At 38.0% G+C, this 71,754-nt stretch overlaps 5 protein-coding genes across 8 annotated transcripts; 2 read left to right on the forward strand and 3 right to left on the reverse strand.

Annotated features, from left to right (window-relative positions):
• Nucleotides 1-19,644: 19,644 nt before the first annotated feature.
• LOC113295982 (cytochrome P450 71B9-like) lies at nucleotides 19,645-21,649 on the reverse strand. The gene is made up of 2 exons (XM_026544306.1): nucleotides 20,688-21,649; nucleotides 19,645-20,329 (listed from the first exon to the last, which is right to left on the reverse strand). Exons 1-2 carry the CDS (start codon nucleotides 21,600-21,602, stop codon nucleotides 19,718-19,720), a joined length of 1,527 nt encoding a protein of 508 aa, XP_026400091.1. The 5' UTR covers nucleotides 21,603-21,649; the 3' UTR covers nucleotides 19,645-19,717.
• A 5,865-nt stretch (nucleotides 21,650-27,514) lies between these two features.
• Nucleotides 27,515-37,231, reverse strand: LOC113295984 (cytochrome P450 71B36-like). Of its 3 annotated transcripts, none has more exons than XM_026544308.1 (2): nucleotides 36,225-37,231; nucleotides 27,515-28,269 (listed from the first exon to the last, which is right to left on the reverse strand). In XM_026544308.1, exons 1-2 carry the CDS (start codon nucleotides 37,137-37,139, stop codon nucleotides 28,105-28,107), a joined length of 1,080 nt encoding a protein of 359 aa, XP_026400093.1. In that variant the 5' UTR covers nucleotides 37,140-37,231; the 3' UTR covers nucleotides 27,515-28,104. The 3 variants fall into 3 exon arrangements, with proteins under 3 accessions (XP_026400093.1, XP_026400094.1, XP_026400095.1); XM_026544309.1 differs by lacking the exon at nucleotides 27,515-28,269 and adding an exon at nucleotides 33,443-33,484 and having other exon boundaries at nucleotides 36,225-37,230; XM_026544310.1 differs by lacking the exon at nucleotides 27,515-28,269 and adding an exon at nucleotides 36,084-36,101 and having other exon boundaries at nucleotides 36,225-37,229.
• On the reverse strand, nucleotides 27,718-28,098 carry LOC113294177 (cytochrome P450 71B13-like). The gene has a single exon (XM_026542590.1). It carries the CDS (start codon nucleotides 28,096-28,098, stop codon nucleotides 27,718-27,720), a length of 381 nt encoding a protein of 126 aa, XP_026398375.1.
• Nucleotides 37,232-40,191: 2,960 nt separating the features above from the next.
• On the forward strand, nucleotides 40,192-40,682 carry LOC113300422 (protein MAIN-LIKE 1-like). Its single transcript, XM_026549655.1, has 2 exons — nucleotides 40,192-40,513; nucleotides 40,610-40,682. The coding sequence occupies exons 1-2, from the start codon at nucleotides 40,229-40,231 to the stop codon at nucleotides 40,661-40,663; spliced, it is 339 nt and encodes a 112-aa protein (XP_026405440.1). The 5' UTR covers nucleotides 40,192-40,228; the 3' UTR covers nucleotides 40,664-40,682.
• A 19,789-nt stretch (nucleotides 40,683-60,471) lies between these two features.
• On the forward strand, nucleotides 60,472-63,513 carry LOC113300531 (alcohol-forming fatty acyl-CoA reductase-like). 2 transcript variants are annotated; one of them, XM_026549739.1, is made up of 11 exons: nucleotides 60,472-60,600; nucleotides 60,797-60,922; nucleotides 61,008-61,111; nucleotides 61,203-61,402; nucleotides 61,492-61,592; nucleotides 61,673-61,853; nucleotides 61,959-62,123; nucleotides 62,238-62,319; nucleotides 62,435-62,734; nucleotides 62,828-62,955; nucleotides 63,208-63,513. In XM_026549739.1, exons 2-11 carry the CDS (start codon nucleotides 60,844-60,846, stop codon nucleotides 63,359-63,361), a joined length of 1,494 nt encoding a protein of 497 aa, XP_026405524.1. In that variant the 5' UTR covers nucleotides 60,472-60,600; nucleotides 60,797-60,843; the 3' UTR covers nucleotides 63,362-63,513. The 2 variants fall into 2 exon arrangements, with proteins under 2 accessions (XP_026405524.1, XP_026405522.1); XM_026549737.1 differs by lacking the exon at nucleotides 60,472-60,600 and having other exon boundaries at nucleotides 60,613-60,922.
• The last annotated feature ends 8,241 nt before the right edge of the window (nucleotides 63,514-71,754 follow it).

The following is a 71,754-nucleotide window of genomic DNA, read 5'->3' on the forward strand; positions in this document are numbered from 1 at the left end:
CAGTGGATTGCGATCGAAGACACAGGCTTGGGCCAGAGTGGAATTCCACCCAGGAAACCTCGTATCCATTCAGCTTCCTCTCCAGCTTTCTCCAAGGCTATAAACTCAGACTCCATGGTGGATCGGGCTATACATGTCTGTTTGGTAGACTTCCATGACACAGACGCACCACCAAGTGTGAAGATGTACCCACTAGTGGATTTGCACTCATCTGAGTCTGATATCCAGTTAGCATCACAATACCCTTCTAGCACAGCAGGATACTTCCCAAAACTTAAGCAATAGTTTGAAGTTCCTCTCAGGTACCGTAGAACTCTGTAGAGAGCATTCCAGTGATCCTGCCCAGGGTTGCAAGTGTACCTGCTTAATCTACTCACAGTAGGCAATATCAGGTCTTGTACAGTTCATTAAATACATAAGACTGCCAATAACACGAGAATACTCAAGTTGATAAATACCCTCACCCTTGTTCTTTTTCAATTTGCAATTGGGATCATAAGGAGTAGTTGCAGGTTTAGCATTTTCATGATTAAATCTCTTAAGCACAGTTTCAACATAATGAGATTGACTAAGACTATATCCATCAGACATCTTTCTGATTTTCATCCCTAAGATTACATCAGCAGGGCCTAAGTCTTTCATGTCAAAGTTTTCGTTAAGCATGCTTTTAGTGGTATTAATACTATCAAGGTTACTACCTAATATGAGCATATCATCAACATATAGGCACACAATAACATGAGAATCATCCACAGATTTAATGTAAACACATTTATCAGATTCATTAACCTTGAAGCCATTAGATATCATTACATGATTAAATTTTTCATGCCACTGTTTAGGTGCTTGTTTTAAACCATACAAAGATTTTTTCAGTTTGCATACTTTATCTTCAAAACCTTTCACAACAAAACCTTCAGGTTGGTCCATATAAATTTCTTCATTCAATTCACCATATAAAAAAGCAGTTTTAACATCCATCTGATGTATATGCAAATCATAAATAGAAGCAATAGCAATCAGCATCCGGATAGAAGTGATTCTAGTGACCGGTGAATAGGTATCAAAGAAATCTAATCCTTCCTGTTGTCTGTACCCCTTAGCTACCAACCTAGCTTTGTGTTTTTCTATAGTTCCATCTGTTCTAAGTTTCCTTTTGAAGACCCACTTGCAACCTATGGTTTTACTACCAGGAGGTAAGTCTACAAGCTCCCAAGTTTCATTTTGTTGAATGGAATCCCACTCATTATTTGAAGCTTCTTCCCAGAAGGGAGCTTCCGGAGAGTCATAGCTTCCTTATAGGTTTGGGGTTCAGACTCTACCGTAAGAGTCACAAAATCTGGACCAAACTTTCTCGGTTCTGACCCTCTTACTTCTTCTAGGTTCGGTTTCAGCATCTAGAGACGGGGGTTGACTAGTCGAAGGAACATCTGAGAGATCATCGCGGACCCTTTTATGAGGTCCAGACCCTAAAGGGAAAATGTGTTCGAAAAACACTGCATCTCTGGATTCCATTATGGTGTTCTCACCAATTACCATGAACCTATAAGCACTAGTGTGCTCAGGATATCCTAGGAAAACACAATCTACAGTTTTAGGTCCTATTTGGTTTTCTTGGAACGAGGAGTGGCCACCTTGGCCAAACACCCCCACACTTTAAAGTATGCATAGGACGGTTGTCTTCCTTTCCATAACTCATATGGAGTTTTGTCGGATTTCTTAAATGGAACTCGGTTCAAGATATAGCAAGCAGAGAGAATTGCTTCCCCCCACAGGTTCGAAGGTAGCCCTGAACTAGCTAACATAGCGTTCACCATATCTATGAGTGTTCGGTTTTTCCTTTCAGCTACTCCATTCGATTCAGGTAAAGAAGGTGCAGTAGTTTCATGAATGATGCCATTAAGTTTGCAGAATTCTCCTATAGGTATCACATACTCACCGCCTCGGTCTGACCTAAGAGTTTTAATAGTAACACCTCTTTGGTTTTCTACTTCAAGTTTATATAATTTGAAAGCGTCTAAGGATTCATCTTTACTTCTAAGAAGATAAACCTGACAGTATCTTGAGTGACCATATATAAAAGTGATGTACCATTTTTTACCTCCTCTAGTTGGTGTTGATTTCAAATCTCCCAAATCCGAGTGGATTAATTCTAGGGGAGTTGAACTACGTTCAACCCTTTTGTTGAAGGGTTTACTTGCATATTTAGATTCAACACAAATTTCACATTTATGACCTCTGTCAATGTTTATTTTAGGAATGCATCCTAATTTAGAAAGTCTTTCAATGGATTTGAAATTAACATGTCCTAGTCTATCATGCCAAACATGTGAGGAGTCACAAACATAAGCAGATGAAGATGCATTGTCATTCAAGTTCAAATAAAGTACACTAAGTTAATCATGTTTTCAGTGACATATCCTTTTCCTACAAAGTCACCACCCTTAGAGATTACAACTTTGTTAGACTCAGCTACAAATTTAAAACCTTTCCCAAGTAAGATGGTTTCTGAGATAAGATTCTTGCATTTGTCCGGGACGTGATACACGTCATTCAATGCGAGAGTTTTTCCTGAAGTGAGCTTCAATTCAACCTTGCCTTTTCCTACCACTTTAGAGGTAGAAGAGTTTCCCATAAACAATTTCTCATCGTCTCCTACTTTGTTATAGGAGTAGAAAGCATTTCTGAACTTACAGACATGCCTGGTGGCTCCAGAATCAAGCCACCAGTCTCTCATATTGGTCACATTAGAGACAAGGTTGACTTCAGACACCATGCCAGTAAAATATCCAGAATCATCTACTACGTTTGCCTTATTTTTCTGTTTAGAATCATTTTTGGTCTTTTTGGGTGCCCTACAGTCTTTGGCCATATGACCAGTTTTCCCACAGTTATAGTAGTCGCCTTTGATGGTGTTTTTGGAGACACCACCCTTTGGATTAAGATGGTTACCTTTGGAGTTACGTTGTTTGTTACGTTTACCATTTTTGCTGGATTCTCCGTGCCTTTTCTTTGACGCAGCATTATCGTCCAGGTCATGAGCTTTGTTGGACATGTCTTTGCTCAGCATCAGGCTTTTGTCCTTGCAGCACAGAAGTTCCTCCACCTGGATCTTTTTCCCCAGCTCCACCATGGTGATTTCGTGATTCTTGTGTCGCAGCCTCCTCTTGTACTCGTTCCATGAGGGTGGTAGCTTTTCAATTACTGCAGATACTTGTAGAGATTCATCAATATGCATTCCTTCAGCAAGAATTTCGTTGATGAGTAGCTGGAGTTCAACGAATTGTTCTACAACAGGCTTTTCATCAGTCATCTTATATTCCAGGAACCTAGCTACCAAGAACTTCTTGCTTCCAGCAGCCTCTGCAAGATATTTTTCTTCTATGGCTTCCCATAAATCAAAAGCAGTAAAATGCTCTTTTGCATTATAAAAGTCGTACAAGGAGTCATCCAGACAGTTAAGAATGTGGTTTTTGCACATGTAATTCTTCCTAGTCCACCTATCCAGTCTATCTTCATAGCCACGGTCATGAAGCCTTCTTGAGGGTCTTTCTAAGGCAACTTCATCTAGCCTTTGGTCTTTTAAGAAGAATAACATTTTGGGCTGCCATCATTTAAAGTCTTTGCCACTAAACTTTGGAGGTTTGTATACAGTATTCTTTCCCATGTTGTTACAAAAAATATAGTAAAGGCGATATTGCCTTTAGAACTAATAATGTAACTGAGAAGAAGATACTTAGCTCAAACCGATGTTGCTGGAGATGCACAGAAAATGTAGAGGCACGTATACGATACGCTGTCCTAAAGGCAATATCGCCTGCTACTCCGCTGAGATGCTATAGCAGTTGGCGAGTCACCTCCAGGATACAACTACTAATAGTACCCCTCAATGTAGTATACAAAGAGAGTACCCTTAGAACTTGGCAGTGTTAGCAAAAGCTCAAAACAGAGAAACTAGAAATAAAAACTTATTTTCTGAAAGCAGAGGGAGAGCAGAAGAAGAGATGTTTCTCTGTTGTGTCTCAAAAGAGCTCAAGACTCCTCCCTTATATGTAGTGTTTAAGACGTTACAAACGAGATGAAAAATGCATGCAACAAAACCATGCGTAAGACAGAAATACTGGTTATGTTTGGTTAAAAACAGTGTTGCTTTTGTCAGGCTTAGAGCAGTGTGTTGGTTAAAAACAGTGTTGCCAAAATAAATACGTACAGACAAGAAAGCCAGGACAAACACGTGCAGACAAAGAAGAAGATTCTTCTAATGAACCCACACCCGACCCGACCCGACCGGACGGCGGCGTGCTTCTATGCGAAGCACCGCGCGTACGGGAAAAGCAACCTTGCCCAAGTCTAGGCCTTCCTCCCTCACACAAAAGTCTAATGACCCAAGGGCCATGCCCTTTTAGCCAATTTTATGGTATTTAAGTCTAAAACTCTTTAGATTTTAGTCTATGTGGGACTATTGTTTTATCTATTCAAATGAAAAAACAAGTAGTGGGCAATAGGTCTAGAGATCAAAACATAGTCCATGCAAATTTGGTATAACAAAGCCGTTTTTTCTAACACTACATACGTACAAACTTTGAAGACTGCTGCATACAAACTCCGAAAAGTAAACAATGAGATTAGTCAAGACAAAAATCTGAAAATCCGTACCGGAAAAGAAAAGAAACTAAAAACAAGATCCTAATATTCGGTAACAAAGCAAAAGCTTTACGAGTTCATTATCTATGTAACTCAAGGTGGAGCGTAATTTGATTTTGATTAGATATATGCAACTCCATCCTTTTGATCATCTTCAGCGCTTAACCAACCAGCCTTTGTTTTGAGAGTTGACCTCAGAAAAAGCCTTGGTTAAGAGTAATAATCACCCTAAGATTTATATACCCCACCTAAGTGCACCCATAATATCTCAGATTAATACACCCTACTAACCTAGAATTTCACTACCAAAATCCATCAAACCCTAGAGCATTACTTCTCTCTCGAAATCCCTTTTCGTTAATGAGGAATTTCAATCATCTCCCAACAGATATTCTACTCGACATTATTACTCGCTTACCAACTGAATCTATTATAGACTGCAAATCAGTTTGCGAACCATGGAGAAATCTTATTTCTCAACATCCATCGTTATGTCAAATGCACTTAACCCGTCTTAATCACTCTGTTAATTCTGGTAAGTTGAGTTTTCTTGTTTTGGGTGAGAATGGACATCTTTACCATTTTGAATATACTGAGGGTCACGATGAAATGCCTATTCATAGTATTAGAAGGTTCAATTTAACCCCTCCATTTTAGAAGTATGATTATAGTGTTCTTGGTTCGGCTAATGCTTCAGTCGCATATGATTATAGGGTTATCGGTTCGGTCAATGGTTTAGTCTGTCTTTTTGGACGGCGAGATTATGCTGGTTTATTGTATTTGTAACCCCTTGACAAAAGAATATGTTATGCTTTCAAGTGCTGAGAGAGATTGTATTGGTAGGTCGAGTGGATTTGGTTACCTTCCTTCAACTAATGAATACAAAGTTGTTGATGTATTTAGGAAACAACTTGAATTTACAGAGGTTGCAGCATACACTCTTGGCATTGGCAACGGGTGGAGAAATGTTGGGAGGTTTGATGTTGAGTCTTGCCATGCTGATGGAAGAAATGGTGTATTTGTGAAGGGAGCGCTGCACTGGGCAGATATTATCAGTATTTGTGGAGGAAGAGTTTATGTTTTTGATTTGACTGAGGAAAAGTTCCATGAACATATTTCAACACCTCCTTTTCCATTTCCACTATGGAATGACTTGTATGGTTATTGTTTAGGGGAGTTGGGAGGGGTTTTATCTTCTTATGTCAGATATTATGATGACAACAACGAATGCAAATGTTGAAATCTATGGCTACTAAAAGGGAGAATGATATTAGTGACATGCAAAGAGCAGGTGGATCAAGAGGCGCCGTTGGGTTGGAGTAAATAGTTTTCTCCCACGAATGCCATTAGCCTTTACTAAGAGTGGTGGTGTTTTACATTACTATCATATGTGTTATCTTGGCATTTATGATGAAAAATATTCAACCTCCAAAGATGTTGCGGATTTTAGTGCAGTTAGTCAAATATTCTCTCACAAGAACACCTTAGCTTCGTTGAAAGAATTAGGAGAAGAAGATACAAAAATGATGGATTCAGCTGAGATTGAAGAGACCGAAAGCCGTTTTTTTTCCAGATGAAGCAGCTAACAAGGTAAGTGATGCAGGAGCATTTTATGTTTCTTTAGGGATGTTTTTAATCTAGGAATGTCCTACAAAATAGGGACGTTTTGATAGTTTTTTCCGTATTTACTTTATGGTTTCTTTGTTTAGATTTGTCTTTCTAGTATAAATAGGCTATTAGGTTTTCTTTAGGGGACAAACTTTATTATTGTTTTTAACAAAATAATCGTTAGATTATCAATGGGTCTAGCCCTAGACACAATTTATCAACGTGTTGTTGATTTTCTATTGTTTTATCCTTCAACTTTCTGTCCATTGTTAGTTTATGCCTATATGTTTCTAGACTAACTTCATCAATTCGCGCTAGAACGAAAAACCTACAAACCCTAGCTAGATATAATGGCAGGAAGAGTTAGAGGTGGTGGTGGAAGAGGTTTTCAAACTTATCAAGAAGAACTTAACGAGATTAGAGTTATAGCTGACAACATGTTTCCACGGTTGGAAAGGCTGGAGCGACAGAGACGTGCGAGAGCCCGAATGGAGATACCGGAAGGCCGACGCAACCCTTTAGATTCACTGGAAGGAGTTTCTAAAGTACATCCACATGAAGATGCAGTAGTCCATGAAAATATTTTTCATAAACCTGTTATTCATGAGGAAACACCATTCTCAGTGAGTGAGAGTGAAGACGAACTCTATGTTTATGAGGAAACACCATTCTCAGTAAGCGAGAGTGAAGAAGATAAATTTATTGTGGATTGGGACTTACCACCAGTCTACGATAGTTATCCAGAAGTTGAAGACAAAGTTTTGCTTACTTCTGATGGTATTGATCTGGAAGACAGTAACCTAGAAGTTGAAGAACAAGGTATACTTACATCTGCTGGCATCAATTCTTTTATCAAAGAAGGCACAAGCATCGTTGGTAATCCCATAACCCTATATCGTTATGTTTGTAAAAATCTAGCTCCGTATATGGAAGACAACCTTAATGCAAGGTCAGATTTTAATAAGTAGAAGGAAAAGTTCAAACGTAGAGAGAATTGTACCGGTAAAATTCGTTGGAGAATTTTCTCTAACAAAGGGAGGAGTGTTATGATGGAGGATTTATCAAAGTGTATGACAAAAACTACTACTTCAAGTTCATACTTGAATAGGACGAAGTTTTATCATAAGAAAACTTGTGCTTAAAATTACGCAAGTAGAATTCAGGGCGAATTCTCTTGAACTCCGGGAGGAATGCTATGGCATAAGACTTAGTAGAAAAATTCAGAAACAATGTCACAACCTATCATGATATTGGTGCTTACGTGAAGGACATTCTCTTGCAATTTCCCTCAACAACAGGTAGACGATGTACTACTGAACGTCTAACACCTGCCATTGTTTCATTGGTACTGCGTGTACTGAGTCAGGGAGATGGTTCATAGCACGGAGGTTCATGGCATGTAGATTTCTTAGCGCTAACAAATTCATCGTATACAAGTCTGCCAGTTTCTGTTAGTGTTCCTAGAATTGTTTGTGCTGCTGTTAAGGCATCATATTATGATGCTCAAAGAAGTATGCATGGCATTGGTCTTGTTATCTTAATGCTGCATGTATTTATTGTTTATTTGGTTGTGTCTTACCAAGAAACGATAATAATTGAATGTTATGTCTGTGAAGAAAATGATATACTTTTCGCACTTGTTTTACAAACTATGGAAAGCCAAGGAAGTTTTACTCACAGAATTGACGACATATAAATATTTAAGGATGTTCAGAAGCATACAGAGGAGGTTAATTCTTATGAGAAAAGTTATGGAGGGCGTCTCCGTGTCACTTCAGTTGATCAATCATGTGGGGAATTGAGTGGTGAAGTCATTAGAGAAACACCAAAGAAGATAAAGATACTTCCTTCTATGAGTAATACGAAGACGTTTCCTCATTGATTACTGTTGCACAAGAGCGCAACTGATGACCATGTAAAAAATGTATTGGCAGAACGAAGGATGAGGAGGATGGTCAGTCCTTTGACAATAATGAAGGAGGACCGGACAATCTTGGGTACGTATGATGTGGTTATAGATTTGTCAGGCAGTATCAAAGGAAAGTAAAACCTAATACATTCAAAGAAAGAGCATATTTCAATAACCTTGTTGTATGCGAAACAGTTGTCTGGGTTACTGTTTATTATCCTAGAAAGTGTGGTCACCTTTTGGCTTATGGTTCTGAATGCGACCCTCAGTGTGTATGTTATTCAGGAAGGGTCAAATGCAATTGTTAGCATGATTAATTTGCAGTTCATAAGGACAACAAATGCTAAACAGTTGGGTCAGAAATTACAAGTTAAGAAAGGAGAATCTGGTTATTTGCTTGGAAGCGTTTTATGGTTAACTTGGAAAGGTTGTTATTTTCTGAATTTGGAGATGGGGATCAAGTCGAGGCGTTGCTCTATATTGGCGTGACTGTTCTGTTCGATCGTGGGAAAGAAGCAAACATATCATATGATACGTTGGACTCCATTTCTTGTTTATTGCATCTTAGGATCTCTAAGGCTACGAGTTTTGTTTTTGATTGTGGTAAGTTAGCCGGAAAATGAGCTCGAGACAACTGTTCCCGTGATGTTCTAGAAATTAAGAAGACGTGCTCGTCGGAGTCGAGATTTTTTATGTTTCTTTAGGGATGTTTTTAATCTAGGAATGTCCTACAAAATAGGGACGTTTTGATAGTTGTTTCCGTATTTACTTTAGGGTTTCTTTGTTTAGATTTATCTTTCTAGTATAAATAGACTATTAGGTTTTCTTTAGGGGACAGACTTTATTATTGTTTTTAAGAAAATAATCGTTAGATTATCAATGGGTAATTTGGCTTCTACCCATAGACTCAATTTATCAACGTCTTGTTGATTTTCTTGTTCTATTCTTCAACTTTCTGTCTATTATTAGTTTATGCCTATATGTTGCTAGCCTAACTTCATTAGTTAGATCCCTGGATCCACTTATTAACCGGTGATTTTTGCTAAGCTTCTGAAGTAATATACTTTTCAATTGTAAATTGTTTAAACCTTTTGGAATTATCTCAATGAGTATTATAGGAAGCTCACTGTGTTTTTATATCATCAATCTCAACTTGAGGTCATCTTATTTTTTATTTTATGAATCTGTACTTATTTTCCAATGAGCAGTTTTTTACTCACGCGATCCAAAGGAAGCTGGAGTGTTGATTCATACTTCAGTAAATTTCGTAAGAACAATAGAGTAGCAAACAACATTAAAGTCTGAATAGGAAAAAACACTAAAGCCTCACTCATCATTTAAATTCGTGAGAGCAATAGAGTCAAGTAAGTTGTGGATACAAAATACCGCACACTTGTTAGTAGCGCGGAAGAATACATTTGACAAGAAGTGAATATGACGCGTACAAATTGTTTCCGCTGAAGAACAAGATGACGTCACTAAGTCACACCAAAAGCGTGAAGATCAATGCGGTAGTTAAAAGAACAACACGACAATATAAAATTCAGGGCGAAGTTGACGCACACCAGATCCGAAAATAGGGGCTTTATTAGCTGTCTCCACTATGTAACCCCTATAAAAGGGACGAGAAACCATTGTAGAGAGAGAGATATTTTTGAGAGCTGAGATAAGAATTTTAGGAGAGAGAAAGTTATTTTGGTTCTTTAAGTTAGGGTTTTCATACATCCATTTTGTATTTGTTCTATCTTCTAATGAAATATCTAAAGAATTTTCCTTATGATGTCTTGAATTGAGTTCATAGATTTATTGGAAGTATTTGTAGGATTTCCTGCAACTACATAGGCAGGGTTTTGTTTGATAGTATCTGGATCTATGTTATACAACCTAATTGTTTGTCTTGAAATAATGCTACGTTTCCATATCCATTGGAAAGTTCATTTTTGGTTAGGTACCTAACACACTAATACCAAGGATGCAACAACTATTGGGTGAGTTTTCATAGTATAATTGTAGTTATCCACACATTTCATGCCTACTTCTGCACTTGTATCAGTTTTTTTATATTTTTTTACTCTGAGGTCCGGTTAGACGGATAAAACTTGCTTCATTGTATATTTGTTCTTTGTTTCACATTAAGAGGTATGAGGAGCTCGGTTAGGCATACATATTGATAACTTCGACATTGGCGTGTTCTGGAAATAATGTTTAACTTTTCATGGAGACAAGGTCTGTTGTATTTTGTATCTTATGAAAGTATCTGGTGTTTATGGGTGAAAACCGTTTCTGCTGATTATGGTAATTTCGTGCGTGTGGAAGAGAAACTAGTCTAAATCGTAAACAATGTACTGCACGAGAGTACTTTTGATTTGAGAGATCAATCTATACAATCCTGGCCTAAACCAAGAAATGGCCGTTCCAGGCTTGCTTCGGTCACAAACTGAAGGAGAAGGGTTGGTATTAGGGAGGGAAGCGAAGAAAGTGTTGAGACCAGAATAGTTGATTCCGGAAGTGTGGGTGTTTCGGGACTTGTATCAGAAATTTGAACTGGCTAGATGAATGAAAATCTATCATATGATTTCTGTATGTTGTATTGTTCCTCTGACCAAAACTTATTTTTGGTGGAAAATAGGTGAGACCTATTTATACAAGTCGCAACAAAACGTACCTTGGTCTCGCAGGAAGTGGAAACGGTTGAGCGGTGGAAGAAAAGAGTAACGGGTAACGCCTGGAATTGATGTTTCCATAATGAAGGATACGTTTCACCATTAATTCTTTCCATTACTAATCGCCTCGCTTTATGACACTTTCTTGTAACGGGTGTATTGCACGCCACACACTGTAAACCTCCATACAAATACCCTGATGAGTATCCCCCAGTTTGTGACATGTTTTGATGTCCCGAGTGTTTTTGTGGAAAACATGTAGCACTTTGATACATGTGGCAAGTTAAAATCAAGGGGCTTTCCGCAGGAAAATAACATGTGGTGCTAGTAGACTCATCTGGCTGGTCGCCCGAAACTTGCCACAAGCCTGCCAGCTCGGTAGCGAACTTGGATGGCTGAGATTGCATCTCAGGAGGAACGGTAACCGTTGATTATGGCTACCTTATGTTTGTGCTTGAAGATGGCGCAGTGGCTTTTTTGGTACACGCCAGTGGTAATGCGGCATGGCTGGCATGGCTCGTGCATGCCAGTGGCACGATGGTGCAAGTGGCTCCTGCGTAGCCATGACCATTGGTTTTAGGCGGTTGGTCTCCTGAAAGTTGCCACAAGTCTGTCAGCTCGGTGGCGAACTTGGATGGCGGAGATTGCGTCTCATGAGGAAGGATAGTCGTTGATTATGGCTACCTTCTGTCGGCGCCTGGAAACTTTGTCTAAATTAAGGTTTAGCATATCGAAACCCTAATTAGCATATATGGCATGCCGTTTGGTATGTGCGCCTGGAATGCGCGTTTTGGAAAGTTTGGCATGCCGTTTGGCATGCGCGTTTGGCAAGTTAGGCATGCTGATTAGCATGTGCGTCTGACATGCGCGTTTGGCGAGTTTGGCATGCCGATTGGTATGTGCGCCTGGCATGCGCGTTTGGCGCGTTTGGCATGATGCTTGGTATGTCAATTGGCATGTGCGCCTGGCATGCGCGTTTGGCGAGTTTGGCATGCTGCTTGGCATGCGCGTTTGGAGAGTTTGGCATGCTGCTTGGCATGTTTGGCATGCAGATTGGCATGTGCGCATGGCATGCACGTTTGACGCGGGTTTTGGGAAGCCAATTGGCTTTGCGACCATCTGGCGTGGTTTCCTCCTTTACAACACTGTGGCGAGTTTAGAGCGACCTGATTGTTCAATGGGAAGTGGGGCCGGCCAAGCATGGGAGTGGCCACACCTCCTGTGCGCTGTGGCGGATTTAATCGCCTAGTCTGGCTAAGCATAGTTTTTCGACCAACGGGGTCTAGTATACTGCACGGGGCGTGAAACCCTAACTTTTCAAATTAGTCGGGTTTATGAGCTTTTTTGTGATTTATCACAATAATTGACTGGATTTTGTGTGCTACCAGGAAAATCCTTATCTACAAAATGAAATGTTCTTTATGTCTGAGCATTTCGTGCGATGGACTTAACTTTGGTACTTGGAGGTTCATGCTACTCCGCTGCGGGTGAACACAAATCCGTCATGCCATACCGATATTAAGGGTTCTGCCGGGGAACATAGCACATGAAAGTACTCAGTGAGTCTTGTATTGGCGAGGTGCTGAAATTTACAGAGTGTTTGGGATGGTTGCTACATTCGCCAGTCTGGATAAATTTCATGTAAATATATTGAATGGCTTAATAAATATGCTGGTGGAGAGGTTAGCACTTACGAAACCGTTTCCTTGCAGGGTGACGTCAGATGCAAGGTTTTACGATTTTAACCCTAAGCTAAAAACCACCATCAACATTAAGTCCCCTGCTTAGCACGTAACAATGGCATTGTTGCAGGGTAAGCATGAGATGGTGACATACAAGAGTAAAATCGAAAGAGAAAGACGTGAAGAGATTTCCAAGGAAATTCAACTAACCTTTGGTGGAAGGCATCAGAACTCCATGATCCTTGTGTATGAGGAATCCGTGATCCTTGTGTTGGCAACTTTTGCATAAATTCGTATTAGCTGTGGGATGTTGGCACCAATGCGGTGTATTTGGCTACTGGTTAAGGAATGGTTCTTTTCAGGAGCGGAAAAGTTGGCGCCGAGAAGGATGTAAGATGTTGGTTCTGGCTTGGCCGTGGCGCTGCTGGCTTGGCTTGGATTTGCCGTGGCGCTGCTGGCTTGGACGTGGAGCCGTTGGCGTCGGCTTGGACGTGGAGCCGTTGGTGTCATCTTAGACGTGGGGCCGTTGGTGTCGTCTTGGCCATGGAGCGGGGGGATGGCGCTGCTTTTGCTTCAGTCCGTGGAATGGTGGAAACTGTCTTCAGTCCATGGAATGGTAGAAACTGGCTTCAGTCCACGGAATGGTGGACACTGGATTCAGTTCTCGGAATGATGGAAACTTGCTTCAGTTCCGCGGAATGATGGCAACTGTCTTCAGTTCCGTGGAATGACTGCAACTGGCTTCAGTTCCGTGTAAGGATGGCAACTGGCTTCAGTTTCGTGAAAGAATGATGACCGACTTTAGTCCTGTGGAATAGCGGAAACTGGCTTCAGTTCCGTGTAAGGATGGAAACTGGCTTCATTTCCGTGGAAGGATGGAGACTGGCTTCAGTCCGCGAAATTGTGGAAAATGGCTTCAGTTCCGTGGAAGGATGACAACTTGCTTCAGTCCGCGGAATGGTGTAAACTGGCTTCAGTTCCGTGGAGGGATAACGATTGGCTTTAGTTACGTGGAAAAGTGGAGATGACGCTGCAACTTTGGCCATGTACCAACGATGTTGGCGCTGCAACTTTGGCCACGGAGCGCTGATGATGGTGCTGCAACTTCGTCCACGAACTGTTGATGTTTGGTGCTCGGAGCGTTGACGCTGGCTTGACCAAGGAGTGTTGAAGGTTGAGCGGCTGGTGTTCCTCGTGCTGGCGTGCTGCTGGTTCGGTCTTGGAGCATGAGTGTGGTGCTCCCAGTCATTTATTCCCGTTCATGGAGCAAGAAGAAATCCTTATTCTGTTCAAACTCTAGAAACTTCGTCCGCATGAAAAGAGGTATCGACCCTCTTCTGTTTTTTGTTGCTCGTCTGGATTCGTGCTTTCGTCTACGGTGTCTGTCTCCTCTTTGTCCTATTTTTAGCGGCGGTAGAGTGAATATTAACGGCAACAAAGCAATATCCAATAGTTATAATCAGTAGCAAGGCGGGCCAGGAGAACTCAAGGTAGGTGCTCTCTTATGTAGCCAACCAACAATAGCGTCGATCTTCCCTAGAATGTTAATAAGGTTCTGACTCCAGAAGAATTAGTATCTAACCTCTCCAGTGAATTTCAAAATTTACCAAACTCCATTGCACTCTTGGGATGGATGGATGAAATGTCAGGGCTAATCTTGGAGATCATGGTTGCGTTTTTGGTCCATCCTTGACTTTAGGTTATTTGGTGTCTGGACTTTCTGATCGCGATGATGATATGTCATGGATGCTTGTATGGTCGAAATCTTTATTGACTGAAGTAGACGAGTTGAGTGACGTTCCGTTACCGATGTGCTGCAATCAAGTCTTCAAGGACTTCGTTCCAAGCGACATCCTTTGAACCATCTTCTGAATCTTGGACTATTGTATGAAATGGGATGCGGTGAGCAGTCCTCAGTTACACTTGTGTTAGATCCGATGCCGTGGCCAGATACATGAATGTGTCTCTGTGGCGTGCTTTTGGAGTCTTTGATGCACGCGTACGGCTTTAACCTGGTTGAGGGGTCTGAAAGCATCCTATGATGGTAGTCCCCATGTGTAACCTACTTTAATTACGTCGCATGGACGAAATATTCTGGACGACAAAGAGGTAGAAATGAGAGGATTATGTTGTTAATCGTGGATTCCTCTGTTTCTTCAAGAAAATGTTTCAGCCGCGTCTCTGGAGTTGTTTCATGAATCTTTGATGGTTGTCGGGATGGACTGCGATGAGCAGTCCCCAATCACACTTATCTTTAGTTTCTGAAGTTGTTTTCTCTGAGCAGGCTTGGGATCCTCCACGGCCTTGTAAAGTGTTGCAGGCGCCTTCTAGACAGAGAGGTGATGATATCCTTATACTACACCCTTGAAGAGTAGATGACCTTGTAGTGGCTATGACCTTTTGGTTGACTGTGTCTTGTAATCTTTGACAGTGAAGGAATTCCGTATAGATCCTCAGTCCCAAGTTTGGTTTACATGTTTCTATCTTTGTAGTGATTGTTGCTAGGGTGAAGCTATGGATGGTATCAACAAACGAGCAGCAACATTTCTTGGCAGAAGATGTGATCAGAAGAGACTATATTGTTGTGGGAACAAAGTAGGTTGGATGGAATTGTATGGGCTTCCATGGAAGCAAAGGGATTGGCTGGATGCGTAAGCGAGTAAACTGTCCACGACCACGAGCTTCGGCGAGATGGATCAAAAGGTGGAAACGACTACCAAAATTGTATGGCTGTGATCATGATCCTTGACATGGGGAGTGTGGAAGCACGACCCTTGGCAGGAAGGAGTGGCGTCTACGGAATGATCATTGGAAAGAAGGAGTGGCGGCTACAACACGATCCTTGGAAGGAAGGAGCGGCGGCTACGGGAACGAACCTTGGCAGGAAGGAGTGACGGCTACTACACGATCCTTGGAAACAAGGAGTGGATGCTACGACACGATCCTTGGAAGGAAGGAGCGGAGGCTACGGGCATGAACCTTGGCAGGAAGGAGGCGTTGAAGCGGCTTCATTTCTTGGAGAGGACGTTGAAACGGAGCGGCTGCTGGAGCGAACGTTGAAGCGGAGCGACTTCTGGAGAGAACGTTGAAGCGGAGCGACTTCTGGAGAGAACGTCGAAGCGGCTCCTGGATAAAACTCCAATGAGGGCGCTATTAACCCTTGACTTTGAAAAAAGACTTGATACGATATGGTATATGGGAAGACGGCACAAATAGTGCTGGTCGGCAAGTCGTGTTTTTCTGTCATGGGAAAGAATACGCTTCTTCTGTTTGATTCCCCTTGCAACTCTTAGAGCCTCGACGGTTAAAATGTTGAAGTCGGAGTCCGCGTTAATCAGCATGCTGTCAAACTCGACATCCTTCAAGTGAACAGTGGTTAGGAGTCCCCAGTTACATCTATCAATCGTGATTTCCAGGAGAGGTTGGGGTTTGAGAACGGCTTCCCCGGATGGAAACAACTGCTTTCCTGATGCAGTGCGGTTGGGGGCTGCAAATATGTCTTGACATTGCGCCTTGGAGAAATACAAAATCTTACATAAATATTTCATCATAGACTGCACAATTTTGTGGGCAAAGTCCCCAGAAATCATGCAGCTCCTAACGGGAAGAGGGTCTCTGTGAACTCAGGAGGGTTGCTTATTTTCTTTGCCTCGATTTTGGAGAAGTCGTTCCTGATCTTCACCTGTGATGAAATTGGATTGCCGATTCCTTTCTACTGGGCGTTTAGGAGTAACACGAGCCTCTTCATCTATAAAGGAGCGTCCTGCTGAAGTGCTTGCGCCGGATGTTAAAAGTATTCCTTGTCATCTCCATCTGGGGTTGGTGTGACTCTTGTGATAGCCGCTCTGTTAGTGTCTTGAGCAAACTAGGTATCTCTTTCTAAGTTGTAGACATGTCTGTCTGAGCCTTACGTGAACCTTTTGTCTTTCCATTAAATCAACAGTGGTAAGAGGATATCGACTTCTTCTTGCTCCTCCAGTCACTCGTCCTGATGATGGAGTAGCAGCGGCTCTGGTGACGGTTGGAGATGCTACACTTGAAGAAAATTTGGGAGTGGTGGCAGCGGCTCTGGCTCTGGTGATCGGCGGTGTAACACCTGAAGGGATATTGTCCGCACTGCTGGTGTTAGAAGGTGGCATATTAATGCCATTGGATGAAACGTTAACTTCGAAGATGATTTCAGCGCTAGTGTTTTCAGGGTTTGTTGCTGATCCGGACCTGAGTTCTATCATCTTGAGATCGGAATTGAAAAATGAAATTGGGAATTGGAAATTGATTTTGCAACCGAGATATTAATCTCCCACTGTGGTCGCCAATTGTTTATGGGTGAAAACCATTTCTGCTGGTTTTGGTAATTTCGTGGGTGTGGAAGAGAAACTAGTCTAAACCATAAACAATGTACTGCACGAGAGTACTTTTGATTCGAGAGATCAATCTGTACAATGCTGGCCTAAACCAAGAAATGGGCGTTCCAGGATTGCTTCGGTCACAAAGTGAATGAGAAGGGTTGGTCTTAGGGAGGAAGCGAAGAAAGTGTTGAGACCAGAATAGTTGATTCCGGAAGTGTGGGTGTTTCGGGACTTGTATCAGAAATTTGAACTGGATAGATGAATGAAAAGCTATCAGATGATTTCTGGATGTTGTATTGTTCCTCTGACCAAAACTTGTTTTTGGTGGAAAATAGGTGAGACCTATTTATACAAGTCGCAACAAAACGTACCCTGGTCTGGTAGGAAGTGGAAGTGGAAGAAAAGAGTAACGGGTAACGCCTGGAATTGATGTTTCCGTAATGAAGGATGCGGTTCACCATTACTTCTTGCCATTACTAACCGCCTCGCTTTATGACACTTTCTTGTAACGGGTGTATTGCACGCTGCACGCTGTAAACCGCCAGACCAATACCCTGATGAGTATCCCCCAGTTTGTGACATGTTTTGATGTCTCGAGTGTTTTCATGGAAAACATGTTGCACTTTGCTACGTGTGGCAAGTTAAAATCAAGGGGCTTGCCGCACGAAAATAGCATGTGGTGCTAGTAGACTCGTCCTGGCTGGTCGCCTGAAACTTGACACAAGCCTTCCAACTCGGTGGCGAACTTGAATGGATGAGATTGCATCTCAGGAGGAAGGGTAGCCGTTGATTATGGCTACCTTATGTTGGCGCCTGAAGATGGCGCAGTGGCGTTTTTGGTGCACGCCAGTGGTAATGAGGGATTGTTGGCATGGCTCGTGCATGCCAGTGGCGCCTAGCGTATCCATGGCCATTAGTTTTAGGCGGCTGGTCGCCTGAAAATATTCACAAGTCTGTCAGCTCAGTGGCGAACTTAGATGGCTGAGATTGCATCTCATGAGGAAGGATAGCCGTTGATTATGGCTACCTTCTGTCGACGCCTGAAAACTTTGTCTAAATTAGGGTTTAGCATGTCGAAACCCTAATTAGCATATATGGCATGACGTTTGGCATGTACGCCTGGTATGCGCGTTTGGAAAGTTTGGCATGCCGTTTGGCATGTGCGCCTGGAATGCGCGTTTGGCAAGTTAGGCATGCCGATTGGCATGTGGGCCTGGCATGCACGTTTGGCGAGTTTGGCATGCTGCTTGGCGTGTTTTTCATGCCGATTGGTATATATGTGCGCCTGGCATGCGCGTTTGGTGAAGGAGTAGCAGCAGGGGTTGGGTTTGTTGTTGGTGAATCATCATCGTTTTTTCTTCTTCTTTTTGCTGGAGAAGGATTTTCTTCTACGATTTCTTCTGTAATTGTCCTCTTAATTTTTCTATTCAATTCCATTTTCTCTCTTCAATTGAATGTAATGAAAATTAGGTCTGAAACTTATGAAAATTTTGTCTGAAAATTAAGTTTTCTATAACTGTTGTTGATGAGTTTTTCGATTTCGATTTTCTATAACTGTTGTTGATGAGTTTTTCGATTTCGTTTTCCTGCAACTGATGAATTTATTGAGAATTTTTTCTGCAACTGTTGAAAGAAGAGAGAGAACTGAGAAGAAGAAAACTGAAAAAGTAACTGACGAAAACGCGTATGTGTTATGGGTATAGAGGTAATTTCGTAGGCTTTTAAACCTTTTTGGACTACCGGATAAAAACAATATCCCGTTGGACTAGCCATTAGCCCGGATCGGGTTTAGTGGACTAAACAACAAATTTCCCATTCGAAGAGGTTGTGTCTCATGGGCTTCCTATTCTTTGTAAGAGATTTTTTTGGGCCATCTCATTTTATATGTTACTCAGTTACTCTTCCAATCGGAAGTTGTATCTCCATCTCCATGTAATTTTTAGTTGTTGGCTTGATTGTAATAATTCTTATTTCTTCGGTATACTCCCTCTTTCACGATCCAAAAAAAAATGAAAAAAAGTTCCTGATGTGGAAAAGTTCCATATATCGATCTTGAGAAATGCATCGGTAACTTGTTCATTAAACACCCAACTTGCCCGGAAGACATTTATGAAGTGATTCCAAATTAATGTTGCCTTGCTTCAGTGACGGAGTGACTGATAGACCCCATACTCTCTTTACGCATAACACACCTATTTGCCGCAATAATACCTATACGTTAAAGATTATCGATAGTCCAAATGGGATGGCGATAGACCAACCAAATAAAGCAGCTAACCTTAGTCGGCACGTTAGAATTCCATATTGTGTTTTTCGGGAATAAAAAGGTACTTGGCAATGGGTTCTCCATGCCCATAACAAGATTTGACGGTACTATTTTCTTGTGTGGTGAAACATTTACACCACAAAGACTTAAGCATTGATGCAGGGTGGAAATTACTGAGTAAGGGGGGCCCTGGGAACATGAACGCCTGACCTCTAGTGCTGAACTTTTTCTTGGCTACCGATTACGTTCATTATGACAAGTCCATTTCTACTAAACGCATAACAGAGAAAAAATCAACTCAAAAGAATCCAATAATTTGCTAGGCTAAACAATCATGGCTGCTATGGGCCAGTAGAATACGGTAACCCCCATATATCAGCCTTGTAGATAGCGCCATTGATATTGTGGTGCATGTTGAAGCCGTGTACACTAACACAATATTAAACCTAGAAGTGTTATTATTTTTTCTTTGCTTGTCACTCTGGAGTTTTACCAAGTGAGGTGTGAAAAAGGAGAGGCAAAATATAAAAAATATTCATGCATATACATTTAGCACACAAATGTAGTTTTCTCTTATTTAATCAGATTTCTCCCAGTCATACAAACTTGATGGGTACAAGCTTAAGCGGAATTTTCTTATGAATAATAAGGCCTGATAATGATTCCTCCATGCTTATGTCTTCCTTCTTCATTCCTTTTGGTAATTCCCAATCGAAAGCGTACAATACATTAGCAAGGACAAGCTCTGTTAACACGACTGCCATATTCATTCCTGGGCAACCCCTTCTACCTCCCCCAAAAGGTATGTATTCAAAATTTTGGCTTCCAAGATAATCGATGGAACTATCTTTGAATCTCTCTGGGGAAAACTCTTCTGGGTTTTTCCAATATTGTGGACTCCTCCCATTTTCCCATACATTTATTAGAACCCTTGTTTTGGGGTATATGTCGTATCCATTGATCTTACTATGTTCCATGCTTTCTCTTAGAAGCAATGGAGCTGGTGGATGCAACCTCAGAGTTTCTTTAACTACCATTTTTAAGTATTTGAAATTATCAAGGTCTGATTCTTCTACCTTCCCGTTTGATCCCACATAGTTTCTAATCTCTTCTTGAACTTTCTTCATTGCTTTTGGATTTTTAGTCAGTTCTGCCATTGCCCAACTCACTGCTACAGCCGGTGAGTCTACTCCACCAAGAAATACGTTCTGACAAGGTTTATACAGAAAATCATATATGTGTGGCGTAAGATTATGCTAAAACTTTATCACAGAAGAAGAAGAAGAAGAAGAAGATAGTTCTTGTTTTTTCTCTGGTTTTTCTTGTTTTTTTCTTTATGGTTTGGGTCTCCTTAACCCAGCAGGCTGTGTCAAAATTAAGAAAAAAAAAAAGATTATGCTAAAAAAGTAAGCAAGAATCAAAATATGTGCTACAATACTAATTATTATTTTTTGGTAACTAAAACCTGACTGCTAAGTACCATGGCCATAGCTAGAGTTTGTTGATTTCTGAAAACTTTACTCACCGTGCCAAACAAGAAAAAGAGGAAAAAATGGAATTAATTACCATAAGAATTGCTTTGATATGGTCGTGTGTGAGATGAATCGTACTCTGTTGATCCTTCTCTAGCTTAAGAAAAACGTCTATGATGTCTTCATGATCCAGTTTCAGTCTCTCCGGGTTGACATGTTCGTCTATCATTTGTTGAAAAAATTTGTCCAAATCATGGAAGCATTTTTCAGTTTTTCTGTGCATTCCAATGATCCTATCAACAATCCAACCTACCTTCGGAAAGAAGTCGGTCGCCGAGAAACCACTCAAAACAACCACGACTTCCTTAAGAATTGCCGTGAGTGTTCCATCATTAAATTGGTTCCTACTTTGACCAGTTGCGCAACCAAAAGCAACTCTGGAGATTGTTTTGTGCGTAAAACTTGTTAACTCTTCTAAAACATCAACAGGAGTAGTATTTGAAGAATAAGATGATATGGATTCGATCAAAACGCGGACTTCCTCTGCCCTGACTACCTTAAAAGATTGCACCCTTTTTGTACTATAAAGTTCAAGAACACATATTTTTCCAATTTCTCTCCAATAATCTCCATATGGGCAAAAGGCCATATCTTTGTAGTTATACGAAAGACGTTTTGGTCCAGCAAGTTGAGGTCTGGTACAAAACTCAAGATCAAGTGTTTTCAAGATTTGTTGGGCAGCTTCAGCGGAGGAGATTACAATTGTTGGTGCACTGCCAAGTTGTAGTAGCATGACCGGACCATATATTTTTGATAGTTTTGATAGTGCTTGATGAGGAGGTTTTGCAAGTTGATGTAAATTACCAATGATTGGAAGCTTAGGAGGACCAGGTGGGAAGTTGGGTTTATTTCGGTCATTTCTGCCTTTGAATAATGTGATGAGAAAATATACAGGAAGGATAAGTAGAAGAAGTAGTAGAAGGAAATTACAGGGAAGAGTACTCTCCATGTACAAATGAGGTGAGATGATAATCTCTTTTTGTTATGAGTGGTGGCGTTTTAATGTTCTCTTATATATTTCTTATAAAGAGGCATTTGGTATGTGATAACTAGCATAACTATTCAGACATCTCTGTGGATAATGTACGTCATGCTTATTGTGGTGCATGTTGAAGCCGTATACACGATAAGGATGTTACTATTTGCTTGTTGGTAACAATGAGATAGTAGTTACCAAATTTTACACGGGTTACCAAACATCGTAATCGTAGTAGTTCGTAGAGTTTAAAGGGTGGATTTTAGTAACCCTAGGTGGCAGCCTTGTCTTACAGTATGATTATCATGAATGTTAGAATTTTTTTTACTGTTGGTACTTGGTAGACCGTAGACTCAGTCTACATGAACTGAGAAAAAAAGCAGGGATGGACCCTTTAACCTAGCGTAGGGCTAAGTTCATACTTGCGTAGGGCTAAGTTCTACAGGCATCCCCTTTCCCGAGCTCAGAGTAATTACAGGTACACCAGTATTCACCATCTTTATCTCTCTCTCACTCTCATAATAGACTAAGAAGTAGGATAACCCTTTATAACCACACCACAAAAGTGGTGCAGGTATGTCTGTGTACAGACTAAGAATATCCAAAAAAGATTCCCAAAGGTGAAAATCTAGTTGTGAGGCTTGAGGGGCTTATCGGCCCTTAACCTAGGTTAACCCTTTCATGGGTGCGTCCGTACTTCGGGGAAAACGTGATTTTTGTTTTTAATTATACCACAAAGACAGGAATACAGAGACGGGGGAGACTACAAAAAGGTAATTATTAGCACCCCCACATAGGCAACTTGAACTGAAGCCGGCTGCAGGTTGGAAGTATTCGAGACCGTAGGGCCAGAGAGGGACATAAACGTCGGGTCTATAGTGCTGGACCCTTTCTGGACTGCTGGAGCTAACAACAATCGTGCGTTGATTATGACAAGTTGATTTCTAAGAACCATATAGCAGAAAGAAAAAATCATGGATTCCGATGATTTTCTTTAGCTCAGTGATCATTGCTTGCTGCTACTGGTCCAGTAGAATTCTGTGACCCCTAGTTGCAGCCTTATCGACAATGTTATTGCTATTGTGGTGGATGTTAGTAGCATACATAATAATGATCTTACACTTAATATTCGTACAAATTACACAATGATGTTTTGGTGGTGGGTATCAATCAATCTGCTATTGGGAGCTGCCTAGCTCGTCCGGAAAATCAACTTTTTCTTGGGTAAAAAGCTGTCGTTTTATAAACGTTTTCCTTTTCTGGTGTATATGCATCTAAATTTGAACATTCAGCCTTTTTCGGCTGAACACATTTTTCTTATTGGTGAAGAGAGCCTATATGGTCACACCCATGTGATTTGTCCCTCACACTTTCATGATTGATCGAAAGAAATTGATCGATCTCTATCATTTTTCTACTGACTTTTTACAGTACTAGTCTGGAGAGCTTTTAATTATTGTATCTCTGATAACTTTTAAGAAATTTTGAAAAATATCATATAAGATCAAATAATTCTCGGATTGATCGGCAATCATCGAAAGAAATTAAGAATAATGATAATAATTTGTAAAAATATTTTTTTCGGAAAATGGGTCATTTGTCCAAATATTTTTAAAACATGGTTCAAATGGACGAGTAAAAATTAGTATGCGTGAAATGGACACTAAAAAAAATAGCAAGGATGAAATTGGATTCATCCTGACTTAAACTTAAAAAATAGTAAGGATGAAACTGAATGCATCCTGATGTAAATTGAAAATAAGAAAAAATATTTATAAATGGGTAGGATGAAACTGTTTACATCCTGACTATTTTTACATTTTTGTCCATTTAAACAGTATCAAAATCTAAATGTCTTTTTCACCCAGGAATTGTTGATTTTGATCTTTCTAACCAATTTTGTGTATTTTTTTTACAATACTGGTCTAGAGTCTTAGTCGTTATTTTCAAACTATGTCTAACCTTAAGGGGAAAGCATATAAAAATTTGGAGACATATATAAAGTTTTGAAAAAAAAATTATTAATTTTTCTCATTGCATAGAGATGAGAAGTTTTTAAATATTTATCTTCATTTTCGTAAAAAAGGCATTTCCATAGATACCTATTTTTGATCTACTTATGCTTAAGTTCGTGTAAGTATTCTTTATATCGCTGTTTTAAAATCTAACGGTTGATAAAAACATCGGAAACTAATGATCCAACAACTAAGGACAATAATATGTGACTCCGATATATTTTGTGACGAAATTTTTTATAAAATATTCCTAGACTTGATGGTTAAAAGCCGATGTGAGGAAATCTTACGATTATAAAAGATGAAACTCTGATATTTTCTTGCTCACATTAAAAAAGGGAAATCATAATAAATTTTATTTTTCTATGACAATTTTGATCCGTGTTATTCATTTACGTAAATAAACGATTATTGTGGTGCTTTTCCAATTATCATATTTTTTCTCAATCATAATATCATTAGCTTTAGCATTATAAAAACAACCAATTACATTTCTCTTAATATAATATTAAGTTGATGGTGTTGAGCTATTGGTAAAAGATTACGCAGTGATCATTACTGTTCACCAATACAACACCATCTACTAGACTACTACAACTGGAGTGTAAATTGTGTCGTTCTAGCACGAGCATAGCCCATCCCAGCATGCAAATATTTGAGCCCAGTCCAGCATATAACTTAGCCCAGCATGCCCAAGCACATTAATTTTGTGGGTTGGACTGGGCTAGACCGCTATCACAATGCGTTAAGAAAGCACGCCATAATATGCATACTATATAACATGGCACATCAAGTTTTGTGTATATTTCATAAGAAATTTTAGTAAAGTGCCCATACGGGGAAATGTATTTAAGAAAATGCCCACTTTTTTTTTCATAATTAATTTAATGACCATGCCATTACGATTTTACTCTGGCCCCACCATTTTGGTAAAATCTAGTTTATTTTGTCGATTTCTCATCACACGAGATGAGAAAATGGTGGGTGTAATTACAAATATATCCATTGGCCTAGGAAAGGTGAAGTAAATCTTCCGCCGTCCAAGCTTGGCTCAATCAACGAGTGGAGATGAAAATCATTTTTTACCGTCCATGCGATTAATCGACGGCTGAAGATTAAATTTAACAGATCCTTACACGTACTCAAGGAAAACTCTTATTATCATTTAAGAAAAGTTTTAGGGTTTGGGTTCTTATGTTTCTTTCCGCTTCTTCCTTTCTGCATCATTCATCTCCTTGGTTTTTCCATTCCCTTCCTTCTACCGCTTCATTAAAATAATCCCATAATAGGATAACGTCTGTATGTGTGTACATGAGATTTTTAGGGTTTGATATAAATTGGCAGTAGATGGATCCAATTAGTGGAGCTTAATTTGCTGAAGAAGATGGAGATGCAGATTAAGAAGATGATGGTGGTGCTTTGCTGAAGACGATGGAGATACAAATTAAGAAGACGATGGATCTGTTGTTGTGACAGAAGTGATGATTGAAATCGAGATTCATATGGGTTCAAATTGTTGCAGTTGGTGGTGAAGATGAAACTGATGTTGTTCGATCTAGGTTAGAGAAATAAAGAGAAGATGGTTCTGATATCACTGATTCTGTTCATGGAATTGAAGATGGGTTTTACTCGATTTGAGTTTTAACCCAAATATTTGTTAGATATTGAGATGATTTCACAGTTGATGATGAATTCTAGGTTGGGTTGTTCTTGATGTTGAGAATGAAACGAAGACTGATAAGAAAGAAGTTGAGGTCCCAGATGAAATTGGTATTCAGTGAATGTTTACAGGGATTTGAAGTTGTGTGTTCTGGCCATAAAGAAATCGAAATGGATTCTGGTGATGGGTTATCGAGTTTGGTGATACACAGAGTCTGTGAATGCAGCAAGATGGGTGATACAAAGAGTTTGATGCAACAAGATGGGTTCGATTTACACATTCATCCAAGTGTAAATATAATCTCTTTCGTTTTATATGAAATTTTTCACACGAATCTCATGTTGAAGTAACTTATATTATATATTTTACATGTTTGATTGTAAAAAATTTAGTCAAATTGATGAAATTTGATTTTTAGGGTTCATTAATTTGGGGCTTTGGTGTAAAATCATGTAATTAAGTTTTTGAATGGTTTGTAATAGATATAGAGATATCAAATACATATTACTGATTTAAAAATCTTAATAGCAACAATTGTGGTTTAGTTGGTGAAATTTGATTTTTAGGGTTCATAAATTCGGGGATTTGTTGGGTTCAGGTGTTCAGCTGGCAAAGAAGAAGATGACTTATTTTCTTTCCGCACAGATGTAGCTTCAGAACAGTAGAAGCACTGAGTTGTATCAAAATCGGTACTTAGTCAAGAGTTGAGTTGACAATGACTGACTCATTGTTCCATTACCGATTCAAACGATCCAAGGGCTACAATGTCTTTTGACATTACCTATTTAGTGCCAGCCGTCCACTAACGACCGTTAGTCGTTTTTTCAATAAAACGGGACGGAAAAGGTCAATCCATGGCCATTAAATTAGATATGAAAAAAACATGGGCATTTTCTTAAATGCATTTCCCCACATGGACACTTCATTGAAAATTCCTATTTCATAAAAAAGTTTTTGTTCTAGTGAATTTTTGACATGTTGTCATCGCCATGTGGGCTTATTTTTATAACAACACATATCTAAATATTTGGAAACAAAAAATAAATATGTCTGGCACAGCACGACACAACACGTTTATTTTTCTGGCACAACACAACACGCCGTCTAGCACGGCACAAAAAGGCACGCCTAAATATCCGGCACAGCACTACACGACACGCAGCACGCTAAGCACGTGACATCGTGGCTGGGTTGTACTGGGCATACATGTTTTACACCTCTAACTACAACTACCGTTAGGGAAAATCGCCATTAACATTGTTGTTTCCTCCACTACTCACCAACATTATTGCGATTTCATCTATAAGCATCCCAACACAGTCACAACCACAACTAAGGTCTGCTGGTGCAATTTGCCTAGTCTATTGCTTTCTCTATCCCAGTTTAGGGTTTATTTTTTTGTCCCCAAATGTAAGGTAATGATATTTTCATGTTCTTTTATATTACTGATATTTTTCCATAAACTTTTAATTTTCTCTCTCTACAAATGCATTTGCCAATACCAATGAACGTTATCTTTCATATATTTTATCAGAATTTGCAATTTCACATACCAATGCCTGACTGTTATCTTATGCATGGATGCTTATGATAGCAATCTACAACTGAAACATTCCACAATTGTACAAGTACTTTTAATGTAGGATATTATTAAAAATTAGTGACTAAAAACTATGGAGTTTAAATATTGTAGGAAGGTTATATCTTGAAAAAAAATTAATTTCTCACATTTTTCTTAATCTGCATTTATTAAATTGAGCGGGAGGGATGCGAGTTGTGTGAGATACATTTACTATTTTGGGACCCTTACTACATTTTTACATATACGAATCAATAGATTGTTCTACTTCAAAAGAGAGAAAAAAAATCAACGGATTTCTTGATTACTTTTCATTAATTTTTAATTTATATTTTTTCCCTTGTATATAACGAAATGTCGTTTTCTAAATGCTCGCCCCAAGCCTTTAAATTGTTAGGATGACCGTGATTATTAATTATCGATGAGACATTTATTATAAAAAGTTAATAAAAATATTTCTTATAAAAAATTAATGTGATAACAATGATATGATAACCAAATTACAAATCTATAATATAATCATAACCAGATTAAGAATCTTACTTTCCTTTTCAACATTTAATGATAAACATTACTTATATAGACAACCACAACCATAAATACATCTTTTACAAGAGAAAAGATGACCAGTAAGTTATTCAGTTTTACTTAGAAAAAATTATTTTATAATATAAAATAAAATATAAGAAGCAACCCATTAATATCTATACTTAGTTCACAATAACCCATGCAACATCATGCATTTAACATAAAATTATATTTTCAAATTAATAATCATATTTTCTTACCACATGCTAGCTTGATGGGTAAAAGCTCTAGGGGGTATCTAGTACCTCACAATCCTTCCATATTCAAGTCTTCTGCATTCAATCCTTCTGGCAAGTCCCAATCGAAAGTGTACAACATATGGGCAAGGACAAGCTCTGTTAACACAATGCCCATATTCAATCCTGGGCAAATCCTTCTACCTCCCCCAAAAGGTTTGTATTCGAAATTTTGATTTTCGGCGAGAGAAAATGAGTTATCTTTAAATCTCTCTGGCAAGAATTCCTCTGGATTTTTCCAATATTTTGGATTTCTCGCCAACGCCCATGTATTTATTAGGACCCATGTCTTGGGGTATATGTCGTAACCATCAATTTTACTGTATTTTATGCTTTCTCTTGCAAGCAATGGAAGTGTTGGATGCAACCTTAGAGTTTCTTTAACAACCATTTTTAATTATTGAAAATTATCAAGGTCTGATTCTTCTACCTTTCCTTTGGATCCCATAAAGCTTCTAATCTCCTCTTGAACTTTCTTCTTTGCTTTGGGATTTCTAGCCAGTTCTGCCATTACCCAAGTCATTACACCAGCTGCTATGTCTACTCCACCAAGATATACATTCTGGCAGTTTTAAACAAATTCTAGTATATTTATTAGAATTCATAAGTTGATGATAAAAATAAAGAAACAAGAAAGAAAAAGACTATACAATATCATGTTAAATATTTTACAAATAAAAAAGAAATGTTAGAAATTAAGGTTTTTCTTTGATAAGTCATAAGATTATATTAATAACTTCACAAGAATTACAAGAGATGAAAGAAACTTATCGGGTTCTTAAAACATGCTTTTTAAAACATCAATGCTCTTTTAATAAAAGTATCCCAATTTTAGCTCTAGCTCTAGCAGCTAGATCGCTGACACTTGAGTAACAAAAATTCATTTAAAACTATGTTTTCGTGGCTGTAAAAGATCATGAGAGTTGCTGCTCTTCGAAATCAACTAGCAATTAAATCTATTTGTAATAATTTTATAGTCATGTTTTAACCCCTAAGGATTTCTATACTAAGTTATTCAAATTATAAGGATTAATACCTAGATTGTTAATTTGATCGTCAAAAAAAAAAAAACAGTCTGACCAATTAGGTTATCTCCTTCTATAAAAATCTAAGTTTATGATTCTATTAAGTAATTACGTTACCGTTTTTACTCCATTATATTTCACCCTTTATCGTTTTCTTTATGAAAATATTGAAGGAATAAAAGTGTAACCACTGCTAAAGATATAATCATTTTTAAATTCATATCTTTATCAACATCCTAGTAAATTACATTTATTTTCTTCTGAAACTGATTTTCTTTTTTATGATTTATAAATTATTATTTTTTTTTGTAAAATTGAAATAGGTATTTGCAATATCTTTATACTCGTACAAGTCTCACCATAAAATTAGAAAGTTGAAGCGTGAGTTGGAAATTGGAATCGTTTTTCTTCAGAAATGTCTTGGCTAAGTCAACCTAAATCAGTAAACTTTTGAAGTGAAAAATTAATTATTACCTAAAAGGATTAGACGAAAAGAAAGATGTCAACTTTGGGACCTCATGGTTATATGGAATAGTTATAAACCGTTGTTCCATATTCTTATTCGATGATACATAATGATTTCTACGTCAATTTTGGAACCCCATTTTGTATGGAACAGTTACAAACCATCGTTCCATGAACTAGGAACTATTATTTTATAGTTGATGATTGATAAGTAATGAAACAAAATTGAAATATTTAAAAGTAAAATGAAGAACCCCTATATACATATACTTTTTTTATAATGGCTAAACCGTCCTTTTATTTTTAGTATATTGATTTTCATATTTTCAAAATTTTCAAATTTGTTATTTTTTAAATGGTTATTCAAGTTTTCATTTCATAATCAACATGGAAAAATGAAAAATACATGTTGATTCTAGACTGTCGGCATGGATATAGAAGATCATGCCGACTTTTGTAGTGTTTTTTTCCGGAAAAATCACAATTGATCGTGCCGATCATATCCATATTTTTAGGTTGCAGCCTGCATGGTCATTTTTGTCGATACCGTTATATATGATCGGTATTTGTTCATGTAAAAAATACTGTGCCGATTGCTTTTGATGAAAAACACCATCAACTTCCGACATGGTATTCAAGAAATACATAATACCAACTATATACTGTCGTCATGATATATCAGTTATGCATGCCATGCCGCCTTCTGACGATGTCGTAAAAAAGATTAAAAAACGCAGAAAGGATTTTCTTTTTAAAATAATTTAATAACATATGCAGGGATAACTTGGACTTTTATATACTCCCTCCGTACCTATCATATAAGCGAAATTTTCATTTTTCCTCGTACCATTATATAGGCGGAGTCCAAATTTGAAAACGATATTTTACTTTTATCACCCCTGTTTATTTGCTTGGGAATCATCACAGTTGAATATATGTCTCTAAAATTGGGAATATAATTAAGGGTAAAACAGGAAAAAACATAGAAATGTATAAAATCAAAAAAGTTTCTTAATCTAAGAGAATTGGTCCCTCCGTCTATATATATGTGGTAGGGATGGAATAGTTTTCTGACATCCCTCGCAACATACCCGGAATAGGAATAAAATTTATCCAGTTTCCATATCTCTCCAGTCGTGGGTTCCTAAATAACTGGGTGTGAATACCAAAGTCTGGTTCAGGATGAAGCCTAGTAATTAAAGCAGCTTAACTGGGTTAGGCTCAGAGAACCTTTGACAAAAGGATTACTACTACCTTACCTAATTAATGTTGGAAAACGATTAATAAATTTTTTTTCTTAAAGTTTTAATAAAAAATTATAATTTATTGTTTTATTTTGTGAATGAAACTTTTTAGTCCCACATTGTGGAGCTTCCAATTTTTAGTAGTTTTAAGAAACTATATAAACCTTTTAGTCCCACATCGGGGAGTTTTTCTTCTTAAGTTGTATTTGTCAATTATATAAACAAATTCACTACTTTTGTAAAATCTATGGGAAAGTGGTTGCTCTATATTTAGAGGGACCCCTAAGGGGAAAAACATTTTATATTTTTTCTCAAGTGTTCGAGATTTTCCTTTATGGTTTTTTCGGAGTTGCCAAGCTCAAGTTGAGCATCTACTACATATGGTAGTAGTAGGTGTAGTAGGGTGTTTTATCCTGGAGATATCCGTCCTGTGTAGCCGGGCGCTAATGTCTTAAGGGTAACGTATTGAACACGTGACTCACTCTGTTTTTTTCCAAAGTTTTTCCTTGTTGCTGTTGCGGAGATATGGGGAGCTCGTCCGTTTCATCAAATCGATCACTTCCATTATAAAGGATCTAAGTATCAATAACTTTTGCTTATTTGATTTTTCCTTGTTTTTGATTATTGCACCCAACAATCTTAAGACATTAAAATTTGTAATAATCGAAAATGGTTGGTTGGTTTGTGAATCATGGATGTTAATTGTGGAGTGAAAAACAAAAACGAATTTTTGGTCAACTGTAGAGTTTCGAGTTTATCTCTTAACCTAGAAGGTATTTCGATGAACCTTTTTGACACAACGTAGTAGATATCCTGATAGTAACCCACGTAAATTTTGGAGTTGTAAAAGTATTTTTTTGATATTTTACAAAACTGAGAAACGTTCCTGAAAAATTTTGATGGGCAGAATTTTTTTGTTAACTAAAGTAGTTTTTATGGGGTAACCATGAATTTTTTGATATGGTGGTTCAAACGAAGTTTATAAATCTAGATATTATCTTAAAAACTCATATTTTATCTGAACTAAGGTTTGTGAGATATGATGTATTAGGTGATTGGGAAATTACCGTGTCCGTGGTCAGAGTATAAACGAAGTTTGTGACATGAAATTGAAAAGGAACATGGCTACCAGGCGCATGTGGATGAACACAAGTCTTCCAAAGCTGACAAAGGAGAGAACATCAAACACAACTCTAAGCATAGTATTCAAAAGAAAGGTATGTTTCGTAAAACTGAATCCAGCATTACTTTAATTAAGGGTGATTGTTATGTTTGTAAAATTCCTGGCCATAGGGCAGTAAAGTGTAGACAACATAAAACCTTAATAAGTAGAAAATTAATGCTAATTTAGTTGAAACAAATTAAAACGAGTTCATTGACATGATGTTGGAAGTTATTTTAATAACCAATGTGAGAGACTGGTGGGTGGACTCTGGAGCCACTAAGTATGTTTGTTGAAACAGAGACCTGTTCACCTCTTATCAGAGGATAAGGGATGTCGAGAAACTCTATCTGAGTAACTCATCTGCAACAGAGGTTGCATAAAAGGGAAAGGTCGAGCATAAGCTCATATCTGTATATTCTTACACTGAATGAAGTTTTCATGTTCCGAGCATATGAATAAATCTTGTATCTTGTTCTCTTGAAGATGGTAAAAGATTGAAGATCTTAATTAAATGTGGAAAACTTGTTATAACTAAGGGTATTGATTGTTTAGGCAACAGTTATAGCACTTAGGGTCTATATAAGTTTAAAGGAAAATCTGATGAAGTGAACATAATTGATTCTTGTGCTTTCTTTTGTGTGTCTTTGAATGTTTTGCATGGTAGACTTGGAACCGTAAAATTATAAGTCAATGCATAAACTGCCTAGCATAGACTTCGTACCCAAACTTAGTTTGGATCTTGAACACAAAAGTGAAATGAATTTGCAATAAAATCTTTTAGCACAAATGTTCATAGTAATTCTAATCCCTTAGAATTAATTCAATTAGGCCTAGTTGACATGAGCTCAACCCAAAAACACTATGGTAAAAGATGGTTCATAACTTCCGTAGATGATTTTACGAGGTACTATCTTGTATACTTGCTTAGGGATAAGGATGATGCCTTAGAAGCCTTAAGATGTATAAACTTGAAGTTGAAAACCAATTAGAATCCTTGAACATAATAATTGTATTCTTAAGGAGATAATAATTGCCATGTTGATTAGTTCAGGATTATCTCGGGATTGTGGGAGGAGGCAGTCCTCTTACCTAGTATATCCTGAATATAGTACCCTTAAGGATCAGATGAAACTCCATATGATTTACGGAAAGGTAGATGACCTTCTTATGAATATGTCAAAGTGTGGGGGTGTTTGACTAAGATTGTCATTCCTCTTCCTAGAAGAACTAGATAGAAACCAAAAATGGTGATTGTGTCTTCATATAAGGTATGCTGAGTATACTTCTACATATAGATTATTGGTTGTGTGTTCTGATTTTTCATACTTTTGGTGTGATTTTTCTGACTTTGTTGTGAATACTATTACATAATCTAGGGATGCTGAGTTCTTTGAACATGTTTATTCTTAAACTTGTACCTCATTAGAGATGTGTTGTTGATCCCCTAGATTTATTTTCAAATAGTCAGAACTTATCTTAAAGGAAGATGAAGTTAAGGTTGAGCCTAAGAGAAGTAAAACAATTAGACTTGAGACTTCTTATGAAGCCAACTTCATGACATGCCTAGGTAGTATAAGCCCTGGACTTGTAAAGAAGCCTTGATATCTACTGAAACCCCATTCTGGTAAGAAGCTTCATTTAGTGAAATGGACTCAGTCCGTCGGAACCTGACTTGGGAGGTTTATAGTTTACCTCCAGAGAGTAAGACCATGAGATGTAAATGAGTCTTTAAGAGGAAACATTAGGTATATGGAACTGTAGAAAAATATTATGCTAAGTTGGTAGCTAAAGGCTATAAACTAAAAGAAGGTGTATATTTCCTTGATTCTTATTCACATGTGACGAGATTTACTTCCGTTGAGATGCTAATTGTTATTGCTGTCATAAACAAATTAGAGATACGTCAGATGGATGTTAAGACAGCTTTTCTAAAATCGTGAATTAGATAAAGGAATTTACATAGACCAACCTGAGGACTTTGTAGTGAAAGGTTATGATGACAAAGTTTGTAAGTTGAACAAAATTTTGTATGGTTTATAAAATAAGCACGTAAACAGTGACATGGAAAATTTGATCATGTGATAATGTGTAGTGGATTTAAGTTAATGAATCTGACAAGTATATTTACAAGTAACTTGTTAAGGATGCCTGTGTGATTGTATGCTTGTATGTTGATGATATGCTTATACTTGATACGAACATTGATGTGATTAATTCCACTAAAAACATGTGTTGAATGAGAACGTTGACTTGAAAGACTTAGGCCCTGTTGATGTAATCTTAGGTATGAGGATTAGAAAATAATCTAACATATGTAGTCTTAGTCATTCTCAATATTTTGAATTTGTGCTTAAGAGATACAATCAGTTTGATTGTAAGCCTGCTTGTACTCCGTACGATTATTCTTGTAGACTCAAGAAAAAAGGGTAATGGAGTATCTTAACTTGAATACTCAAGAGTTATAGGATGTCTGATGAATTTATTGAACTGTAAGAGTCCAGACATTGCCTATATTGTGAGTAAGTTAAGTAGATATAATTGTAGTCCAGAGCAATAGCATTCAGATGCACTGAGTAGAGTATTATGGTACCTAAAATACTCTATTACCTTTTATTTGATTTATCAAAGGTATCTTGCTGTCCTTGAGGGACTTTGTGATGTAAACTGGATAGTTGACTCAGAGGAGTCTAAGTCTACGAGTGGATATGTTTCACTCTAGCATCAGGGTTTGTTTTTGGAAGATTTACAAAAAAACATATATTGCTCAATTCATTATGGAATATGAGAGTATTGAGTTAGATAAATCACGAGAGGGAGCTGAGTGCCTAAGATGCTTTTTAGAAGACATTCCTCTCTGGCATAGGCCTGTGCTAGCTATATCTATATACTGTGTTATCCAAGCTATAATATCTAAAGCTAAAAATAACTAATCTCAATTGGCGTTATTTCCATTGATTGGATAAAGTCCAAGGAGAATATCGCGCAATCTTTGACGAAAGGTTTATCCCAAGAGATAGTTAGAAATGCATCGAGGGGGAAGGGGCTTAATCTCATAAATTAAACTTTCATGAAGGATACTCAACCTTGCTGACTGGAGATCCCAAGATCAAGGTTTCGAACGAGACAACTAATTTGTGGTGTGTAAAGGTAAACACTATCAGAGAATTTTATTCTCTGTCCCTTCCCTATGGTGTAGACGTGATAGTGTGACTGCATGTGAAGGATGATTTTTAAGAAGTCTTAATGAGTTCTATAGTTTCAATTTAAGATTGAAGTGGGGTGTAGCAGTAACACTCTTTATGGAAACTCACCTATATAAATGAGGAAGTGGGCCGCTTCCTATGAGAATATGAGCTTTGATTCTCTAGAGCATTATGAGAAACAGGATATGTCCAGGGCCAAATTGGACAAAACGGCACGAGCTTGGCAGCAATCTTGGAGATATCACTCGTGGTTGCTATCACGAATTACATCAAATTCTAGCAGTTCAAGACATAGTTCACTGTCTTAGCAAGTAATTCCGGTAATATCTCACTAAGCAAAGGTTCAAGACCTCATGGACACCTCTGCCTAAAATGTTATTTCCTGCGTTTTTTATGTGATTTTCGTTTTGATGGTTTTGTTATTACTGGAACTTAGGACCTAAAGGTCACTAAGGGTTCACTAGTTCATGCTTTTGCACTTTGGTGAAAGATACCTATTGTATGACCATGTGAGAACTAAAGATGAAAGCTCTCAATACTATTATGATTTATGCAATCCATAGTATGACCCTGGGGTCAACACACTTTTGTGTGAGGGAGAGGACGTAGAAATGACTAGTATGATTACAACACTTGCACGATCAGTCTGTTTGGATCGTGAGGTTGGGATGTTGATTTACCAAGATCTATATGTGTTTTCATGTTTTATTGAGTTTTCATTCATGTGGGGGATTGTTGGAAAACGATTAATAATTTTTTTTTTTAAAGTTTTAATAAAAAATTATAATTTATTGTTTTCTTTTGTGAATGAAACTTTTTAGTCCCACATTGTGGAGTTTCCAATTTTTAGTAGTTTTAACAAACTATACAAACCTTTTAGTCCCACATCGGGGAGTTTTTCTTCTTAAGTTGTATTTTTCAATTATATAAACAAATTCACTACTTTTGTAAAATCTATGGGAAAGGGGTTGCTCTATATTTAGAGGGACCCCTAAGGGAAAAAACATTTTATATTGTTTTCTCAAGTGTTCGAGATTTTCCTTTATGGTTTTTTCGGAGTCTCCAAGCTCAAGTTGAGCATCTACTACATATTCTAGTAGTAGGTGTAGTAGGGTGTTTTATCCTGGAGATATCCGTCCTGTGAGGGCTATAGCATCACTCTTGAGTGTAGCCAGGCGCTAATGTCTTAAGGGCAACGTATTGAACACGTGACTCACTCTGTTTTTTCCAAAGTTTTGCCTTGTTGCTGTTGCGGAGATATAGGGAGTTCGTCCATTTCATCAAATCGATCACTTCCATTATAAATGAGCTAAGTATCAATAACTTTTGCTTATTTGATTTTTCCTTATTTTTGATTATTGCACCCAACAATTAATTACAGAGATAAATTAAAGAGAAAGAGTAAAGGAAATTACCAGAACTACTGCTTTGATATGATTGTTAGTGAGACGAAATGTACTCGTGTGAGCCTTTTTTAGTTTAAGCAAAACGTCTATGATATCTTCGTGCTCCAGTTTCAGTGCCTGCGGATTGTCATGTTCGTCTATGACTTGTTGCAAAAACATATCCAAATAACGAAAGCATGTTTCTGTTCTACGATGGATTCCAGTGATCCTATCAATAATCCAACTTAACTTGGGAAAAAAGTCGGATGCCGATAAACTAGTCAAAAAGGTAACTTCATCAAGAACTTGTGTAAGTCTTCCATTATCAAATATATTCTTACTTTGACCGTCTGTGCTACCAAAAGCAACTCTACATATTGTTTGGTGCGCAAAACTTGTTAACTTTTCGTAAACGTTAACAGGACTATTATTTGAAGAAGAAGATAATATGGATTTAATCAAAACATCAACTTCCTCAGCCCTGACTGCCTTAAAAGATTGCACCCTTTTCGCTCTCAAAAGTTCAAGAGCACATATTTTCCGAATCTCTCTCCAATACTCTCCATGAGGTGTTAAAGCGGTGTCTACATAATTATAGGAAAGACGTCTTCGTCCAGCAAATTGAATTCTATAACAAAACTCAAGATCAAGTGTTTTCATTACTTGTTCGGCAGCTTCAACAGAGGAGATTACGACTGTTGGCACACGACCATATTTTAGACGCATGACTGGACCATATATTTTAGATAGTTGTGACAGTGTTTGATAAGGCTGTTTTGCCGTAAGTTGATGTAAATTACCAATGATAGGAAGCTCAGGAGGACCAGGTGGGAAGTTGGGTTTGTTTTGAACATTTCTGCCTTGGAATAGTGTGATGAAAAAATAGAGAGGAAGTAGAAGCACAGGAAGAAGTAGAAGGAAATTATGAAGAAGAGTATTCTCCATGTTGAAATGAGGTGTGAGATTAATTATGATCTCATTTGTTGCGAGTGATGGTGTTTTAAATGTTCATATATATAGGCACATCTAGTACATGATAACTAGCATAACTATTCAGACGATTAAACTGAATGTACATCCAGTTTATTGCAAAAAAAAATTCTTTCTTTTTTTGCTCGGTCTTTGGAAGTTCATTTTCTGTAAATATTCATGACAGCCCGTTCGGTTGGGAGAATTAGAATTCTAGGAATTTAAGTATGGAGTAATCCAATTCTTGGAATTTGATTCCAATCCAAAAAATTTATGTTCCGTTGAGGTAATTCAATTACCTTTGTTTTTATCCCGGAATCCAGTTCCATTGCATCATTGGACCAATGCAATGGAAAATATCATTTTGAAGGAAATTGGATTCCTAGAAATTAAAATTTCCAATTACATAGAATTCATTTGCCTCGTTCGGTTCAAGAAATTGGACGCATTCCCTAGAAATTGGATTCCAAAGAATACAATTCCTTATAACGAACGGGATGTAAGTTCTTTCTGGAAAATGTGATTTTGTTTTTTCTCTCTTCGATTACACCACCATGATCGTACAAGTATAATAAACACCCCCACTGCCCCACTTAGGCAACTTGAAGTAGGCTGGTGAACGTCTAGATTTTTCGTAAACCACATAACCGAGGAAAAATAATTCATGGAATCCGATGATTTTTTGTTTTTTTTTGGTACAAAGTACAATGATCCTTACCAAAACTCATGGTCTGTCGGAATAATACAACCTAATTGCTTGTCTTGAAATAATGCTACGTTTCCATATCACCCCTTAATTCGGCCTGAAAAATAATTAGGGGCCTCATCCAATCTATACCCACACCAAAAAGTATATGAGGCTTCCAAAATGATGGTGAAAATACCATTTTATCCTTCTCTAATAACTAACCCTCAGATCTTATTAACACTTAAGAGAGGCTCCCATTTTCTTTTCAATCAAAATTCTTCTTCTTCTTCTCCTCCCCCCCTCTCTTTGGTCGTCCATCTTCTCCATTAACGACTGGAGAAATTTTTTTTCTTCAACCGATTCATCGCATAATCGTCGATTAACTTTAATCGACAATTAACTTCTTCTGCAAACATGGCTCGTACAAAACAGACCGTTAGAAAGGAAAATCAAATCCCTAATCTCGTAGATTCCGTTAATGCAGCGAAGGCGTATTCGAGACTCAGGAATAAATCAAATCAGTCGGAGAAATCAACAACCGGAGAAGGAAATGGCTCCAATCAGAAGGTATGTCCACTAAAACCCCCAACTCTAACTTGGGTTTGAGTTTAATTTGATGTTCTACTGAAAAATTAGGGTTTGAATCGGAAAAATTGGATTCTCAAAAATCGAGTCGTTAATCACGAGGCTTGTTTTCTTAACGATTTTTCTTCTGCATGTTGGAATTTTGAGAAATCGTCAACCATTAGGGTGGCGGAGAAAACGATCCCTGGTGTAGTTAAAAAAATTTTAGGTTAGAATCGTTAACCATTTTTTTTTTCTTAATGATTTTTGATCTGCATGTTAAGTTCATCAAAAATCGTAACCATTAGTAATAGGTGAAAACGACTCTAGTGTGGTTGTGTGCTAGAGCATCTAGTCGTTAATCATATAAGTTAAATCTTTCCGATTGTTTAGACGACCATTTGTATTCATTAACGATTATATGATATGCCAAACCACCACTCTGTCCCAAATAATGAAATAGTCGTTAAGGAAAAATGCTTGAATCGGCAAGAATAAATTGATAATCGTTAACGAAGTACATGTGGTCGTTAGTATTTCTAAGGGTCGTTTATTTTAAGATATTTTTCTGACGACCCTTTGATATTTTGTTGTCTTTGGCCTATAGTAGCAAGAATAAAAAAAGATAAGCTTTCCATAGTAACTCATACATCCAGACCTCCCCGCAACGAAAAATACCTAAATGCTGGTCTATTACGAGGAAAAACACCGAGTGAGTAACCTTAATTATCCGCGAACCCAGAGACCCATGTGATGAATCGTCTGAATCGTCGGCTTCATCCTGTCCTGATGTATCTGCAACTGGAAGCGACGAAGAAGAAGTCGCAGAACATGAAGAAATTCCTTTATGAGGTGAATATGCTGCTTATGATATATGATGATGATGGTGGTAATGATGGTTGTAATGGTGGTAATCGTGGTAATGAGGAGAAAGAGATTGAGGAAGAGGAGGATGAAGATAATGATGATGATGCGAATGGTAATGATGGAAATGGTTGTGGTAGCGATGATGAAGAGGGGGATGAGGATGATGGAAATGGTAATGAAAGAAATGATGGTGGTAGTGATGATGATGATGATGAGGAGGAGATTCAGGAGGTTGAGGAGGATGCGGCGCAGCCACAGCCGAAGGAGAAAGTCCCAATCGCACTCAGCGCACGACACCTTCCACCCAAGAGTTTGCAGCTTACTCTTCTTAGCAATGAGAAAGCCATAGGTGAACCTAAATACGACGGAAAAGTTCTATTTGGATATGCTAGCTCATGGGCCCGTACCATCAATGAGACAATTGTAACATTCTCAACTTTGCTTTTCATATGATATATTGATATTCAATTTCTTATGTTTAATTTATATTTGTTTGTATTTTGTAGGATCATGAGAATGCCACGCGTCTTTTTAGACACCAATTTTCTTATACAAAAATTGAAAAAATGGCCGCTAGAATGTGAATGTGCAAGAGTAAGAGAGATTGTTGAAAACTCAGATTTGTATTCTGCCATTCAGAACTCCGTGATTGCGTATGACAAGGCTGCGGTATCATGTTTTTGTGAGAGGTTTTACGGAGAAGTCGATGCATTTCAATTCCCTTTTGGCGAGATGGCATTGATTCCTAAAGATGCAGAACAAATTATAGGATTGCAGGTTGAAGGTAAATCCACGGGTGACAAGTTCACGAAAAACCTAGATTGGAAAAAAAATATATGAATTGACGCAGAAGTTGTTTGGATGGGATGAAAAGACGACGCTTGGCATTTTTGTGAAGGGAAAGAATTACCCAAAAAAAGAGTTTAAACTTAAAACCATTAGAAAGATGTATGCGGGGTCACTTGAGAAAGACAGAGACAATAAAATACTCTATGATTTGGAAGTTCGTGCGACGGAAGTCGCATACCTGTTGTATGTCCTTGCTTCGGTTACATTTCCCGATAGCAAAGGAAACAGAGTCATCGTCCCCCTTCTTCAACTTTTGGATCCCTTCGACGAGGTGAGTAGGTATTCGTGGGGGACTGCCGTAGTAGCACATTTGAACGCTCAGCTAGCAAAGGCATCCCAGGAACGAACTTCTCAAATGAACGGGAATTTGGCTTTACTTCAGGTAATTTGAGTTATTAAACTTGTTCGTTGTTTGTAATATTTGTTGTTCTATATTTTTAGATTTAACTTTTTTTTTATTGTTTTGATGCTGTTTTAGGTGTGGATTTACGAGCATTTCCCTTCATTGATCAAAAACGATGAAGATGTCTGATTAGAGACAACATGGAACAATACTAAACCAAGAGGAACCCGATACAAGTACAATGGAATTCAGGATAAGGAGGAAACACAGAAGTTGAAGTTGTTAGCCATACGCCGAAAATTGGACAATATGACAGCCAAAGAGATAAACTTTGATCCGTACAAGGAAGATAGAGTAGGAGGAATCCAAAATCTCGGATATTACCATGGCCCTCTGTTTTACCCTTATGCATATTCAATGTACAATCCGATTAGAGTAATGCGTCATGTTGGGTATATTCAAGATTCACCTGATGAGGATTATGTACCACCATTCAACTATAAATTAAAGAAATGCAAGGCGGATGGAAAGGCGTTGGATGTTGTTTACGAACCTGATCCTAAGACTGAGCATTGGTAATAATAGGCATTTGGGTACTAGTAAGGTAGACATCTCTTATTGGGAGCATGTTAATGAAGGTCACGAGGCAAGTGAAGATTACATGCCATGGGTACGAAGAATTCTCCCACGGTCGGGTGATAAGGATTGACCAGGCTACGTGTAGAAGGAGCAACAAAGCATCTTCCTCTACTTCTACAACCGATATTAGAGATAACTCTACCATTCTTAAGATTCTGGTAAGTACTTATTTTTCGAATTGTGTTAATCATTTACATACAATTTTAATTATGTTAATCTTAATCGGTATTTTAATGAAAATAAAGGGAACATGTGAAGATTTTTATGAAGTCATTTTGTTGCAAAGACGACAAAGGAGAAGTGATAGAACCTGAGCAAAGTCGTATGTACGATAAGTACTGCCAACACATTGAAAATCCATAAGCGAAGAAAATGTTTGCTGATCTGGAAAAGCAATGTAAGAGGACGAGGAATTAAAACAGCTAGCCAACTAAGACAAGAACGTGCTGAAAAGGGTGAAGGAAACAAATATGATGATGATCAAGGTAATGGAGAAGAAGGTGGTTCTCCAAGGGGCAGTCCTGGACAGGGTCCTTCAAAAAAAAGTCGAACAACATCAAGTCAGGGAAGTCAGAGAGGTCAAGGCAGAGGTCGAGGTCGAGGTGGTGGTAGTGGGTGAGGAGATGTTTTAAAGTTTGAATACATCTAGAACTTATGTCTTTTGGTATTGTCGACTTGAACTTATGTATTTCTTAGATACAACTATTTCCTGTAGTTCGTACTATCGGTTTGGTTTGGATTGTTTGTTTGTTAAAACTATTTTATGTTTTTTGGCTTTCCTAACAATTTTAGCATGATGTTTAGAATTTGTTGTGCTTATATGATTGTTAAATTATGAGGACCATCACACTGAAAAGCTGGAAAATATGTCAGGGTGTTGTTAGAGTCGTGAACACATTTTTTGCAGATGAACGACTCAAATCCTCTCGAAAAAAGTAAGTGTTAGAGTGATTAGTGGTGTATTTGGAAACTAACGACCCTGTATAAACCCGTTGACAATTCTCTCGCCCACCTTTTTAATAATCAACGAATCATTCGTAGGCCAACCCACTTCTCTGTTTGATTTAATTAAAGGGTCGTCAAATCTATGTATGAACCATTAACGATTCCATTTTGACGACCCATTTATTAAATTAACGACTCTATACTGTAGATATCTAGCTCATCTTTCCAAATATTTTTAAGGGTCGTCAATGAAATCTTTTTTTTAAGGGTCGTCAATAAAAAGCCCAAAAACTTTAAGGGTCATCAAGATAATTTTAAGGGTCGTCAATCTTACCTTTTATTATATTATAAACATTAAGTTGGAACGAAAACCGGCATTCATTTCATTAAGGAAATAACATTACATCAATGTTTACAAACGAGTTAGTATGGATAATCTAGAATTTGATACATCAAGTGTTCTTCGATGAACCTCCTTACACGTCGGTACAACGTCGTACATTCTTTGTGGTGAATGAACTTAGTTTCCCCATTTACGAATTCTCCATAGCCATTGAAACATTCCAGCTGAAATTCAATGAATTCTAAAATGTTAGGATGCGAAATTTTAACAATGCCATAAATATAAATATTATTGGATTACTCACTTTTTCTCTAAGAGGAGGTTGTGGATGATGTTGGTACATCATATTTATAAGGGTTATTTGGTTTTTGGTACTCAGGTTTTGACCAAAATCTGGGTTTGGTCTAACATTTGTCTAGCCTTTACTTTTGGTCTAAAGACCACACGTTGACCCGCGTTGACTAGTTAAATGATGACCTGTCTAATTGTTTGATTTGGTTTATTTTTTATGTACCCCTAAAATAATTCTGTATTCACTATTAGGGGCCCCAAAAATGAGAACTCGTTTTTTGCAGCACCCGTGTCTAAAACTATATCTCCCCTTCTAAAATTAAACCCCATTGATTTTTTTCATCGCATCTCTCCCGTCTTACACACAGAGAAACATCAAAATCTCTCCCATTGATTACCATTCTTTTTGTCTTTCAATCATTGCATACAGACTTCATCAGATATCAACAAATTGAATTTAACAGTAGTGAAGAAAGATTGATGTGAAGGTTTTTCTTAATTACAAGTGTTATAATGGAACAAAATTGAAGTTAGATTTTTGCTGAGATCGATTCGATTTTGGGGTTTGATCCGAATCTGTGAAATAGATGGAAGAAATTCAAGTTCTGTGTTGAAATAATAACTGGATATGTTGTCTTATGAAGAATGGTAATCAATTGGTGATTGAGTGAAATGAAGTGAAGGATTGAGTTGAAGCAGAAATAAAACAGTTAGATGAGAGTCTGTTGAAGTTGAGAAGAATGGGTTTTGTTTGGAATTGATTTTTAACAGAGAAAGAAGATGATTGCTGCTGTTAATAATGGAAATTAGGGTTTGACAATGTCTAAGTTCAATGAAGAATTAGGGCTTGTGGTTGTTCAATTCGGGGTTTTAAATGAAGAATTACAAATAACTGGTTAAAGAAGAAGATAGGTGTTGGCTCCTGCTGTTATATGGAAGAGAATCAGGATGGAGTTCATTGTGCAGTGGTGCAGTTGACAAGGTCTTTGGCGAGTATTGCTGTGAAGATAGTATTGATGTTCAAGGTTATGTATGACAGTGTGGTTGTGGTTATGTTGTGTGTGTTGAATTGATTACAAGTAAATAAGCATTACAAATGCATTGGCATAATTGTAGATGAACAAGTGATGTTGTATTAGGACTAAAACTGAGATTGCAGTGGTGGAATTGAATCCGTAAGGGAGTAAGAAGTGTTGCTGTTGGAGTGAAGCCTTGAACATAATTGCAATGGAGTCTGGGTTGAATACAAGCAGAAGCAGTGATACAAGGGAACTACCCGTGTTTTGTGTATACAGGTGTATGCAAATAGGGTTGGTGCTGAGCTACAAAATGTAATGGAAATGGTGTTGCCATTAGGGAGATAATGTTGTGAGTTTGAGTACAACAACAAACTAAATTGAATGTGTGAATTTATGTCCTGAGGCAGAGCTGTAAATGGGTGTTGCATCAGTCCAGATTGTGTTGGCAGACTTGTGGCGGTAGGTAAATGATGCAGGTGCAATATCGAGAAAGAATGGTGAGTTTCTGGGCAGGTATTGAAGTAGCAAGTAGTTGTAGCTGGTGACAGTACAAGATGAGTTGTGCTAGAGGTTATCTGTGGAGTTTAAGTTTAAATGATCCACAGGCCTAATGAGTGAGCTATGGGTGCTACAGTGATGTAAAAGAGATTACGGTGCAATGACCAGGAAAATGATGATCTACATGATCGACGCAATGACCAGCCGCCAATGGATGACCGGTACGTACAACATGGTGAAGATCATCGAATGCAAGAAGATAATAGAGATAACAGATATGAACAGCGACTCGAGCGATATCAAGATGAACAACGTGATCCAGAACAAGGAAGGATGATATTACAGGGTATACAAGCATTAAGAGATCAACATGAACGCGAAGATGAGGCTAAAAGATACATGGAAGAACAGAATCACGCACATGCTGAACGAGAAAGACGCAGGAGAATAAGACAAGAAATTGAAGAACGAGAATTCAAGCCAATCGCACGCTACCAAACCAGACTATGGAGGATGAGGAAGAACAGAGAAGAACTAGGTGGCAAGAAAGATAGATGATAAGGGATCGATACGATCAAGTCGAACAGGATGACAGAGAAAGACGGAGACGCCGGAGAGATGCTGAAGACGAAAAGGAGATGCAGGAGGCTATTCGTCAAAATAGACATGAAAACAGAGTAATCCAAGCAAGATTAAAAAAGCCAATGCCACAAGACCAGGTAATGAATAAACAAATTTTAAGAGAATTAGCGAAAATGAGAGAAATGATGACAACAAGAAGAGAGGGCGGTAGGAGACAGTTGGATGAGGCAATTGAAGAAGTAGGAAAAACACCATTTGCAACACAAATACAGATGTCGGGAATACCGCCTAAATGCAGTTTGCCAATATTCACCAATATATATGATGGAACAACTTGTGCGATACAACACATAAAAGCTTGCGAACTTTATTGCAATGGGAAGATCATGATGCGATTCTTTGCAAGTATTTTCCGGCAAGTTTGTCAGGAGAAGCTTTGAAGTGGTTTGAAGGTATACCTACTGGCACAATCAGATCATTCAATCATTTGCAGTCAATCTTGTTTGGAGCATACATTAGCAACAATGTATTAAGAACAGGCATAGAGATAGTATTTGGTTTGCGAAGAAGAACAAATGAAGACCTAAGAAGTCTAACCACAAGATGGAGAACAATGTGCAGTGAAATGGCTGGACGAGTGGATGAAATAAATCTCATATTAGCGTTCGTCAATGCATTCTTCGCAACAGATTTGTTGTACACACAGATTTTCAGAATTAAAGACACCATATCAATGACAGTGCTACGCGAGTACCAAGAAGAATACATCGCTCTTGAGCAAAAGCAAAAAGAAATGGAATCCTATCCTGTGGAAAATACGAGCACAAAAGCTGGGAACGCGAGTTTACTTTTTAAATTAGCGAACACAATCACAAGTACATCTCGAGGAGGATATGAAAAAGGGATAAGCGAAGATCAACAAAAAATGGTAGCAATGGGAAGTCAAGATCAAGAAGAGTGGGAAAGAGAAAAACAATTCAATAATCGTGGAGGAAATAATAAAATTCAAAGACTACCCACCAGAAGGATATGGAGGCTAAAAGAAATATTTTAATCAAGGTCAAAGAGGAAATAAAGTAGTTTGGGAGCCTATAAATATGTCATACCTAAATGCCACAATAGAAAAAATTTGGGAAGATATAATTTTGATGGAAGAAATACCGGCACCACCGAATGCGGGAAATGAGCCACCACCAGGGAGAAGAAGTAGATAATTTTGTGCTTATCATCTCTTCCATGGTCACACAACTAATAATTGTATGTAAATAAAGAAAATCATTCTGCAAATGATAGATCAAGGGAAGTTGGATCACTTTTTGGTACAATATCCGCAAAATTTACCTCCACCACCTCTAGAAGGTCGCACACAAGATAAGTAGGCAGGAAGGAATACCTATTTAATTGAGGTAGGTGCGAAAGCCAAGAATCTATACTGTAATTCGATAATACATTCGTTCAAGAACATAGAAGACTTCCATGATAATATCTTGAGTAGAGTTTGCGCGAGGGATAGTAATGGAAGAGAGATATTGAATCTTGTGAAGATATCGCCCTTAAAAGATTGGCAGAAGCAACTTATTTCCTTCAATGCAGAAGAAGTACCTGGAGGTGGAGAATTGCACGAAAATCCCTTAGTGGTAAAATTGGAAATCGATGCAAAAGCAAAAGCTGATACTGATGAAGATGAAGAAACAAATACATGGTCTATCAACAAAATACTAATAGATACTAGGAGTTCAGTAGATATCTTATTTTATCATACATACAAAACTATGGGTGGTCGAGATGAAGAGCTTATTCCCTCTACTTATAAGATATGTGGTTTTAATGGCACAACAAATAAACCAAAGGGAGAAATAACAATGCGGATTCTTGTAAAAAGCATATCATCGGAAATAGTATTCTGTGTTGTTGATGTAGAATCACCTTACAACGCGTTGATTGGAAGGCCGTGGTTACATGGTATTTTAGGAGTGGCTTTTACTTTTCACTAATGTATCAAGTTTCCTCTTCCTCATGGTGTAGGAGTAATAAGAGGAGATCCAAATGAAGGAAAATCATGCCATGGAATTGACATTGATAAATGTGAAGAGCGCTCAAGAAAGCGAAGAAACTAGAGACAACAAATAAGAGAAAGTCAGCGTGGTGAAAGGTTGATGGTAGATGTTGTAAATAAGAAGAATGAAACAATACATGATCCTGCACAAGCGATAATAACTGCACAAGAGCATAGACGCGAATTCCAAGAAGGAGATCTAGTGATGAGGCAGAAACCTAGATATCAAAAACTAGTAAAGGAAATGTGGAAAACACGTGAGAAGGCCCATATAAGATCAAAATAGTTATTAACAATGGGATGTTTGAGTTTATAGATGAAAAGGGTTTGTCATGTGATGAATTATGGCATCAAGTGTACTTGAAGAAATATGGTGCATGCGGTAATTCCCGCACAACAAAAGAAATAGAACAAATACGCATCGATATATTCGATAACGTGAGAGAACTCAAAGAAATGCAGAAAGTGAAAGCAGCAAGCAGCTCATCGTAGATGTAACATTCCTCAAAGAATCAGTTGTTTTCCTAGTGAAAGGAAAGATTATATCATAATTATATAAATCGAAGATAAGAATGCAATTGAAGAAACCTTTTTCATTATAATGATATAAGAAAAAGACAAAATAAGATTTCATAATAAGATTTCATAATAAGACCTTAATAAAAAGGCATCAGAAATAAAGACTCCAATTAAGGAGCCTAGCTATGCGATTGTGGCGTGCACCCTATTTCACGTAAAGAAAGAGGAAATAATAAGACGTAACGCACGTCATAATTCGTAATGCAGTTAGAATGGCTCAAGTGAAAGCTACACCGACCCTGGAGCTTGAGTCATGGAGATTTGGGGTAAAACAAAAACCCATCCGGTAGGGCGCCTTAGTTGAAAGACTAAGGTAAGAAGCTCTCTACTAAGGAATGCAAAAACTCGATCAAGGCGCCGAGGTACACGGTTGAGTCAAGCGTACCTGGCTATTCTTGACAAGTCTTGACTATGATGCACTCGGTCCGAAGAAACCCCATTTAGGGTGCGGTATTGTAACCATAAACCATATCGGTGGAGGGATAAGAGACCGCGATAACAACTGATTGTTGCATTACTGGATGAGAGGAGCCCACCCTAACCTGGTAGGGGTACGCCTCCTTGAAGGGGAAATCAGAGGGAATATAGGGACGACACCCTCCATTAGGGAGATGAATTGTGTCATAAGACGCAAATATCATGAGACTTTTTACGCACGGGAGTATTAAAGCTTGTCATATTTGCGCGATAATAAAACCTGAAGAGGTAATAATATAAGTAAATGATAAGGAGAGATCAATGGGTCATGCGAAAACGTAAAGACGTCATGTGATCTCATCGCATAGCAAGAATATCATATACAAGGCAAAATAATACCTTTAATTAGGAAGGCTAAATAAGACCTCATGAGAGAAATAGTATAGAAGCTAAAAATCATTATTATTTTGCAGGGTAAATATACCTTGCAAAATTTTTCGCACATGAATGAGATAAAGAGAATTCCTCAACAGAGAATCCCGCATGATAATAAATGTCATTCAGGGTAAAACAAAACTTAAGTTCATTAATTTTAGCTGCAATCTTGCGAAGCCTTTTTTCATAGTCTGAAGAAACAACATATGATGAGCGATCCACCTGCGAGGTTATTAAATAAATGTGAGAAACTTCCAAATAATATAACTCTAAGGAAAGTGTGAAGTTATAAGAAATTACCATAGAAGAAAGCGAATATTGAAAACTGGAAATCAAAGCTGAGGAAGCTCCGCGAAGGGAATCATCATCCAAAGTAGGGGCATCTATTATCTTCGTAAGAGTCTTACATGTGTTAGCCAGTGAATCATCTCCAACTGCTGTCATGGAGTCAGAAAAAATAATCGATATCTGATCTATTGCAGATTTAATAGAGGAATCTTCACCAAGGATACTGTCATCATCATCGTCAGATAGAGAGCTTGAAGAGGAAGGTGCTTTCCGCTTCTTATAGGGATTCTTAGAAAAATATTTGGAAGCAGTCTTTTTACTGCGAATTACACCTTTTCCTTTCACGCTTACTCTTACAATCTCCTCCTACGCACATAATGGAAGATAAGAAACAGTGGCAACGATATTGTTAAAATTAAACAAAGGGTGTTTCTTACTTCATTATTATGCGAGGATGTCGTGTGAGACAGTTTTCTGGCATTTTTTGCTTGATCAGCCATCTGAAATGGAGAAAATAGGTAAGAGTGGTAAAAGATAAAAGGAAAAAGATGGAAATAAAAGATAATTAAAGATAGCATACCACTTTCTCTTCTTCGGGACATCTGAATACCCAAGGATCATAAGCAGGAAGTCCCTCAGGAAGGGGAAGAGCTAAGCCATGTTCATCCCTACCAGTTATGTATGGGCCCACCAAGATGATTGGGTACTCTAACCATCGCGTGTCGTTCGACCAACAAGCGGTACTATTTGAAGAGTCATGCCAATCAACATCTCGCATGATCCTTTTCTCTTCAGAAATACCATCTTTTCTTGACAAACAAATACCCCATTTAGAGGCGCTACTTTTCATGATGGTAACTTTATAATTCTTGAAAACAATTTCAAGGGTATAATCAGCAAGATTAATATCCTCATCTCGATGATCAGGATTTCGCTTATCCATTGGATACTGAGATTCTAAACCTGCTGCGCGACGAGCATATTCAAGAGCTATTCTAATATTATCTCCGCTAAAACAAGGGAATTTTGGGATCATAAAGAGGAATAGGAAGACCTGCAAGAAGTTGTCCCACTGAAATGATGATCTTTTGATCACTCCATTCCTCAAGAGGAAACCATTCATGTCCAAGTTTGGATGAAGGTTTTGATCCAGCAGGAAAAGATAACGAAAAACCCCGTGCACCAAATTCTCTCTTCAATCTATCAAATGCCAGTTTGTTCTTCCAACCAGCTTCCGGCATTTTTAAGTATGGTAATGAAGAATAATGAAAATATCAAAATGGGAGAGAAATAACAGAAGAAGTGTGAGAAGAAATCAGAGGAGTAGTAGCAGAAGAAAATAGTTGCAGAGAGTAAAAAGAAGTATGGAGAAGAAAGACAGTAAATAAGATATTTACTCTCGATTCCCGAGATATTCACTCATTAATGCGAAGATTGAGAATGAACGGACAAGAAAAGGCGGTTATAAAACGTGTCAAATCAAGAATAGATGGGGAAAAAACACGCGTAAGATCTCATGCTTAAATTAGGGGAATATGTCAGCTGAAAGGAATATGAAAAGATGAGTGAGTGCGGCATTTTAAAATTGGAATTTCTCATATCGCTCCCTTTCCAAAGAAACGACATGAGAATAGGAAAAATGTAGATACTAAATACCGCATGACATAATATGTGTGCGAAGTAATGAATTCGATAAACGAGCGAAGGGTATCGCGTATAGTATATTTGGGATGACGCATAAGATGACGTCAGAATAATCATGAATGAAGTATGATACCCGTGCGAAGTTATAGAGCATGTGCGAGAAGAGTCAAGATAAGTGTGCGATAATGACGCACGTCACGTCGGAAAATAAAGGTTTTATTAGCTGTCATCCACTATGTAAACCCCTATATAAGGGGACCGAGTGACCTTGTGAGGGAGAGATCTTTTTGAGAGCTTAGACTTGAAATTTATGAGAGAAAAAAGATTATTTGTTCTCCAAGTTAAAACTCATCTCAGATCTTGTAATCATATTGAAGATTTTATGAATGAATGTATAAAATTTAAGATGATCACTTGAATTGTTATTAGGATTTCATATAGGGTGTGGTTGTAGGATTTCCTGCAACTACAATTTCTATTAGGAAATAATATAGGAGTCTATATTTAGGAGATATACACTTTAAACTCTATAATATAGGACACTTTCCTAATATAACTCAAACTCCTTAAAGTGTATATCTCCTAAATATAGACTCCTATATTATTTCCTAATAATTTCCTATCGAGAAGATTATAATGCATATAAAAATGAAATGATTGCAGGATTACTTGTTGGTATATCGTTAAAAAAGTCTTCGCTAAGATACGCGTTCTTCTTCTTATATTCCTCCAAAACTTGTCTTACTGTGTGTCGTTGGTATGTTCCAGTCGCCTAAGTTTTTATAAAAAGGCTACGCAACAAAAAATGTAGGCATAACCATCTACAATGGCTTCATTAGGATTTTTTACTTCCATCAACTATTTTGAATGAACATTGTAGAACTGGAAAACTTTATTTTTCTTTTTTATCAGTAAAGAATTTGGTGTTGCTCCATTTCCAACTCAGGTCACTGGAAAACTTGACAATTCTGTTTGTTGTACAACCTCCAATACATATTCTTTTTTTACACAGGCCTCCAATACAGAATTATTTGATCAGAAACATTCGAAATAGCCGTAGGAGCATCCAGATACCATTCTCAGTGATTAAACTGAAGAAGAATTTAGTTAGCCTCTACCAATTGTTGCTCCCACTGCCCAGCTATCCACACTCTTCGGCCTTCACAGCCAATCTAAGGACCACCTTTGGCAAAATAATTATATGCTGAATTTATTCCTTCAATTATTGCAACTCCCTCTCTGTGCTCTGCACTCACTGCTTCATCCAAGTATATGCATTTTGAAGCTCTCCAAATCACTTGCATGATTACAGAAATTTAGTTCTTTTTCCTCCCTGTTTTGTTAACTAGGAATAGAAAGAACCATGTTCTGAAGTCAAAAGGGAAAATTAGGAGGAGACTCAAAAAAAAATAATATTCTCATTGTCAAGCTCATAATTAATTTTGGGTACCGTGACACCCATAATTATTTCCGTGACACCCATAGTTATATGAAATTATTAAAAATGTCTGCATGACGGATTATGCATCTGCATGACAGGTTATGCATCAGGGGTATAATTGGCAACGCAACTTGGACATAACATATCTAAAAATCCGCGCCTTGGAAATTTACAAATTTTATATCGTTGAAAATGTTTTAAAGAGAGCTACGCAACGAGTACAAACAACAATATCAAATTTTTGTTTTTCATGAAAAAATCGGAGGTGATCATCGTTTTAGGCAAAATTTTCGAAAACTTGATACATAACCATTATGAAGCCACCAAAAAGGATGCATAACGCATTATGCAGACGCATAACGAATTATGCAACCATTTTCTCCACTGCATGACAAATTATGCATCTGCATAACAAAGTTATGCTTCTATAATAAGTTATGTAGCCATTGTATTAGTGCGTACATAAAAAAATTGACGCATAATGCATTATGCATCTATTTTCTCGATGCATAAAAGATTGTGCATCCATTTTCTCGATGCATAATGCTTTATGCAGCCATATTTTCGGATGTATAAAAGGTTATGCATCCATTTTCGCGACTGCATAACATGTTATGCAGATATTATTGTAGGTGCATGACAAGTTTGCAGTCTTTGTTTTTGTTGGTTTCAATAGTGACATAAAAGTTGATGCTTAACGTGTTATGCAATCGTTTTCTGGATTACATAACAAGTTATGCATTAATTTTTGTAGATGCATAACAGATTATGCATCCATTTTCACAACTGCATAACAAATTATTCAAAAAATTTTATAGATGTATAACAGATTATGCAACCACTACAACAAGGAAAACACTTACGAAATGAAAATTGAATTTATCATTCCTTGGCAGCGTCTTTTGTACCATTTGAGAAAAGCTAGTGATTTAGGAGTTTTTACAAACACGCTGTTTGCATGACTTGGTATTGGCTCACCTAAATCAGTTGAGCACCGATAATGAATTTCTCGTCGGAGTAAAAAATACGATAGAGTCTCCTCTGTTTCTTCGACATTTCCAGGCCGATTTCCGGCCGGTTAGTCCCCGTAAAAACCTAATCATACATCTATTTCATCACTTCTATTCATAGTTTTCTGCTATATCATCACCATCTCTTCAGCTAACTTGCAGCTTAACCTCACCATTAAATACCAATCTCTCCCCATATTTTGTCTTCAACCATGACCAGCACTATTCAACAGTGGCAAACCCCGATTTCCACTCATTGTTCTTCTGCAATTCAAGCATCAACGGAAAAAACAACTCAAGTCAATAGGGAAACAACTATAAGGAGTTGAGGTTACCGGATCACACATGATCGGCGATTTTTTACACTGATGTTCCCCGTCATAACATCTCCAAGTTGAATACCGATGATTGATTTCAAAGCTAATGCAAGTCAAAGACATATTGCTGCTCTCCCTAAGAATTCTAGTGAATAATCTTTCAACAACAACACGTATGAAACACAATTAATTATTTATCAAATGCATCCATGGAGTTCAAAACTTGCAGAAGAAAACTGAGAGTGTGTTTTAGAGATGGGAAGGAAGATCTGCATAAATTGAAAATTCTCTAAAAAGAACCCGAAGTATTTTCCTCCTAACCACAAAATTGAAAAACCCAAAATCCCGTGCAAAAAAAAAAATTCATCATGTTCTTCCCAAAATTGAAGAACCCTAATTTCAAAATAGAAAAACCCAAATCATGATCTTGATTTTACTGACATTTGGATTCTTCTATCCTGATTTTACCCAAATTCACATCTGATTTCTTACCCAAATTCACATCTGATTCTCAAACAATAAGCCGCCACCGTCCGTCCCCACCACCAGGAAGAAACGGTGATACCAAACTGTCAAAGCAAACCCAAAAACAACCCAGACTCAAACACAAAAAACCATTAACATCATCTTCAGGTGTTGATGAAGATTTACAGTTCGGAAGAAGAAGAAAACGAATTGAGAATTAGTTTTTCCTTTATAAAAGAGAAAAACAAAATTTTTTAAATTATGGGTTTTAGAATAATTTTGTTGGTGAAAATGGGGGGCGTATGAAATTTTGCGCCCATGGGTTTCTCAGTGGAAAATGCTGGGAAAATGGGTCTCCCTGTAATTTTCACAAGTCAAAAATATGATGAATTTTGAACGGGCCTACCAGTCATCTGATTATGGGCTCAGACTCTTGATATGCGAAACAAGCTCCATAGTTACTTACATAAAATCTTTTCGTGAATTTTAAAATGCTAACTGCTGTATAGAAACTTTGAAGACTGCTGAGTACAAACTTTGCAAAGTAACAATAACAAATGAGGTTACTCAAGAAAAATTTCGGAAGTAAAAATTAAAATTAACAAAGTGAAGTTATGTAGAGAACAGTAATCATCAAAAAGATTTACAAGTACCGTGTCCGTCTGGTCGTGGGAATCACCATGACATTGTTAAGCAGTCAATATTCGTCTTAGTAGGATTTCTATCTGAATACTATCAATTTTGATTACATTATACTGAGAAGATTTGTTTCAGCTGTATAAACTTTTGTTATTGTTCTAGAGTTTTTCTTTTCTTTCTGCAATGGTGGCATGAGAGCGTCTTCATTTGACATCCTTGATTTCCTAGTAATTTATTGGGTTACACAGGATTTATCTTGTTTTTAACAAAAATGCTTCACGAACACCCTAATAGGGGTCGTAATTTGCTTGAGGGTGTGTAAAATCTGTATAATACAAACTGTCACGCACCACTGATTTGGTACACGTATAACTAAGCAAATTAGTACCCCATGTTGGAGTATGTGGCGCGATGTAAACCACATATGTATGGCGAGATAGTCCCACATGGAATAAGAGGAAGTACATGTGGTGTCTAATAAGCTTGGGCATCTCCTTACATAGCATGGAGGCCTTTAAGATTAAAATCTCACACCTGCTGCAACAGGTGGTTAAGTGGGGACAATATCGGTGCTATGTGGTCGGGCCCGGAAGTAGGGTCCGGCGGTCCGTGAATATCCTAACAACTGGTATCAGAGCTCGGGTTAGAGCTTTAGGGTTCATAGTACGATTGGAGTGCGAGTTATGGGTGATAAAAACGAAAGTACAGTAGCTAGGGTTAAAATTTTTAATGGGAAGAACTTTGCATTTTGGAAGTCTCATATGGAAGACTACCTATATGAGAAAGACCTTGCTGATCCATTGAGTGGAGTTGCGAAAAAGGGAGCACGCAAAGACGATGAATGGACAACTCTTGATCGCAAATGTGTAGCCGTGATCCGTAGATGTCTAACGGAGGAAGTCTACAATAACGTACAAGAGGAAACTAGTACGAAGGATCTTATGGATAAACTTGAAAAGTTGTATCAAAAGTCATCAGCCTCGGGGAAGATTATGTTGTGTGAACAATTATTTGATCTGAAGATGCAAGAAGGCGAAGCGATTTCAGCACATCTTGGGAAGTTTAAATCAATTATTTTTCAGCTTTCAAAAGTTAGTATTACTTTTGATGATGAAGTTCAACTTTTAAGGTTGTTGTCGTCATTACCAAAGAGTTGAAAAACCGCAAGAACAACTATTAGTAATTCTGCAGGGAGCGAGAAGTTGAAGCTTGATGATGTGCATCAAAGGTTGATCGCTTAAGAGGAAAGAAGAATAGAACAAGGTTATGGTTCTACTACTTCAAGCTCGGCCTTAAGTTTGCAGGAAGAAGATAGAGGAAGGAGTTCGAATCAGAACAACAACAACAAATCTAGATGGAAGTCTAGAGGAAAGTCTAGGGGGATATCTCAATACCGGTCTAGATGAGTTGTTGAGTGTTGGGTGTGTAAGAAAGTAGGACACTTCAAGAGCGATTTTCCGGAAAACAAAGGTGCTAATAATGCTGGAAACAAAGGTAATCAAGAAGAGGTCAACGTAGTTGCATCTACGGAACCGGTAAAGTTCCTTGTTGATAACAAGAAGGTGATTACGGAAGGTTTTTTACTACCCTCTGAGGACAAGAAAGATGAGTCTTGGATTATAGACTCGGGAGATTCTTTCCATACAACGGGTGATAAGAGTATTATGATCTCTTATAAAGAAGGATATTAGGGCCAAGTATTCTTAGGTGACGGTAAAGCATGCGACATCATTGGTTTGGGTGATGTGATCTTGAAAGTCAACGGTTCGACATGGAAATTGAAGGATGTACGACACGTTCCAAATTTGAAAAAGAACTTGGTGTCTGTGGGCCAAGTTTGTGATGATGACTGTGAAGTTGTGCTTACGAAACACAATTGGAAAGTGAAGAAAGGAGCTATGGTATTAGCTCGTGGAGTTAGAGTCGGTACTCTATACCGGACTTCAGGTAAAGCTACTTTAGCAATGGCTAGTAGTGTTGAAGACACTAACTTATGGCATAAAATATTAGGGCACATGAGTGAGAAGAACATGAAGATTCTATGTTTGGGAGGATATCTACCTAAGGTGAAGTCTGTTGATATTAGTTTTTGTGAAGACTGTGTTCTTGGAAAGCAAAAACTGGTTAGTTTCAACAGAGGCGGCAGAGCCTTGAGAAGTGAGAAACTTGATTTGGTTCACAAAGATGTATGGGGACCAATTGATGTTGCATCTCACAGCGGGTTCCAATATTATGTCACCTTTATTGATGATAACTCAAGGAAGGTGTGGCTTTACTTCATGAAGAATAAGTTCGAGGTGTATGAAGTGTTTAAGAAGTGGAAAGCTTTGGTTGAAACAGAAACTGGTCTGAAGTTGAAGTGTCTAAGGTCAGACAACGGTGGTGAGTATGATAAAACATAATTCTTACAGTTATGTGCAACAAATGGAATTCGTTTGGAGAGGACAGTTCCAAGGACGCCACATGAGAATGGAGTAGCAGAACGTATGAATTGGACGTTGAATGCACGTGCTAGGTGCATGAGGTTGAAGTCTGGTTTTCCCGAGACCTTTTGGGCACATGCAACAGAGACGGCCGCTTATCTAATCAATAGGACACCTAGTAGTCCATTATATATGAAAATACCAGAGGAGGTTTGGCCTGGAAAAAAGGTAAATCTTTCATATTTGAAAGTTTTTGGTTGTGTTGGTTATATTCATCTTAGTCCAGGTGAGAGGTCTAAGATAGGTGCTCAAGCAAAGAAGTGTATATTTCTTGGTTATGGAAATGACGCTTTTGGATATAAACTTTGGGACTACGAGGGTCACAAAGTTATTAGAAGTAGATACGTCTCTTTTAATGAGAATGAGTTGTACAAGGACATGAATAAAACACAACTTGAAGATGTCGGATCAAGCAACGTCGAAAAGGAGTTGTATATCGATATTGATGATGTTTCTGGAAAAAGTGTGGTACAAGAAGAGCACGATGTTGCTGATGGCGGAGAAGTACAAGAAGGGACTTCTGCTGCAGTGGGAGTTACTCATACAGTTCCAAAACAGTTGGATGTAAAGACAACTTTTCTTCACGGTGACCTAGATGAAGAAATTTACATGAAGCAGCCAGAAGGATTCATAGTAAAAGGCAAGGAAGTGATGGTGTGCAAGCTAAAGAAGAGTTTATATGGCTTAAAACAAGCCTCGAGACAGTGGTACAAGAAGTTTGATAACGTCATGCATAGAGGTGGTTACTCACGGTGTAATGCAGATCATTGTTGTTACTTCAAAAGGTGCTGTTCTGACTACATCATATTATTACTGTATGTGGATGATATGTTGATTTCCGGAACATCTCTACAAGAAGTTGAGAGAAGAAACAATTAGCAAGTGAGTTTGCTATGAAAGATCTTGGTGAAGCAAAGCATATTCTTGGTATGAGGATCATAAGAGACAGAGCTAAGGGTGTACTTATGCTTAGTCAGGCTGAATATATTGAACGAGTGTTGAAAAGGTTCAATACGGAGAATGCTAAACCAGTTAGTTCTCCACTTGGAAGTCAAATTCGTCTTTCAAGGATGAAGTGTGCGAAGACAAATGAAGGAAAGGAGTACATGGCTAATGTACCATATTCTTTGGCAATTGGGAGTCTAATGTATGCTATGGTGTGCACGAGACCGGATATTGCACATGTAGTGGGAGTAGTGAGTAGATATGCAAGCAACCCAGAAAAACAACATTGGGAAGATGTGAAGTGGATTCTCAGGTATCTCAGAAGTAGCACAAACGTACCATTGTGTTATGGAAAAGGTGGTTCTATCTTGAGGGGTTATGTAGATAAAAGGCGAAGTACGACCGGTTATGTTTATACTATGGGGTCAGCTGTAGTGAGTTGGAACTCACGGTTACAGAAGTTGGTAACATTGTCTACTACGGAAGCGGAGTACGTAGCAGTAACATAAGCGAGCAAGGAGATGATTTGATTACGAGGTTTATTAGATGAGTTGGGAAAGGAACAACGAGATAGTGTTCTGTTTAGCGACAGTCAAAGCGCTATACATTTAGCCAAAAACTCATCCTATCATGCTAGGACAAAGCATATAGATATTTTTTATCATTTTATTAGGGATATCTTAGAAGAAGGAGAGTTGAACCTCGAGAAGATTCTTGGTTCAAAGAATCCGACTGATATGTTTACCAAGGGAGTTACATCAGACAAGCTAAAACTCTGCAAGGCTTTAGTTGGTCTCTCAGAATGAGGATCTGGGAGGGGAGCCGCACTGACATGAAGATGTTTTAGCACCGTCAAATCCAAATTTGAAGAAAAGAAGAATTGAAGACAATCAATGAGTCTTTAAAGTGGGAGATTGTTAGTTAATTGAAGACTAATTAATTATTTCCTAAAGTTAGCCGGGATATTTTAGGAAAGGGTTTTCCTAAACCGGTTATAATTCTTGGTGGACAAGTTTGTAACCTATATAAATAGGTAATTAGGCCTTGTAGAATTTGTATTGTGAAGAAAATTGTTTTAGAGAGAAAAGAGAGTTCTTTCTTGTATAGCTTTTAGGGTAAAAAGCTAAGGTTTCATTGTGAGAAGCATATTGGTGAGGAACAAGAGACAAGGTTATAGTCTCGGGTAATTGTTGCGGTGTAACCAAGGATTTGCTGGGATTCACACGACGTTGTAATCGTTTTTCTTCATAATGGATTTAAGTTGGTGTGGCTCAAAGTGGACGTAGACAATATATACACGTTGTATGTATTTGTCAAACCACTATAAATCTTGTGTCTTGTGAGTTGATTTATCTTTCTCATATTATTATAGTTGCTTGTGCTTGGTTTACTTATTATTCATCATAATATCTCAAGATCCGTTATTTCGCAGTTGTCAGTGATTCCATAAGAAAATCCTGACAACTGGTATCAGAGCCTATGGTTGGGGCTACTATCCGAACGGAGAAGTGGTTGTGGATGTCACCCGGTATGGCACAGGTGGAGTCAGACTCAAGGTGGAGAAGGCAAGGCCTAAGGTAGAGATGGTGCTCAAGGTGGAGTTAATGCCGCACCCTATTAACTTAGGTGGAGCAGGGTTTTATGGTGGGCAAGGTTGTGCTCAAGGTGGAGTTAGTGCTAGCCTTCCCATTAACTCGAGGTGGAGTAGGGTTCCAGGGCGCGTAGTGACAATAATCATGTTCGATGGGTAACATATACGGACGGTGATCATATCGTGGAGTATGATTGGATTGGTGAGGTGGTTTAATCTCGCCAAGGTGGAGATTGCTGGAGTATGTGGCGCGATGTAAACCACATATGTATAGCTAGGATAGTCCCACATGGAATAAGAGGAAGTACATGTGGTGGCTAATAAGCTTGGGCATCTCCTTACATAGCACCGAGGTCTTTTAAATTAAAATCCCACAACTGCTGCAACAGGTGGTTAAGTGGGGACAATATCTATCGGTGCTATGTGATCGGGCTCATAAGTAGGGGTCGGCGGTATGTGAAGATCCTAACACCCCATTAGTAACCATGTAAATGAGTTGGTCATGTGATGGATAACTGGTCTTCTGGTACTAATAAGTGACCGAAAATCGTCTTCTATGCCGACTACAACCCACTGTAATAACCATGGTGGTCAAAATATTGTTTTTTGGTTTTGTAGAGAAGAAAAACAAAGACAGTGAAGTTGGAGATTTGGGTTTCTTGGAATAAGTAACTGATCAAAGGGGTAGTATTGTATGGGGTAAAGTTATTGTACGGTCTGGTGATTTGATGGGTGGATGTATAATCAAGAACAAATTAATCCAAAATAAACTGGTTGAAAGGGAAAAATCAGAACGAAACTTTTGTTCTTGCCTGAGATCTATGCTTTTCTCCATATTCAAGTGGTGTTCTTAATGTACTGCAAGAGACTTAGAATTTCCGTTTGGATTTCATACCAGAAAAACTTCAATAAATGCCCCTGTCAATGCTGGTTGTTGTTGATTAAAATAATCGTTACATATGATTTTTTATTTTTATTTTGGGTGAAAAGGTTAAGATTAAGAAAGAAGAAGAAAGGAAGTACAAAACTAAAGCCAAGGTAAGCAGAAAGCAAAGGACATATAACTACACATTTATAAAACTGTAGCACTGTATTGTGCCTGTGCCTTTTACCTGTTTTTTGCTTTTGTTTTTCTTTTGTTTTGCTTTTTTTCTCTGTACTAGTTCATTCCATTTTAAGTAAAAAAAAAACTACTCGGGAAAACAGCTAATAAAAGTTCTCGCTCCAAACTTCCACTTCCTCAAAGTCTACCTAAGATTAGTTGTTGAGCATTCACAATCACACAATACTGGGGTCATGTCACTGATTACAACATTTCTTTAGATCAGTTTGCTTTAAGTTGGTGGGAAGTCTTATCCCATGCTACCTTACTTTTCTTTAGGAGTGTTTCATATTTTGCGCCTTTCATTATTGGTTTTGTGTGGTGGTGATTGTTTGTTCTCTGGTGCTGTGGGGTTTTTCTCTTGGCTTTGCTCTGGCTTCTCCCTGTTCATTTTTTGGTCAGTCGTTGTTCTAGTCCCATATATCTTGTACTTGAACAGTTAAACTATACGTTTTTATAAAATTTAATATATCGATCAAAATCCCGTAGATATCACTAAGCTTAAGAGCTGTATATAGACTACCATGATTACGGTTCCCGCACATATCTTACATATTCCACTTTTTCTTTTTTTTTGTTTCCCGCGAGAGAAGAGACTTGGTTTCTTATACCGTCTCGCACTCGCTCTCTCTAGCTCTCAATGGAGTTTAATTCGGTTGTTGAATCTCTGGAGAACCAAAGCATTCTAGTTACTGGTGCAACTGGTTTTCTTGCTAAGCGTAAGAACCTCCTTTAATCAAGCATATTTAAGAGTTATTTCTTCTCGATGTGTGCAACAATATATTCCTAATTAATTTTATGCAGTTTTTGTGGAGAAATTGCTCAGGGTACAACCTAACGTGAAGCAACTTTTTCTTCTTGTAAGAGCTCCCAACTCTGCATCTGCTGCTCGGCGTTTCAATAACGAGGTATACTTATGGTTATATGCCATGCAATGTAAATTTATTAAATATGCGAACTAATTACAAATACTAATGATCCATCTGTACGTATATTAAGGCGTCAGGAGAGGTGTTCAAGGTTTTGAGAGCTAAACACGGTGTAAGATACACCACTTTTATCTCTGAGAAGGTGACACCAATCCCCGGCGATATATCTCTTGAAAACTTGGGGATCACTGGATCTAATTTGATTAATAAAATATGGAAAGAAGTTGATGTTGTTGCTAATTTTGCCGCAACTACAAAATTTGATGGAAGGTAATTTACCTAAGTGCAATATGTTTTGATTTTTAATATCAAACTGAAATCTTTTTGACTATTTAATTTGAGAAATATGTGATGAGAAGATATGATGATGCAATTCTTACTAATACTATGGGAGCTAAGCATGTTGTGGAGTTTTCCAAGAAGTGTGAAAAGCTGAAGTTGCTGCTCCACGTATCAACAGGTTAGTTTTGCTTTTCCATCATGAAGTCTGCAGGGGAATATTGAAAATACCATTAAAAACATTTTTTTCATGCATATCAGCATACGTGTCACGTGAGACGTCAGGATTGATATTAGAGAATCCTCTAAGAATGGGTGAAACACCGGACTTGGACATTGAATTAGAGATGAAGCTTGTTTCAGAAAGGCTGAATGAACTTAAAGCAAATCAAGTTTCCCAAGAAGAAGAAATGATCGCCATGAAGGAGTTTGGCCTTGAAAGGTTAGAAAATTTTGAAAGCTAGTGTTAATATTTATATTTAGCCGTCATACATACCGACACGATCATACTAGTGCTAATTTTGTTTTCCTGTCTTTTTGTAAACAGGGCAAGGTTATTTGGATGGCCAAATACATATGTGTTTACAAAAGCAATGGGAGAGATGATTATTGGTGAATCAAAAGGACATGATCATAAAGTTGTTGTACTAAGACCTGCCATGGTTACTAGTACTCTCAAAGAGCCGTTCCCTGGTTGGATCGAAGGCGTTAGGTTCTGACTCAAATTAACCCCGATAAATACTATTTAGACGTTTCTCCCCTAAACCAAACACGAATCTCATCAGTGACAGAGTATTTACTCCAGTTTTTCTCTTATTGATGACAGGACCATTGACAGTATCTTCCTTACTTTTGCTAAAGGGAAATGTAAATGCGTTCCAGCGGATCCTCAGACCGTCATGGATGTGGCAAGTTGATTAAGAATTCATATGGAACCCTAAATCATATTACTCAATTATATTAGACTCTTTTCACTTAGTTTGACGTCAAACACCACGTAATAAATATTAGTTAGCCTTGCAGATCCCTGGAGATTTGGTGGTGAATGCGGCAATAGTTGCAATGGTTGGTCATGCAAACAAGCCATCTGATGGTGATGATAGGCAGTTCATATACCATACTGGTTCGTCTGCAAAAGCACCATTGCATAGCACTAAGTTGATACATTATGCTTACCAATATTTCTCTAAGAATCCAATGATATCAGCACCTTCGAAGGGGGAAAGTTTTGGGAAACCTATCAAGATTGCTTACCCTATCATTTTCCCCACCATGGCGAGTTTCTTATTCTTCTTCTATGTCACTTGCGTATTTCCGGTCAAGGTTAGGCGAAAACTTATATTACCAATTTCATTATATCCCGATGATGAACCTTAGTACATCTCAGTATCAAACTTGCGCGCTTTTCTTTCGTAGGTCATGTTGCTGCTGAATACATTATTTGGCGATCATTTTCATGATATATGTAGCACTGCGGAACGGAAGATTAAACTCCTTTTACGAATGATTGAGCTTTATAAACCATACGCATTGTTTAAAGGAATGTAAGTAATTTTATGTGCATACATAAGGAATATGCAACGTTATAACTTTGTGATTCTTTATGTGTTGAGATGTTGCATCACTTGATATGATCCCATAGTGCTACTTGTGTTGAATGGGACGTGGAAAGTCGATGCAGAGGACATGAGTTCTCTTATTATTTGGCACTTTTCTTAATGTCGTTTTAGTTTTACATTGCCATCACCCCATTTGGGCCAAACTTAACTGATCATTGATATTGTTATACCTTTCAGCTTTGATGACTCGAATACGGATAAGCTAGGAATGGAGGTTAGACTGAATGAAGCTGAGGCAAATACATTTTACTTTGATCCCAAATGCATCAACTGGGACGATTACTTCATGAACATTCATATCCCAGGTCTTGTCAATTACGCATTTAAGTGATAATACGCGCGTTGGACAAAAATAAAAAAAAAGATAATGATCCGAGATAATAAAAAGGAGCCCCGTACATATGTACTTGCAATAAACTCCATCTGCCTGTCCAGGATGATTCATGATGTATTTGTTAAACGAGTTTTCATATTATTTTGTTAACAACTCTCTTATATTGCGAAACTTTTGACAAGCTCTTAAAGACTAAAACACTCTCTTTTTCTTTTCGGAAAATGGGTCATTTGTCCAAATATTTTTAAATCACAGTTCAAATGGACGAGTAAAAAATAATTTGGGTGAAATGGCCAAAAAAAATAGGAAGGATGAAACTGGATTCGTCCTAGCTTAAATTTAAAAAATAATAAGGATGAAACTGGATACATCCCTTGTAAATTAAAAATAAGAAAAAATATTTGAAAATGGGCACGATGAAACTGGTTACATCCTGCCTATTTTTATATTTTTGTCCATTTAAACAGTATCAAAATCTAACTGTCTATTTCTCCTAGGAATTGTTGTTTTTTGTCTTTTTAACCAATTTTGTGTTTTCTTTTTGGATGAAAGCCAAAAAAAAAACACATTGTAGTAGCCACACCAAAATAACTCACTAACAGTATGATCAGCAGTGTGAAAGCTTTTGTTTCCTGCTTTTCTGTCTAGTTTTATCTTTGCTTTTCTGTCTAGTTTTATCTTTGCTTACTTGTTAGAATCACTCTAATCATATTTATCATTACCAGCATGACTTAAATATAAGAAAAATGAAAATATAAACAAAATTACTACCATCTAAGCAAAATTAATACAATATATATCTCGTAATTTCTAGATCCTAATTAATATATTCATGCAGAATTAAGGACTTGGATGAGAAATAAATATTGTGTCCAAGAATTTTGGTTCTCAAAATTTGGAATGAAATTGATCTAGAAAAGATTGGTTCTTGTTTTAGAATGCTGAATCAGAGAGGGGTTTGTCCTCGAGGTGCGGTTAAGCATCAAACCTTTAGTAAATGAGATCCCTCTTCTATTTCATCGTGTCTTCTCTTATTCTTATGTGTTGTGTTCGTACGTAGGGGTGCACATGGACCCGATCAAACCACCTAAACCGTCCGACCCGACCTAAAAAAGACCGAACTAAACCGAATCCGCAGCATTCTACATCCCTGTACGGTAAATGTTGTCTAAACCCGAGCTATCTACGGTGCTACTCGGTTCTGTACAGCTACCGACGAACCTTACTCAAAACCGTCCGATCTAAAATATCAATGGCTAATACAATTTCTTATACCCACTTATAAACATTTCTCCTAGATATTCTCGTCTAACTCTACCACGAACCTTCTCCTTTATTCTTCCAATTTTCCTCTCGAGCAAAACCAGGGCTGCGGAAGAGGCGACTCCCACTATCTTCTCATCTTCAAATTTCTTCAATTTTCTTTATTAACTACAGCCCTCACCTACATATATCACCACCATCATCTCCAAATATTGCTGATTTTTGTTGATAATCAAATGGAGTCTACATGCAATGGAAAAGTTTGTTAATTAAGGTTTTTATAAGTAGGGTTTGTCTCGATTTGTTAATTGGTTCTCATTAGTTAAGGTACTGCTATTGATGGGATCTAATTTGATTTCGAATTTTTGATTGATGTTTCAATTGATTGAAGTAATCTTATTAATAGGGATTAGTTTTTTTTGGATTCTTTTGATTGTTTTTAATTACCGGAGGTACTGTTACAAGTGGGTTTTTGTTTGATTTCATTTTTCTCTGTTTGATTTTGTGTAATGTTAATCTCTTACGGGTGGGTTTTGATTTAATCTTTGGAAGAAGGTGTTGGTTTTACTCTGTATACATATGAGAATATGCAATGATCGGCAAACCAAGAACCCGACCCAACCCGATCCGATCATGAATCGGGCGGTTTACAACCGACCCGAACTAAAACTTCTGTAGTAATTGGGGTAGATAAAAAATTAACCGACCTGTACGTTCCTCTGATCGGTAGTGCTGAACACCGATCCGAACCGACCGTTGTGCACTCCTAGTTAGTAGTTTTGGGATATCACGTTTTATGGGCCCCAACAGTCCAGGTGTGCTCTTATCAAATGGGGGAGCTACATAGAAGCAGTCTATGTTGGGTTATAAGAAAAGGCATAAGGAGATGTTTCTCTTCTACGCACAAGTTTTATCTTCTCAAGTGAGTGAGAAAAAAAGAGAGGTAGTGGAGAAAGAGGAAGAAAAGTGAAACCACCATTTTTGGTGAGATTGAAGTTATCTTGAAGAGAAGAAGAAAGGGTTCTTGTCAAAGATCCGTTTGGTTCGTTGGGGTGAAGATTGTTTCATCAATTTCCACGTCTCTTCAAAAGGGGAAAAATCTAGGGTTTGCTCAAACTCTAGTAGTAAGTAATTTTACTCTTGCTATTGTCAAATTGATAGTGAATCTCATCTTATTGGTGAATGAATTGTTGATCCATCCTTAGGGGTGAGTGTAATTAGGCAAATGGGTATCCAAGTGCTATATGCACCTCGAAGTTGTAGTTATCCCCAAATTGGGAGAATTGTGTGTAACCCAGTATTGTCATAGTGGAAGATTTTCCCATGGTTTTTTTACCCTTCACCTTGGAGGGGTTTTTCCACGTAATTGTCGGTGTTGTGTGATTGCTTCTATATTGCGCAGTTGTGTATTTTCTGCATTTGTGTTTTCATTGCTTGTGTAGGTTTCTTATTGCGCATAGTGGCTCGGATTTGGTAAGTCTCCCCCAACAAGTGGTATCAGAGCTTTTGGGTAGAGGTAATCCTGTGCAATGACGGAAGCTAGCACTAGTAATAGAATGGTCAATTTGACCAGTGAGAACTTTGTGATATGGAAGGAGAAGAAGGAAGACTGGTTATATTGTAAAGACCTCTATGGTCCAATAGAGAGTAAGGGAGTGAAACCTGAGAAGACAACGGAAGAAGATTGGAAAGTTACTAAACATAAAGCAGTTGGTTTTATTCGTCAGTGGATTGATGATGACACTTTTCATCATGTGGCTAGTGAGATACTAGCATATTCTTTGTGGACCAAGTTAGAGCAGATATATGATCAGAAGTCTCCTTGTGCAAAAGCTCTTTTATTCAAAAGGCTTGGAAAGTTGTGCTACAATGAAGGAAGTTCAGTGGGCGCAACATTTAAATGAAATGAAAGGTATTATGAATCAGCTTACATCTACGGAGTTGATAATTCCTGAAGAGATTCAAGCTTATTTGTTGCTAAATACTTTACCGAACAGTTGGGAGCCATTGAGGAATTGTCTTAGTTATTCTGCTCCAGACAGGAAGTTGAACATGACTGTTGCAACAAACAGTTTGTTGATGAAGAAGTTAGAAAAAGTTCGTTAGACTCATCTCATTCAGAAGCTCTTGTTACAGAAAATCGGAGTAGAAGAAAAGACAGAAGACAAGTTGGTCGTAGCAAGTCAAGGGCTAAATCAAAGTCCAGAAAGGACATTGAATGTTGGAACTGTCGTGTGAGAGGTCATTATTCAAATGAATGCAGGAATCCGAAGCAAGAACAGAACAAGTGGAATGGAAATGATAAACAAGAAAATGATGTTGCAGCTATTGCAACAGATGGTGATATCATTTTATTCTCAGATTGTAATGATGTTTGTGTGAGTTTTGCAGGTTCTGATTCAGAGTGGATAGTTGATTCAAGTGCATCTTATCATGCTACTCCTCATGAAGATGTATTTACCTCCTACAAGGCTGGTGATTTTGGTTCAGTCAGAATGGGAAACAGTCGTGTTTCGAAGATTGTAGGAATGGGTGATGTGAAGGTTGAGACCAGTGTTGGTTGCACATTGGTTCTCGGAAATGTGCGACATGTACCATATCTTCGTTTGAATCTAATGTCACCTGGAGTGTTAGATAATGAAGGGTACAACAATCACTTGGGTGATGAAAAATGAAATCTAAGCAAGGGATCCATGGTTATTGCAAGAGGAGGGAAGTAAGGAACATTATACAAAACACAAGTGAAGGTGTTTAAAGGTGAGTTGAATGTTGTTGACAAAGATTCAACCTCCGAGCTGTGGCATAGAAGACTTGGTCATCTCAGTGAGAAGGGAATTCAAATCCTCACCAAAAGACAAGTCTTGCCAAAGGAGAAAGGTATGCAATTGGGTAAGTGCACTCATTGTTTAGTTGGTAAACAAACTAGAGTCACTTTTCATAAAGCTTTACCCAAGCGCAATTCTGGTATTATTGATCTTGTTCATTCTGATGTATATGGACCTTTAAAGGTCAAAACACTTGGTGGTGCTGTTTATTTTGTTACGTTTATAGATGATGCTTCAAGGAAGGTTTGGTCATATGCAATCAAGACCAAAGATGATGTTGTTCCTGTGTTCAAGATGTTTCACAGCATGGTGGAAAGAGAAACAGGTATAACCTTGAAGTGTCTTCGTTCTGACAACGGGGGAGAGGACAATGGACCACTTGAAGTGTATTGAAAGAGCATGGGTATACGTCATGAACAATCAGTTCCAAAGAATCCATAACATAATGGTGTTGCAGAGATGATGAACCGCACTATTCTTGAGAGAATCAGGTGTATGTTATATCATTCCAAGTTGCAGAAGCATTTCTGGGGTAAAGCAATGAATACTGATGTGTACTTGATCAATCGATATCCTTCAAGTACGCTAGATGGAGAAGTAGGAGAAAAGGTATGGAGATACAAAGAGCCTACTTATGATTACTTGAGAGTGTTTGGTTTCAGGGAGTTTATTCATATCCCAAAAGATCAGAGATCAAAGCTTGATGACAAAGAAAAAAGTAGTGTGTGTTCCTAGGCTATGGGACAGAGAATTTTAGTAACAGATTTTGGAATCTAGTTGAGAAGAAGGTTATCGGAAGTAGGGATGCAGTATTCCTTGAAGACCAGAATATTGAAGACTTTGAGAAGATTGAGATGCCAAAGATTCAAGATGATATGACCTTGGATCCAAATCCAGTTGTTCCTTCTCTTGAACAACATGATGATGATGTTGATGGTAATGGTAATGAAGAAGAAGAACACAATCATGAAGATGAAGATCATGAAGATGTTCCAGTGGATGATGTTGAGCAAGAAGTGCAACAACAACCAGAAGCTGAGGTGAGAGGATCCAGCAGGACCAGATTAGCTTCATCAAAGTATAAACCACATGATTATGTGATGTTCACAGATGCAGGTGAAACAGAGTCTTATGAAGAAGCTCTTAGTGTTCCTGAAAGTCAGAAGTGGTTGAAATACATGAAATAAGAGGTTGTCTCTTTAGATGAGAATGACACTTTTGATTTGGTTGACAAGCCAGAGAACCAGAAAATTCTGAAGAACAAGTGGGGTATAGAATCAAGACTGAAGATGGTAACTCACAACCAAGGTACAAAGCACGCTTAGTTGTGAAGGGTTATAAGAAGAGAAAGGGTGTTGACTTTGAGGAGATTTTCTCACCGGTGGTGAGATTTCCTTCCATTCGGGTTGTCTTGGAAATAACCGCTAGTTTGGATCTTGAGATAGAACAACTAGATGTCAAGACATCATTTCTTCACGGTGAGTTGGAGAAAGATGTGTATATGGTACAACCCGAGGGTTTTGAAGTCAAAGGAAAAGAGCACATGGTGTGCAAGCTAAATAAGAGTCTATATGGTTTGAATCAAGCTCCTAGAAGATGGTACAAGAAGGTTGAATCGTTCATGAAGGAACATGGGTACAAGAGAACAACTTCAGATTATTGTGTATTCATTCAAAAAATTTGCTGATGGTGATTTTCTTATTCTTTTGCTATATGTTGATGACATGCTTATTGTTGGCAAAGATAAGAAGAAATTGACAGGTTGGAGTGATATTTGAGCAAGTCTTTTGCTATGAAAGACTTGGGTGCAACAAAGAATATTCTTGGCATGGAAAACACTCGTGATAGAAAAGCAAGGAAGTTGTGGTTATCACAAGAAAGCTACATTGAGAAGGTGTTGCAAAGATTCAACATGGACAAGGCTGAGCCGGTAAGTTGTCCACTTGCAAACCATTTTAAGTTAACTCGTGATCAATGTCCTATGAATGATGTTGAGAAACGGAAGATGGAGAATATTCCTTATGCATCCGCAGTTGGTAGTTTGATGTATGCAATGGTGTGTACAAGGCCGGATATAGCTTATGCAGTTGGCTTGGTAAGCATATTTCTATCAAATCCTAGTCCGGAGCATTGGAAACAGTGAAATGGATACTACGGTATCTAAGGGATACTTCTAATATGTGTTTGTGCTATGGAGGTGACAAGCCAGAGTTAGTTACTTACACATATTTAGATTTGGCAGGTGCTCAAGACAGTCTCAAGTCGACATCGGGTTACTTATTTGCCTATGCAGGGGGAGCTGTGTCTTGGCAATCCAAGTTACAAAAATGTGTGGCACTATCTACTACATAGGCAAAGTACATTGCAGCTATGGAGAGTTGCAAGGAGATGATATGTATGAAGAGGTTTGTTAGAGAACTCGGTGTGAAGCAACAAAGGTTCATCGTTTACTGTGACAGCCAGAGTGCCATCCATCTCAGCAAGAATTCGAGTTTTCACTCGAGGTCCAAGTACATAAATATTAGGTATCAGTGGATACAAGAAGTTCTCGACGAGAAGGTCTTGTATATTGAGAAGATCCATACAGATGACAACGGTTCTGATATGATGACAAAGTCGATACCAAAGTACAAGCATGTGTATTTCTGCAACAGAGAAGGTTTGGTGATGACGGGTACCTTGCTATAAGTCGTGAGGGGAGATTGTTGGGATATCACATCTTATGGGACCCAACAGTTCAGGTGTTCCCTTATCAAATGGGGGGCGCTACATAGCAGCAGTCTATGTTAGGTTATAAGAAAAGGCATCAAGAAATGTTTCTCTTCTACACACGAGTTTTATCTTCTCAAGTGAGTGAGGAAGAAAGAGAGGTAGTAGAGAAAGAGGAAGAAAAGTTGATGAGTGCTAAAAAGTGCATATTTCTATATATTTTTCTTGGCATTTAACTCATCTTTTGTGCATTAATTCTACATTTTATCCCATATTCTGTATTTTCATTGTTTTCAAGAATAAATATTTTTCTTACTTAATTTTGCATTTTTAGGTAATAAATAAAGATTGGATGAGTTGCGGAGCAAAAAAGAGCAGAAAAGTAGTGAAAAGCCAGGAGGAATTACGCAAGGAAACCGCGAAGAGTGATGTGCGGAAGACCAAAAAAGGATAGAAATGGGCTTGAAGAAGAAAGTTGTTCTTAAAGAAGAAGTGGGATCAAGGTTTTCCAAGCCCAAACTCATTTCCCAAACCCATATTCTATACCCAAAAGCCTAAAACCCAAATCCATACCCGCTTGCGTCTTCAGCCGTCAGATCAGTTCTCAGAAGCATCCGACGGTCGCTCCCTTGCTGTGCATCGAAGTTTGATATCTCCGCCTTACACTACAGCACCTAACTCCATCTTGAGCCGTCAGTTTCGTTGTATTTTTGCATCCAACGGTCGCTCATGATCTGTCTCAATTTCTCCGTTAGATCCGTTTCAGAAGTTATCATCCCACGGTTTTGCTTTGCGATACATCAAACCTTGCTGATCCCGACACACACTATAACACCTAACCCTATATCCCATCAAACCAAACGCACCCTTCCCCTTTCTCCATCGAACCCATCTTCTCCTCCACCCCGTCACAGAGAACCACCATCACCTTCACCACCAACTTCGCCAACTCCACTGCCTCAATCACCACAACGAACACCATCATCACCCTACCACCCTAAACATCACCTCCACACTTCCCCCAACATCCCATCTCCCTAAATCTAGCTGTTATACCTAACCCACACTCATCTCACTGACCTAGGTGTGGGTTTGATACAACACTTCGATTTAGGGCGTCAAATGGAGCAGAATAGGGAGAAGAAGAAGCAGAGAAGAGAGAATAGGCATGGGTCGACATCAATTCAGGGATTAGGTGAGTGGAATTTTCAATTCAAAAAATTAGGGTTTGCAAGTTAGGGTTTCGAAATTTGGGGATATTTTGTAAAACTATAAAAGGCAATTGATGTGTAGAGAGAAGGGTGTTCTTGGGTTAGCCAAGTTAACCCCCAATTTGGGTCTGAGTAGGTTTAATTTTAATTTCAGTTGCAATTTCTATTTCAATTTCAAATTACTCTTTCTGTTTACCATGTTTTAGTTCATCACTACCATGTTTTAGTTCATCACTAGGAAGTAGATGAAGCCTCTATGCCACAGTGAAGTAAATGATTAGTTTTGTTCTTGATGAGCTTGAATTAGAACCATGGAGAATTGATTACTCAGTGATGATAGTAACCTGTGATTGGTGGTGCTGTAAGAAGACCACCAATGCTA

This window comes from Papaver somniferum, chromosome 7 (genome assembly GCF_003573695.1).
Source record: "Papaver somniferum cultivar HN1 chromosome 7, ASM357369v1, whole genome shotgun sequence".
NCBI lineage: Eukaryota > Viridiplantae > Streptophyta > Magnoliopsida > Ranunculales > Papaveraceae > Papaver > Papaver somniferum.

Coding starts and splice junctions, on each gene's coding strand:
- LOC113295984 (XM_026544308.1), bottom strand. CDS start 37,139: ATGGAGAATACTCTTCTTCATAATTTCCTTCTACTTCTTCCTGTGCTT. Junction 28,270..36,224: donor ATATCAAAGCAGTAGTTCTG/GTAATTTCCTTT, acceptor TAAAACTGCCAG/AATGTATATCTTGGTGGAGT.
- LOC113295982 (XM_026544306.1), bottom strand. CDS start 21,602: ATGGAGAGTACTCTTCCCTGTAATTTCCTTCTACTACTTCTTCTACTT. Junction 20,330..20,687: donor ATATCAAAGCAATTCTTATG/GTAATTAATTCC, acceptor AAACCTTGTCAG/AACGTATTTCTTGGTGGAGT.
- LOC113294177 (XM_026542590.1), bottom strand. CDS start 28,098: ATGGTTGTTAAAGAAACTCTAAGGTTGCATCCAACACTTCCATTGCTT.
- LOC113300422 (XM_026549655.1), top strand. CDS start 40,229: ATGTATGCGGGGTCACTTGAGAAAGACAGAGACAATAAAATACTCTAT. Junction 40,514..40,609: donor GGAATTTGGCTTTACTTCAG/GTAATTTGAGTT, acceptor ATGCTGTTTTAG/GTGTGGATTTACGAGCATTT.
- LOC113300531 (XM_026549739.1), top strand. CDS start 60,844: ATGGAGTTTAATTCGGTTGTTGAATCTCTGGAGAACCAAAGCATTCTA. Junction 62,124..62,237: donor GGTTGGATCGAAGGCGTTAG/GTTCTGACTCAA, acceptor TATTGATGACAG/GACCATTGACAGTATCTTCC. Junction 62,956..63,207: donor TACGCATTGTTTAAAGGAAT/GTAAGTAATTTT, acceptor TATACCTTTCAG/CTTTGATGACTCGAATACGG.